This window comes from Thermobia domestica, chromosome 6, assembly GCF_964235325.1.
Source record: "Thermobia domestica chromosome 6, izTheDome1.hap1.1, whole genome shotgun sequence".
NCBI classification, from domain to species: Eukaryota; Metazoa; Arthropoda; class Insecta; order Zygentoma; family Lepismatidae; genus Thermobia; species Thermobia domestica.
In genome coordinates, this window is record NC_137459.1 from 264,718,661 (window position 1) to 264,790,749 (window position 72,089).

The window sequence follows — 72,089 nt, forward strand, 5'->3', positions numbered from 1 at the left end:
TAAACTCAAACTTCTAACGTTGAAGTGCCAGGCAGGACATAAGAAATTATTGATCAAGTGTAATCAAGATGCCCATTCGCAATTTCAACACTAGTTCTGATGTTGATCGTTGCTAGCGTTTTTTTTTCAGCGAATCGCTGTATATGCCCAATTCCTTAAGCACCTTACACGATGTAGCACTAGCATTTGCCTCAAAGATTAACGGGTAAACAACTACCTCCTTAACTTTAAGTTTCTTTTTAACCACATTAATTATTTTTTCATATGTTTCTTTTTTTCTTTTATTTCAAATTTTTTAAAATTTGCTTGTTCAAATCTCACAGTAACATCCACAATAGCTGCATGATCACCCTGCATCACCACTATATCAGGTTTTAACAATTCCCCTTTACCTGTATCAACTTCAGGTTCTCTGCTTACTTTACTATTATTATCCAGTAGTTTTTCACAGATAATATCAACTATTTCATTTTGCCTACACTCGCACAACACATGGGCAAGAGTTTTATTTTTAACTTTACATCGTCTACATAAAACATTATCCACATCCGATGTCCGAGCCAAAGCAACTTTTGTACCGAAAGTATTCGTGCGCAACTTTATTAGATCTATAAACGTAGATTCGGACATTAGATTCGTGTCAAAAAAAGGTGAATTGGCAAACTTATTTTGAAAATAGCTGATACCTTTCCCTTGAAAAGGCAAATTAGACCACCTTTCCATCTTTTTTTTTTTTGAACTCCAATTTGGATTTTTCTATTAACTTTACAGCAATGGGCCACTTAAGGCCAAGAGCCGTGGCTCTACGAGCCATTACCACATCAACCCTGTTTTGATAGTACAGTTCTCTAATAAAATAATCCGCACTGTACTTCCATTTACATCCCATTTTTAAAATGGCTAATGAAACAACATTCACTACCTTGGGTAAACCAAGACCACCATCTCTCTTTCTACAGTATAGAACGGCGTCAGTAACGAAATGATTTAGATGCAAAACTTTCTTGACTGTATTTCTTAAGAATTGGTCTAAATTCTGTAAAAAAAAAAAAAAAATAAGGACACAATTCCATTTATCAAGGAATAATAAAATTTAGGCAAAAGATATGAAAAAATTATATCCAACTTTTGCCTAGGCTTTAGTCCCAGACTAAGAGCTATTCTAATTACTCTGTAAATAAAGTCAAGTTGGTATTTATTACTAATTCCATCATTTATCGTATACTGACAACCTAAGTATTGGAAAGGTTCATTCACATCTAGATTTTTGATTTTACATTCACCAACAAATAGATCTATTTTGTGAGCATACCATATCTTTTTTTAGGTTTTTAATCAAAAAAGCATAACATTTTTCTTTGGACAATTCCATATTCATTTTACACAGGTATTCATTTATCATATCCATTTTTTTCTGCAGACCTTGTTTGTCCTTATCCAGCACCAAACTATCATCCGCATAAGCCAATACGGATATACTCTCATTGTTTACCCTGTGACCAGTCTCACTCTGTTGTAACTTATTAATTAAATCGTCAAAGACAAGGTTAAAAAGAAAAGAACTCAAAGAGTCACCCTGTTTTATACCTGTTTTTCGTTGTAAGTGAATATTTTTTCTCCTTTTATGACCGTTGTTACTTCAGTGCACATGTCATCAATGATCTTCACGATCTGATCGGGATATCCTCTAGCCTTTAATACATCTGTAATGGCTTTATGGGGGACCGTATCAAACGCTTTAGAAATATCGATTCCCAAAACTGCTACTCCATCCTGTCTTTTACTGTTGTATAAAATCTGATTAAACAGAGACAGTTCTTGGGAGTACCCTCATTCTTTGTGAACTTTTTTTGTCTCGTATTGTATCCAATTGCTTTACGCAATCTTTCATCTAGAATGGCACTAAATATCCTATGAAACAAGGGACTTATTGTAATCGGCCTCCAGTTCTTAGCTTGGGTAATATCTTCTTTCTTCGGAATTAGAGTAGTTTTATTTTCTTTCCAACTCTGTGGAATAATGTGTGCTTCAAACCGGAAATAATTGCACACAATCTCCCTTTTATATACTAGTCGTTTAGACACATGCCTATACCAATTTCATGTCTATACAACAACTGAGAGAGTATATGATTATAAATTTTAAGGAAATACACACACACACGTATATATATATATACGTACCTTTTGACAATTGTCCCGTCGGCAGCGTATATAGTTATACTATATGAGATACGTGGAAAAGTGCTCCTTTCGGTTCAGTAGTTTGTGTGCGTGTAGAACCAGTTGGAATGAAATGCGATGCATTATAGAGTCAAGCTTATTGGCAATCACCTATGCTATCAAAATAAACTCTCAAAGAAAGAAAAATTGAGAAAAAAATTGTTGCGAATCGAAACCAAGTCTCCTGCCCAGTAGGCTCACGTCACTCCCCTACACTACCGAATTCCTTAGATTTTTGATTTCCTACTTACTGGTCAGATAAGACTGGTACCTTGCGGGCCGGCATCTGTGGAATTATATGCCTCTAAAGTCGGAAACACACTTAATTGTTTGCATACTTCCGCAAAACATACAAATACCAAATTTTGCATACCTGTTCGTCCTGTGATGTGAGTAATGGGAAAATTCCGTTATCATGAAAAAGGCGATATTTTCCATGTAAATGAAGTGTCGAAATTTTTCGTCGTTTCGAAATGCTGGTTTTAAGAGTAGTTCTGCAGATCATAGAAACGTCATATTTTCTCAGACAGTGAAGATAAGGACATAATTTATGTTAGAAAAAGGAGTATTAAAATTAGTTTTGGTTTGGCGGCACACATCGAAAAAATGTGAAATTTGTAATGGTTGTGTCTAGGACGTTGAAATTCCGAGGTGATTTTTGTTCTGATGCGTAGTTTGAGAATCCGCCCTTAAACTTGAAAAAATAGTCATCTTCGGTATAAGAAAGTGCTAGTTTCACCTCTAACGTCGCAATACTAATGCCCCCATCTGTCCCTATTAATCATTACCTCAAGTTCCGAAAACCAACAAAATAGAACCGAGGTCCTATTCCATTATTCCATGCACCGAACATTCAGGAGACATGGCCTGCTTTGAGCACTCTAATTTGTTCAAAGTAAACGTGCCGGCCAATCAAGACACTCAAAGAAGAGCACCGAGAAAGGAAAAACCGGCAGGACGTCCGGAACGATCAGTTAAACGCCGGGCGGCGAACCGATCGTCCGAGACCCAGATCCAACTACGAGCTTTTTAACCGCAACAACTTTAATATACGCTATCGGAGCTGGAAATACCGCAGCGGCTGGCACCAGACTTGCCCTCCGATAGATTCTCATTAAAGGATTTAAAGTGTATTCATTCCGACTACGGGGCTTTGGTTGAGTCCTGTATCGTTATTTTTCGTCACTACCTCCCCGTGCCGGGAGTGGGTAATTTGCGCGCCTGCTGCCTTCCTTGGATGTGGTAGCCGTTTCTCAGGCTCCCTCTCCGGAATCGAACCCTGATTCTTCGTTACCCGTAACAACCATGGTAGGCGCAGAACCTACCATCGGCAGTTGATAAGGCAGACATTTTAAAGATGCGTCGCCGGTACAGAGACCGTGCGATCAGCCCAAAGTTATCCAGAGTCACCAAGGTTTCGGACGGACGAACCGATCGATTGGTTTTAATCTAATAAAAGCATCCCTTCCATTGCTGGGCGGGATTCTAGTTGCATGTACAGTATTAGCCCTAGAATTACCACAGTTATCCAAGTAGGATAGGTACGATCTAAGGAACCATAACTGATTTAATGAGCCATTCGCTGTTTCACCTTGTTTTGGCTTGTACTGAGACATGTATGGCTTAATCTTTGAGACAAGCATATGACTACTGGCAGGATCAACCAGGAAATTGACCGAGTAAAAAGCCGGAAAGTGTTGGACACAACTAACACAGCGTTCTAACAAAGGATAGGAAAGATACACCCGACCAAGTATTTTAGACTTCTGTTCCGCTGGAATAAGCCTATTCTTGTGGTGTCTAGCTCTCGCTAATACTGGCCGTGTGACAGCCGCCAAGAGCATATTAGACTCCCAATCTAATGGAAAAAGCCTACTTTTGTCCTTGGGTTACAACAGCTTCCTTCCACACGTGGCGGTACATCCGACAGAGCACTTTTAAAGACTCCTTCTCCAGAGGAATAAGCCTACCTTTGTGGGGCCTGGCTCCCGTTAGAACTGACCGTAAGGTTGCCCACAAAAGCACATTTAGACTCCTGCTCCAGTGAAATAAGTCTTACTCGGGTCCTCTGGGTGTGTCAGTAGCTTCCGTTCAAGTATTCTTCGCATTCAGCAACCGCACAAAGCGGGATCGGCCAGAAGTCAATTGCCCGAAGGCGTGATCGACAGGCTAGGCCTCGGGTTAAGAAGGATTGTCTCCTTCCCGTAAACGACACGTACTTCCCTATGAGAGCCTACCTCACACATTCCCCATCGCCACGTCCCCTCTGAGAAACAGCCGTCCGGTCAAGGTATCTGACTATCTTTGTCAAAAATACGAGGAAGTTTTTGGACAACATTAGGCGTGCTGGCAAACCCGCACTGCATGCCCTTTCATAGGTCCGCCCATGGACGCACATTTCAATGAAGAATTCCTCCCAGGCAGCAACAGGGTTTGCAACCTCCTCTCCTCCTTGGCCGTCTAGGACGCCCGTGAAGAGCATCCCAGGGTTCTAGCCTGCGGCTGATAAAATTCCTAATTGAGCCTACACTACCATCCGCCGATATTAGTCCGCCTTCAAAATTAACCAACACCAACAGCGATAGTGCATTTAGACTCCCATAAAGGAAGCAACCAGCCTGTGACTTCCCTTCCCAATTTAGCCATTTCCGCCTCACTAGCTTTCTGTCTGTGACCAGAAGTCAAGATTTCTCGACAGACTAGGCCGCGGAGAGAAAAAGGTAAGCCTCATTTAGAAAGCAATACCATTAGCGGTCTCTCCAACCTCCGTGAACAATTTGAAGGAAATGTTTATATAGAAGGCTTGTTCACTACCCTTCCTCCCATAGTGCAGAGATTCCTCTCGATACTACACCTGTCTTGAAATTGCCTACGTTGCACAGCTTCTTTTTGATCATGACGGTGAATGCAGCCACGGTTGCCGTATAAATCCCACGCAAGGGTGGGAAAACGTGATTTGACATCCAGTATATATATAAACCGTTACAGAATACGACACACAAAACTTAACAACTTTTACACTCAACTAACTTCTGTGAACAATTTGAAAGTATAAGCCAGCCTAACCTAACCTAAGTATATAGCAGGATTGCTGACTACCATACGTCCTATAGTGATCGGACAGCAATCACGAAAATCACGGAATCTCAAAAATGACGGCAAACCAAGCCACAGTTGCCGCCATATTCAAAGGTTATGCTGGGTAAAATGTTTTCTGCGAAATCGGTGCTTTTCGCGTTAGGGATTCAAAATTAATATAAAGAACAATCCAAAAACATGAATTAAATCAAACTCATGTTAATTACAACGTCATTGAACAATTTCAAACGAGGACTTAACAAAGTGTAAACGGGGCTTCTTCTTTACCCTAACCCCTATAATGTAGCGATTGCTCTCGATTGCACCCAGTCACGAAAAATCACAGAATGTCAAAAATGACGGCAAACCAAGCCACGGTTGTCGTCATATCCTGAGGTTATGCTGGGTGAAAAGTCGCCAAAAACAATGTTCACAGTTCCCGTCAGATTGCCCACTGTTCCCGAAATGTGGTTCATAGATGCCGACCGAAACATTATAGATGCTGTCTAAATGCTCAGAAAAATTCTCAGAGCGTTCACAGTTGCACACACATTGCTTAATAGTTGCACTCAAATAGCTCACAGTTGCCGTCAGAATCATCACAGTAGACGTCAAATTGCTCACGCTTGCCGTCAGAATGCTCATATTTGCCGACTTTTCATTCATAGTTGCCGACTTTTCTTTCATACTTGGCGACTTTTCATTCATAGTCCCCGACATAAAAGTTTATAGTTCCTGACAAATGGCTCACAGTTGCCGTCAGAATCGTCACACAAGGCGTCCCAATGCTCACACTTGCCGTCAAAGCGCTCATAGTTACCGACAATTCGTTCACAATTGCTGACATATTGCTCACAGTTGCTGTCAAAACGCTCATAGTTGCCCACTTTCCTTTCATAATATCAAACATACGGCTGATAGTGAAAGACAAAATGGTTAATGGTTGCTGTCAAAAGGCTCACAGTTGCCATCAGATTCCTCACGCAAACCGTCAGAATGCTCACCATTACCGATAAAGTGCTCATAGTTGCCGACCTTTTTTTTTTTCATAATTGCTTACATAGGGCTCACATGGGAAGAGAAAGTGGTTCTTGTTTGCTGTCAAAAGGCTCACAGTTGTCGTCAGAATCCTCACACAAGCCGTCAGAATGCTCATAGTTGCCGACTTTTCGCTCACAATTGCGGACCTAGCGTTCATTGTTGGCGACATACTGGTTTATGTTTATCTTAAAAATACTCACAATTGTCACGCCAATTGTCACACAAACGCTCATACTGGTAACACACGCTGTCACCACGCTCATAGTTGCCGGCTTTTCATTCATAATGCAAAATACACGGAAGATAGTGTAAGAAAAAAAATGGTTTATGTTTGCTGTCAAAAGGTTCACAGTTGCCGTCTGATTCCTCACACTTACCTTTAAAATGCTCATAGTTGCCGAATATACGTTCATAATTGCGGACGAAGGGCTCACACTTGCCGTAAAAACACTCATTGTTGCCGACTTTTCGTTCATAATTGCGGACTAAAGTCTCATAGTTGCCAACATAATGGTTCATGGTTGCCGTCAATATGCCCAAAGTTGAACACGTATCTCCCATGGAGAACTTTAACCGTTTTTCGCCAAGAGCTCAAAGTCCACCCTAAAGTTGAAATTGAACGCTGTTTTTTTTTTTTTTTTTTTTTTTTTTTTTTTGCAAAGGAGCGTTCAATGGAATCCCGTAATATGAAATAAACTGAATATTCGTGTGAACGAGCATGAAAATTGGGACCTCTTTTATGCGTGTACTTGCGGGATGAGCTAATTGACTGATGACAGATATCTTGGAATGTGAATGTCGATGAACCGAAAAACACATCGTTGTTAATTCACAGGTAGAATTGAGACGTGATATATCTTTTCAAACGTAGGTATTTTGTGAGCAGCACTGCAAATTAGAGAGTTGGCACCAAGTTAAACGTGTACTGAAGTACTTTCGTGAAAGGTGTAAGCAAGTAGCTGTGCTTACAGCGGTAGATATAACTTAAAATATGAGGGGGAAAATGGTTTAAGAAACCATAATGCAAAATTTACTCGCAAATATAAAATTTTGTTTCAATGACTAAACAATCGTAGAGTAAGAAAGCATGTTACAACAACTTAACATATAGCCCACATTTGTGATCACGGTTATTTCATTTTTTCTTTCTTTTTTAACTTGTTGCTAGAATAATGAATTAATTTTATAGAAGGCGTAAATAAATGGAAGTACGTATAGAATGCTTTTGCCTTTAAGTGTTCAATTTTGCAGAAAGAGAAACCACTTTAAGTTGTACCAGAAAATCTAAAATTTGACGGCGAGAAGAGGCCTCATTCACCGTCAGCTGCAGAGTGCACAGTCGGCAACGGTATATGAGAATGACAAATCAGGTTTATTCTCAATTGTAAAGAAACCGTAGAGACGACAAATGATGAAGTTGTATTGAAAACGTGACCAAACGCGGTACATGGTACAACGTACGAGGAATTTGTATATATATTCAATTCCAAGGAAGAAAAATTAGTTTATCTTTTACCGGAGGGTTGACATTTAGTCCGCGAAGACAGGCTTCGTTGTCCGCCAAGATGTTCGGACATTGTGAAGGAAAATGAAAAGAAGAAAAATAGTGATAAAAAGAAAAACGACATAAATTTTATTTCATCATATACTTTTCTGTTTCAATGGGCGAGCTATAAAAGTAAGAAAGTAAATAAGAAAAAAATTTCATTTCGCTCACACTTGTGGTCATTTTTATTCCTAATTAAGTTTTTGCACTATTTCAAGAAAACTATTCATACCAGATTAATGCGATTTCTGCAAGACGTGAACCTACATACTTTACAGGGAAGTTCGTAAATGAATTGTTGTATCGCCAACTTTATAAAAAAAAACTTTAAATTGTTACAGAAGGTAGAACATTTGACGGCAAACAGAGGCCACGCTGATCGTCGAAAGCTGCGAACGCAGCCGGCAGGTATAGAGGAGAACACAAAATCATGTTCTTTCTCAATTGTATAGAGACCGTAGAAGCTAGAATAGTGAAAGTTCTACACAAGACGTACTTAAACACAGTACATGCGACAACGTACAAACAATTTGTATATACAAATTACTAACAGAGAAAATTCAGTTTCTCTTTTACCGGAGGGTTAAAATTTTGTCGGCGAAGACAGGTTTCGATTGCCGCAAAGATGTGTGGATACTGTGGTGGAAGGTGAGACGAGGAAAAATATTGATAGAAAGGAAAACAATATAAAATTTATTTAACTATATAATATTCTGCGTCAATCGGTGAACTATAAGAGAGTGAGAAAGTAAATTAGAATACTGTTACATTTCGCTCACCCTTGTGGTCAAGCTTGTTTGAAGTTGTTTCTACACTATTTTTGGGAAATTATTCAAACCAGTGTATGAAATTATGTGCATGGGAGTTGATATAAAGAATTGTAGTACCTCCAATTTTATGAAGGGAAATATACTTCAAAATGGTCGAGAAGCTTGAAAACTTTACTGCAAGCACAGAGCATACTAGCCGTCAAGTGCTTTGAACGCTGCCTGCAAGGATGGATGAGAAATTGAAATATTTGTTTTTCCCACTACGGATAGAAAAACCAATAAAACTAGAATAGTAAAATTTCTACACGGAATGTATGCAAACACAGTGTATCGGAGTAGGTTATTTTAATTTTTTTATTCACATTTCAAAAATAATAATAATGAATAAAAATAAAAAAGTTATTACAGTTTAAACTGTAGCGTAGGGTTGAAAATTTTCATGAGGTTTATTGGCCATGAAGATGTGTGGGTATGCAGCGTAAAAATAAGACAGTCGTTAGAGCAGCGGCGGGGGGGAGAGAAACATAGAAATAATGGAAAGAAATCACTAATATCCATTCCAGATTCAATTAATGAACAATTATATAGGGAGAGAGCAAACAACAACACTGTCGTTTATTTCTTCACATTCGGAATGACGGTCATCCCAGATTCTGTTTTTTCACTATCATGACGAAAGAATTGCTTATAGATTAGTGACATTACCAGCCTACCTGTACCTAAGATTAGACAGTGTGCATTCGAATATGTGTAATATTAGTACTCTCATATTTGCGCAGATAAGGCTCATAGTTTCCGTCAACATGCTCACAACTGCCATCAAAATGCTCACACTTGCCGTAACAACTTTTATACTTATGATATAATTTTACATATTACGCATCTAATAATAATGTTTTATTACAAATAACTGCACTGCACTGAATCAGGGACGTATCCAGCGTGAGAGCCTGAGGGCTGTCACTCTCCGAAACTCAAGCACTTTTTAATAAACTTTCTTTTTAACCTTTTTAGGTTCTTTTATATCAGTTTACTAGTAGTCAGTGTCCAAACTTTGGGCAATGTGCTGTTGTCTTGTTATAATTCTAAGAACATACCATAATGCCATTATACCAGGTGGAATTAAAGAACAGTTTTAAATAGGATTAACATTTCTTTTCCGTTCTGTTTTTAACTTTAATATATTAGAACGATACACTCAATGTCTTCTTGCTATTTTTGTTATGCGATATACGTAGCAGACAGTTTTCTTTAGTTACGTTTTTCTCGAAAATATGTTTCATTTTTTTTGTGCTATAATGCAGTTTACAAAGTAAATGTAAAGTAAATGCGGTTTATAAATGAAAAGTAGGAAAAAGTTTAAGAGAAGTACAGAACTGTTGCATTATTATTATTATTATTATTATTATTATTATTATTATTATTGATATTGATATTTTTAAAACATTAGAATTACGTGCTTACGAGGACGTAATTCTACGTAATTAGAATCATACGTGTTGGGCCCACTCCGAATAGAAAACCTGGATACGTGTCTGCACTGAATGATAGACGTATGAGTCAAGGTGTAGAGGGCGCGCTAGGCGATAGACTCCAGAGCATGAAAAATAGATTAAGACCACAACTTGCAGTTATTCTTGCCGATTGGTGCTATTTGCAATGATATATCGGATCATACGGTATGTGGAACAAAGGATGGTCGGATAAGCAAGACCATGGTGTATTTGTGTTTCACGCACCTAAACCTGTAAAATGTTTGTATAAACAATTATCTTTCACTCCCTAGCTAAATTTGTGGGTATGATCACACACCTTGCCTCATAAAGTATAGTCTTATAAAGAAAAAATATTTTTTTAGCTAAAACCTAAAGAAAAGCCAACTTCAATAATTTAGTTTTTTTTCAATAATAATGGCAAACTAGTCCATTTCATCTCGATAAATCACTTTTGGTACTAAGATGTCTTTTTCTGTCCGTATATATCCTTCACACTTTGTTGGAGACAAAATTGTTCTTTCCCCAAGAAAACAGGATGAGAGAAGCTATACAACAGCATGAACAGAAAACAATAGCTATTAACAATAGTTCTCTAATCCTGGATAAATACGTCATTACAGCAAAATATCAGTAAGTTGTCCTTATTATATTGCTTCGGTTCTTATTAACATGGAAATGATAATGTTTGGTAAAAAAAAAAGAATGGGATGGGATGGGATTCGATGTGGTGTCAAAATAATAAAATAAACTATAAGTCCGCCACTCTATCCACCTAACCACTGAGGTTACGTTGTATTGGCTCTTTTTTTTTAAGAAATAATCTTCATAGCCATGGTGCGTATTGCTTCGAACCTTAAGATAAGAGTTTTTCTGTTTAATTCTATATTTTCGTACGACATCTTAGTTACAGAAGCTAATTTATATTTCGTAGGCAATCTACACACTAGGTTTTAACCAATAAATGCAACATTTTAGCCCATTATCCAGTTTCTTGATCCAATTCCTCGACTCCCCTACTGAATTCCCTCCGCAATCATGCTCTGCTACTGAAAAAATCCCTAGAAATAATCGTTGCCAGTATACACAAAGCCGAGCATAATTTTGTTTTTTGCTTATATTTTTATTATTTTATTATATTTTTTGGAAATATCTCCTTACATGGATTGCTTTCTATTATATCCACATACTAATAACTGAATTTTACGTATAAACGTAAGGAAAATGGAATAAATACGAAAAATCATCAGTTACAGTATACGCGCAATTTTTTTGCGCATGGGAGTACCTGGATCTTGTGCGTTCGAGTACGTATATGGACTTATTGTATCTCCACTTTTCTAAAAGAAAAGAGACTCTAAATTGTTGTAGAAAGTTGAAAATTTGACGGCCAACAGAGCCCACGCTTAACGTCAAGACGTGCGAACACCGCCCGTGAGAGTAGATAATTTGATATTACTTTTTTTTCTTTTTTTCATTTTTTTGTTCACTACAGAAAGAAAACCAGTGAAACTAGAAAAGAGAAATCTCTACCGAGAATGTATGGAAACATTTTTCATCGAAGTAGCTGCAAGAAATCATCGGATCAAAATGCCCAAAGTTCCCGTGAGGATCCACACACAACCCGTCAAAATGCTTACACTTTCCTTCAAAACGCTCATAGTTGCCGACTTTTCGTTCAGAATTGCTGACGTTGGGCTCACAGTTGCCGTAAGAAGGTTCACACTAGTCGTCAAAATCCTCACACTTGCCGTGAAAACGCTCATAGTTGCCGGCTTTTCGTTCATAATTGCTCACGAAAAGTTCATAATTATTGTTCTTCCACTAGTTTCCTTATTTCATGGAGGACCGTTTTCGATCTGCTTGCATTTATCTGTGCTACGGTTGTTTCGTAGTGGCATAGCATGCAGACCACCTTTGTGTTGGGTCGTAAACAGTCCTTCCATGTATTCTTACAAATTGTCCGTACTCCTCATTTAAATCAAATGTTTCATTTCTCCTGTCAAAGATTTTTACAATGTATGACATTAACTTTAATGGATCCGTGGGGATGTTTTCGGCCTTTAAGGATATCCTGTCGATTACTTCTATCTGCTGAAAGTTGATAGCTTTCCCTTTTTCGTGGAGGCTTCTTACTAGTAGTCTTAGGGCCATCGTGAGTTTCTTTTGATCCTCTAGTATAGACAATCTCAGGGCGTCTTCCAGTTGTTTATGAATTTTATCCGGGTTGATGTGACATATGTGGTTTCACCTGTATGAGATGTCACTGCTTGCCCGGCATGTTCCCTGTCACTATGGTTTTTCACCTGTATAAATTTCATTTAGGTTTCACTCCTGTGCGGTTGCGTCCATGTAATAATTGTCCGATTCTGTTTGGGTGCCTGTATTTCTTCTGTTTCGCATACTAGATTTGTATGCTATTAGTCTTTGTAGGTCTCTCAATTCTTTGCCAAGGCTTCTTTTATTTCTAATTTTATTTTCTTCTTCTTATTCTACGGTCTATTTTATATTCTTAGTCGCCATAGTCTATTCTTGCAATTGTTTGTTGTAGAATGAGTTTGTATGTGAGGCAGTCCTTCATTTTATCTGCCTTGCATGTTTTCTTCCTTAGTGCACACGGTATGCACGTTGCTCTTTGTTCTTTTTTACTGCAATTCTTCTTTTCGTGTGATTTATTTCCGCAGTGGGAGCACACTGCTGTATTTTTGCAGTACTTTGCGATGCGTCCGTAGTCCCCGCACTTCAGTAGATAGGGATAGTGGGAATCTCGTTAATCAATTCATGCGCGTCACTAATTAGATGACGAGGCATTTGGCTATAAGAACCCTTTATTGAGTTAAAGAGGCTTCCTCTAAATAGATTGTATTACATTTACATAATTTTTTCCATGCAAAGCATGTCAGTCAAAATAACCTTGGTAATTACAAATTTTCTTTAACTACAAACATGTTACAATCTTACTAAAAGAAAAAGAATTAAAATTACTAAAAACATGCAAACAAATAATAAAAAAAAACAATTGTGCTCTACTAAGTAGAAAACAATATTTTAGTCAATAACCTTTTTTTCCGTTCATAAATTAAAACAAAAGTCATATTTTTTTCTTAAAAAGAATAAATAATCAATTCCTTCTTTTCTTGAAAAAAATATAATTTATAATCCTCTCTCTATTCCTAACTATAAAATAACATTAAAAATAAAGTTTGTAAATTTTACGTTTCTCTAAGTTACAACATTGAGCTACCAGATAGGACAAAATAAGAAAATATTAATAATTTATAATCCTCTTTTTTCCTAACTATAAAAGTTTTATTTTAAAGAAAAAGAGGAACAAATTTTCTAAACTCAAACTTCTAACGTTGAAGTGCCAGACAGGACATAAGAAATTATTGATCAAGTGTAATCAAGATGCCCATTCGCAATTTCAACACTAGTTCTAATGTTGATCATTGCTAGCGTTTTTTTTTTTCAGCGAATCGCTGTATATGCCCAATTCCTTAAGCACCTTACACGATGTAGCACTAGCATTTGCCCCAAAGATTAACGGGTAAACAACTACCTCCTTAACTTTAAGTTTCTTTTTAACCACATTAATTATTTTTTCATATTTTTCTTTTTTTCTTTTATTTCAATTTTTTTAAAATTTGCTTGTTCAAATCTCACAGTAACATCCACAATAGCTGCATGATCACCCTGCATTACCACTATATCAGGTTTTAACAATTTCCCTTTACCTGTATCAACTTCAGGTTCTCTGCTTACTTTACTATTATTATCCAGTAGTTTTTCGCAGATAATATCAACTATTTCATTGTGCCTATGTATTACTTTACTTTCTGAACACTCGCACAACACATGGGCAAGAGTTTCATTTTTAACTTTACATCGTCTACATAAAACATTATCCACATCCGATGTCCGAGCCAAACAACTTTTGTACCGAAAGTATTCGTGCGCAACTTTATTAGATCTATAAACGTAGATTCGGACATTAGATTCGTGTCAAAAAAAAAGGTGAATTGGAAAACTTATTTTGAAACTAGCTGATACCTTTCCCTTGAAAAGGCAAATTAGACCACCTTTCCATCTTTTTTTTTTTTTTTTTTTGAACTCCAATTTGGATTTTTCTATTAACTTTACAGCAATGGGCCACTTAAGGCCAAGAGCCGTGGCTCTACGAGCCATTACCACATCAACCCTGTTTTGATAGTACAGTTCTCTAATAAAATAATCCGCACTGTACTTCCATTTACATCCCATTTTTAAAATGGCTAATGAAACAACATTCACTACCTTGGGTAAACCAAGACCACCATCTCTCTTTCTACAGTATAGAACGGCGTCAGTAACGAAATGATTTAGATGCAAAACTTTCTTGACTGTATTTCTTAAGAATTGGTCTAAATTCTGTAAAAAAAAATAAGGACACAATTCCATTTATCAAGGAATAATAAAATTTAGGCAAAAGATATGAAAAAATTATATCCAACTTTTGCCTAGGCTTTAGTCCCAGACTAAGAGCTATTCTAATTACTCTGTAAATAAAGTCAAGTTGGTATTTATTACTAATTCCATCATTTATCGTATACTGACAACCTAAGTATTGGAAAGGTTCATTCACATCTAGATTTTTGATTTTACATTCACCAACAAATAGATCTATTTTGTGAGCATACCATATCTTTTTTTAGGTTTTTAATCAAAAAAGCATAACATTTTTCTTTGGACAATTCCATATTCATTTTACACAGGTATTCATTTATCATATCCATTTTTTTCTGCAGACCTTGTTTGTCCTTATCCAGCACCAAACTATCATCTGCATAAGCCAATACGGATATAATCTCATTGTTTACCCTGTGACCAGTCTCACTCTGTTGTAACTTATTAATTAAATCGTCAAAGACAAGGTTAAAAAGAAAAGGATTTAAAGGGTCACCCTGTTTTATACCTGTTTTTCGTTGTAAGTGAATATTTTTTTCTCCTTTTATGACCGTTGTCACTTCAGTGTACATGTCATCAATGATCTTCACGATCTGATCGGGATATCCTCTAGCCTTTAATACATCTGTAATGGCTTTATGGGGGACCGTATCAAACGCTTTAGAAATATCGATTCCCAAAACTGCTACTCCATCCTGTCTTTTACTGTTGTATAAAATCTGATTAAACAGCGACAGTTCTTGGGAGTACCCTCATTCTTTGTGAACTTTTTTGTCTCGTATTGTATCCAATTGCTTTACGCAATCTTTCATCTAGAATGGCACTAAATATCCTATGAAACAAGGGACTTATTGTAATCGGCCTCCAGTTCTTAGCTTGGGTAATATCTTCTTTCTTCGGAATTAGAGTAGTTTTATTTTCTTTCCAACTCTGTGGAATAATGTGTGCTTCAAACCGGAAATAATTGCACACAATCTCCCTTTTATATACTAGTCGTTTAGACACATGCCTATACCAATTTCATGTCTATACAACAACTGAGAGAGTATATGATTATAAATTTTAAGGAAACACACACACACACGTATAAATATATACGTACCTTTTGACAATTGTCCCGTCGGCAGCGTATATAGTTATACTATATGAGATACGTGGAAAAGTGCTCCTTTCGGTTCAGTAGTTTGTGTGCGTGTAGAACCAGTTGGAATGAAATGCGATGCATTATAGAGTCAAGCTTATTGGCAATCACCTATGCTATCAAAATAAACTCTCAAAGAAAGAAAAATTGAGAAAAAAATTGTTGCGAATCGAAACCAAGTCTCCTGCCCAGTAGGCTCACGTCACTCCCCTACACTACCGAATTCCTTAGATTTTTGATTTCCTACTTACTGGTCAGATAAGACTGGTACCTTGCGGGCCGGCATCTGCGGAATTATATGCCTCTAAAGTCGGAAACACACTTAATTGTTTGCATACTTCCGCAAAACATACAAATACCAAATTTTGCATACCTGTTCGTCCTGTGATGTGAGTAATGGAAAAATTCCGGTATCATGAAAAAGGCGATATTTTCCATGTAAATGAAGTGTCGAAATTTTTCGTCGTTTCGAAATGCTGGTTTTAAGAGTAGTTCTGCAGATCATAGAAACGTCATATTTTCTCAGACAGTGAAGATAAGGACATAATATATGTTAGAAAAAGGAGTATTAAAATTAGTTTTGGTTTGGCGGCGCAACTCGAAAAAAATGTGAAATTTGTAATGGCTGTGTCTAGGACGTTGAAATTCCGAGGTGATGTTTATTCTGGTGCGTAGTTTGAGAATCCGCCTTTAAACTTGAAAACAAAGTCATTTTCGGTGTAAGAAAGTACTATGAATGTAATAAGGGGGCGTCTAATTCTAGAACACTTGTAGATATGGTGGAATCACGAAATTGCGTTCAAGTGTGTAGATTACAGCGTAAGTAAGGGGAAAAATCGGACAGGTTGGAAAAGTCGTTATCTTCGATTCAAGGTGACGGTTCAAAAGTTTGTAACCATTAAAATTGTAAGTTGTTCTCACGGCAGGACAGTCATGTTTTGCTATACTCTTAAGGATGAAGTGCAGTTTCAATGAAGAAAGAAATCATTGGAGAAGTCGCCATCTTGAATGCTAAGATGCCATGTTGTTGAATTGGCTTGTTCTGCCTTGTTATGAGCTGTGATAAGCATAATAGAACAAACATGAATCAACGTACGAACTTAGCTCAGTAGTAACGGTTGGGCTTCCTAAGTGAGAGGTCTGGGTTCTATTCCCGACGAAACGGTTTTGTGTTTTTTCTTATCTGCATTTCTTCGTATTAGCAAACTACTTTGTGTTCGTATTGCGGGAACGAAATATTTTCATTATAACATACGTAGAGGCAAAAGGTATATTTATACGGCAACTTTTGAGAATGTCCTGAAACGATGCAGTATGTTCCAGGGGCGGATCCAGGAAGGACTTCTGGGGGGCGGTGGGTTATAATACTGCTACTTAGAGCTACTCTCAAGAGCGTCAAAAAACTATGACAGTCGTTAGACAGTCGTTAAAAATAAGGTTCTGGGGGGCGGTGGGTTGTAATACTGCTATTTAGAGCTACTTTTAAGAGCGTCAAAAAACTATGACAGTCATTAGACAGTCGTTAAAAATAAGACAGTTGTTAGAGCAGCGGCGGGGGGGGGGGGAGAAACATAGAAATAATGGAAAGAAATCACTAATATCCATTCCAGCTTCAATTAATGAACAATTATATAGGGAGAGAGCAAACAACAACACTGTCGTTTATTTCTTCACATTCGGAATGACGGTCATCCCAGATTCTGTTTTTGCACTATCATGACGAAAGAATTTCTTATATATTAGTGACATTACCAGCCTACCTGTACCTAAGATTAGACAGTGTGCATTCGAATATGTGTAATATTAGTACTCTCATATTTGCGCAGATAAGGCTCATAGTTTCCGTCAACATGCTCACAACTGCCGTCAAAATGCTCACACTTGCCGTCACAATTTTTATAAGGTTAAAAAAATACGGTAAGAAGTAAAGCAACATAAATATCACTTAACTAGATACTATTCTGTGCCAATGGGTGAGCCATAACAGAGTAAGAAAGTAAATCTGAAAACTTTTACATTTCGCTCACACTTGTGGTCATAGTTATTCTAAATTACGTTCTCCCACTATTTTAAAGAAACTATTCAAACCATTCAAACCAGAATAGTGCAATTTCTACATGAGGTGTACCTTGATGCCAGCATAACTGTGGGACGTAAATCTTGAAGATTTCATTTCATTTTTAATAATAATAATAATAATAATAATAAATATGTGCAAGAAAGTTGAAATTTGGCTTAATACGGGAGGCGAACCACTCAGGCTGTTTGCTGAAATAAAACTCGGATTCCTTACGGCAGAAGTGCATATATTAACGGCTTAGCTACGAGGTGGCTGATACAGAAATAAGGCAAATTTCAATACTTTTACTTTTCGCAAACGTTTGAAATTGCTGTTATTGCAAATCAATTTTGTAAAAACTAGAAACTACAAAAGTGAAATTTCAATCCAAACCATGGCAAAGCACTATGTAAAGAAATAAGTATATATATATATATATATATATATATATATATATATATATATATATATATATATATATATTGGTCTAGGAATTAATTCGTGCGGGTGGACAAGAGATGGCGCAACGAACGGAGCGTCCCACAGTTTCGTGTATCCACACATGTGTTGCAAACCCCTGTCATCGCGTATCGTTCGTAGTATAGGGCAGTGGATTAAAGCGTCAACAACACCAGTTTGTAGTTAAGTGAACATGGCGCAATTTGTGCCTGATAAAGTGTTTTTGCGGGGTGTCCTGCTGCATTACTTTAACATGCAGAAAAGTGCGACTGAAAGTCATCGTATTTTGGTGGAAGTGTATGGTGACCATGCTCTAGCTGAGCGAACGTGTCAGAAGTGGTTTGCACGGTTTAGAAGTGGTGATTTCGGCTTGGCAGACCAAGAGCGAGCTGGACAGCCAAAAAATTTTCAAGACGAAGAATTGACAGCATTGCTCGAGCAGGATTCGTGTCAAACGCAGGAACAACTTGCAGCAGCATTAGGCGTTGATCAAACAACAGTCTCCAAACGCTTGAAAGCCATGGGAATGATTCAAAAGATGTCACATTGGGTTCCACATGAATTGAAAGACAGAGACGTTGAAAGACGAAAAAACATTTGCGAATTGCTGCTTCAACGACAGAGCAGAAAAGGGTTTCTGCATCGAATTATTACGGGTGATGAGAAGTGGATCCATTACGAGAACCCTAAACGAAAAAAAGGCCTGGGTGAAACCAGGTGAACCAGGTCCATCACAACCAAAACGAGATATTCACTGTGCAAAGGTTATGCTGTGCATATGGTGGGATATGAAAGGTGTGGTGTACTATGAGCTGCTGCAACCGGGTGAAACTATGAATGGAGAACGTTATCGACGACAATTAATGCGTTTGAAGCAAGCTTTGGCCAGAACACGACCAGAATGGAAGAACAGACATGATAAACTTATTGCTCAACATGATAACGCTCACCCACATGTCGCAAAACCGGTCAAAACCTATTTAGAAAATGTCGGATGGGAAGTTTTACCCCACCCGCCGTATTCACCAGACGTTGCTCCTTCGGACTACTACTTGTTCGATTGCATGAACAACGATTTGATTGGACAGCGGTTTACTTCTTCAGAAGATATCGAAACATGGGTGCCTGACAGATGGGCGAAAGTGGTGGCTAGCGATGGACAATATTTTTCTTAAGGTATTTATGTATTTTGTGTTTGTACTACAGCTTCAATGTGTGCGTACCAACCGCACGAATTAATTCCTAGACCAAATATATATATATATATATATATATATATATATATATATATATATATATATATATATATATATATATATTTAACCGCAGCGACAGGGAATATATATAAAAATCAAGCATGGTTTTTCTCAAACCCAAACGCCCCCCCCCTCCAAAAAGGAAAGATCCGGTCCGGTGCATAATTGTGGCAGATATTTTACACATTCAAGGGAGTTCGTGCACACTATAGCAACAGCAAAGTATATGAAAAGGAACGCCAGAAATCCGATAAGACACGGTGTTGGCGTGTGCCACCTCGGTAGTGAAACAAGAATTTCTTTCTGTGAACACGAATTTTTCTCAACAAGATTAAATAAATAAATAATTTAATAAAAATTAAATACTTCTAAGGGAAAAAACACAGCAAATGAATGAAGAGGTAAGTAAAAATTCGAAATTGAAATATAGGGCTGTGAAGTTCATAATAAATAAACCATTATCATACTTAAAAATATGTGGTAAAAATTAAAAAGAAAACGTTGTGATAAGAACTTTGTTGTACTCTCACGAGAAGATACACACATCATCTGGAAATTTGAGTCGATAGAAAGCACACAACTGCGTGCTAAAACAACCAAATTTAAAACGAAATCACTACATAAGTATAAGCTAATAAAGTTCAACAAAAGAAAGCAAACGGTAAATTGAGCTGTGATGGAGGGCACAGTTACCGTCATGTAAACAAGTCCGTCCACGCTTAAGTTTAACGGGAGCCAGAAGGTAAACCATGTCGGGGATGGATGGCTTAGTTGCCGTCATATAAAGAAACCCCTGTCTATCGTGAGACCCATGTTCCGCTTGCTAACACTTTTATGTATGTGAAAAGAAGTGAAGATAGGCAAGTGTGAGCGAGTGCGAAAACGTAGTCGGCAATTATGAGCAAATGAAAAAAAAAATCAACAATTATGAGCATATGGAATATTCCAAATGGGATAATTAAGTAAAAAAAAGAACGTAAAAGTGTGATAAGACACTTGTGTACTCTCAAGAGGATATATATATATATATATATATATATATATATATATATATCGTCTAGAAATTACACACCAACTGTGAGCGAAAGAAATCAAATTAAAAAAGAAAACAGCACATAACTGAAAGCAAATGAAGATCAAGAAAAGAAAGCATACGGTAAATTATGGCGGTAATGGAGGGCGCCGTTACCGTCACGTAAACTAGTCCGTCCACGCTTAAGTTTAACAGGAGCGAGAAGGTAAACCATGCCGGTGATGGATGGCTTAGTTGCCGTCATACAGAGAAGCCCCTGCTTACCATGAGACCCATGTTCCCCTTCTAGCACTTCTATGTGTGTGTAAAGAAATAAAGATCGGCAAATGTGAATGAGTGGGAAAAGTTAAAGTCGGCAATTATGAGCAAATGAAAAAAATCGGCAATTGTGAGTAAATGAAAAAAGTCGGTAATTATGAGCAAATGAAAAAAAAATTGGCAATTATGATCATATGGAACATTCCACATAAGACACTTGTTGCACTTTCAAGAGAAGATATATATATATTTATACCTCATCTGAAAAGTACACAACTGTGAGCGAAATCAACCAATTTAAGAAATCACCACATAACTGTAAACTAATGAAATTCAAGATGGGCAAGTGTGAGCGAGTGCGAAAAAAATAAAGTAAAAGTCGGCAATTATGAGCAAAAATTCGGCAATTATGAACGAAAAAATAAAAAAAGTACACCACCTGAGGTGGTGTAGATTCCTCGGAGGTCTCGTCTGGCCGACAAGACGAATACATCAAGCAAGGACTAAGTCTCAACAGATCGCTGCGTGGCAACTGATCTACCGTTCACAAAACCCCGCCAAGTATCTCAGTCGTTTACAGAGGATTCCACGTCCCAACCTCGAACATCTCCTTGGTGTAAGTCACGACAGAGTTTCTAAAGATCAATATCGTCCTTACAATACATCTGCCGCAAACCATGGGTCATGTAAAGTAGGACGAGCCTACCCCTACGATTTGCGTAGTATATGCACTTTCAAATGAGGGACGCCAGATACCGTTGCTTTGCCTAGATCGGAGTCTACCTCAGAGGCGTACAGGTATAATCCAGGGGATGGTAGCGTCACACCACCGGCCGCTCGACCGAGTGTATGAACCAATTGTCCGAACCTGCGGTTCCTCTCGTACTAAGCAGGATTACTATGGCAACGATCGCGCATCAGTAGGGTAAAACTAACCTGTCTCACGACGGTCTAAACCTAGCTGACGTTCCCTATTAGTGGGTGAACAATCCAACTCTTGGCGAATTCTGCTTCGCAATGATAGAAAGAGCCGACATCGAATGATCAAAAAGCGACGTCGCTATGAACGCTTGGCCGCCACAAGCCATTATCCATGTGGTAACTTATCTGACACCTCTTGCTGGAAACTCTCCAAGCCAAAAGGATAGATAGGCCGTGCTTTCGCAGTCCCTATGCTTACTGAACATCGGGATCAAGCCAGCTTTTGCCCTTTTGCTCTACGCGAGGTTTCTGCCTCGCTGAGCTGGCCTTAGGACACCTGTGTTATTCTTTGACAGATGTACCGCCTCAGTCAAACTCCCCACCTGATAGTGTCCTCGGATAATATCATGCGAGAAGACAGACTTGCCAGACTTGGTTGAGGAATACCGTACGCCGAACACGAAGAACGACGCACGCGCTCCGCCTCACCGAGTAAGTAAGGAAATGAAAGTCGTGGTATTTCATCGGCGACCCCGTAAGGAGTCTCCCACTTATGCTACACCTCTCATGTCTCCTTACAGTGTCAGACTAGAGTCAAGCTCAGCAGGGTCTTCTTTCCCCGCTAATTTTTCCAAGCCCTTTCCCTTTGCTGTGGTTTCGCTAGATAGTAGATAAAGACAGTGGAAATCTCTTTAATCCATTCATGCGCGTCACTAATTAGATGACCAGACAGTTGGCTACCTTTATTTTACACCCGCCTATACCGTTGCGGTCCGTAGGGAAGATTTACCGCAGATGTATGGTTACCATCCATAAGTGTTACCGGGATGGGGCGGTACTACAAAGTGAGGGCCTCCTACCCACTCCGACACGTCGAATCGGGCACCTTGCGGGTAGCGTCGTAGTCATGAAGCACCTGAATATCTTGATAGAACTGGTAAGCGCGGCGATGGTTATACGCTTTAAAGTCTCGGGTCGCACGTGTACGGCCAGCTCGCTTGAGGCGCATATACCCCTCCACGAGAGAGTCCAAGTTGTTACCCGGGGCCAGTGGCCTGAAAGGTCTCTTACGTACTCCCGAACCTGAGGGTTACGGGAGTATTTGAGACGCTTTAGATGGTGAGCAGCGTCCAGGCCAGTGGCCCCGGAAACAACCTGCACATCAATAAGTGTCGCTTGAGACGGAGTGTAAGCGACAATGTCAGGCTTTCTTACTCCCTCTGAGGTCTGAATAGGGGGCTCCCTAACCACCGTCCATTCCTGCTCCTTAAGATCCTCGCACAATACACCAAGGGCAATCTGTTTCCGAACTACACGAGTATCCCTCACGCACTGGCCGATAGCCCCAACTCGACCACGTGCCCACTCAACCTCCCTCTGGATGGATGGAGAGGGGAAGGCAGCACGGAAAATCTCGAGCTGTGAGTTCTGGAGCTTGCTGAATCACCTTAGCTTCAGCACAGGATCGGTATACTTCAAAGAGGGAATACCAAGTCCACCCTCTCTTATTGGTGCATGGAAAAATGCCTTGGAGACATCATGAGGCAGAGGAAGCCATTGGCGCACCGCAGCATGCACTTGTCGATCAATTGCTTCAAGGCGGCCTGTTGTTGTACGGGCCAACACCATGCCTGGTAAACCCGAGGCAATAGGAATTGGACCAACAACAGGATCCGCTGCTGGGGTTTCAATGGCGCTTTCCGAAGACGTTCAAGATGAAGCGCCAAAGAAGCCTTGGTCGTCTGGCGTCCCCTGGATGTAAATTGCACTCCCAAATAGCGCAAGTGGTAGATGACTCAGGACTGGGGAAGAGGGTCGGATCCCACATGAAACTCTGGCTCCGTCTTGATCTTCATCTTCGTACCCTTACCGTCTGGCAGGATTGAGAGTACGGAGCCCTTCTTAAGGTTGAGCTCAAGGCCGTTTCTGCGTAGCACCTCCACTGCGATGTCAAGCAGTAGCTGCATGCCCGGTGCAGTAGATGACAAAAGCACCAGATCATCCGGAAAGGCTGGGGAATTAACTTTTGCGGATGCCGCGAGATCAAAACCTACCTCGGAAGTCAAAGCACGCAGCACACTGTCGATCACCAGATTGAACAGCAGTGGAGAGAAGGGGTCGCCCTGATGGACACCTCGATTCACTAGTACAGTTTCAGTGGCCTCCCCAAGCTCCAAGATGGTCTCAGAGTTGGTGTATAACGCATCGACGTAGTCCACAAAGGGAAGCGGAGCGCCAATGCGTTCGATAGCGGCACTTTGACAAGAGTGAAAGGCCTTCGAGACGTCCAGTGTGGCAACATGACATTCCCGTAAACGCTAGTTCGCAGTAGAAATCACTGCGTCCAGGACTGAGACGTTCTTCAGGATGCCATCCACAGGCAAGAATGCCCGTTGCCGACTATCGAATACTGGGGCCGCGCCGGCCCAGGCTAGAAAATTGCATGGACAGAAGACAGTCTCTTTCCCATCGAAAGGGGTTTGGCAAGGATAAAATCCAAGGACCAAGTTCCCCAATTCATTCAGGAACTTTCGTCGAGACAAAAACTGCCTCAACAGGCGGATGTAAACCACCAGCCTTTGCTGCTCATTTAAGACAACCGCTGTCACGGAAGCCCAAGAACACACAGTTTCCATTCCCCCGACCCATGGTCACAAGAGGTTACCAACCAGAAAGTCAAGCCTTGCGCGAGACCCCTTGCACGTGGCAACGGCATCACTACCGAAGTAGCGAGAGGGCGTGGGGTCATCCGAAAAACTTCCACCGCTAGGATAAAGAAGACCAACCCTCAGACAGATGTGACCCAGAAAAGATCCTGGGTCGCAATGTGCGTTCGAAACGTCGATGTTCGTGTGTCCTGCAGTTCACACTCTTTCGCGCAGCTAGCTGCGTTCTTCATCGATCCACGAGTCAAGTGATCCACCGTTCAGGGTTGTAAAAATTCTACAACAGCATTTCACGTATGCCGTGCAAGATATTAAAGTTCGTTTAACTTACCGCATCGGCAGCCGCACTGCCTCCTGTATGCCCCGTCAGCTGCGGTCACTAACCATAAAGCTGGGCGTGTCCATTCGAAAGCCTTTCCCTGTATCACAAGGAATAATCTTAGGCTGCCCATGAGTTTGTAGCCAAAAATCATGGCTACCAGTTTTTCATTGAAGGCCATCTTGAACAGAAAAGGACACTGGCCTACAAAGCAGCAAATTCTAGCTCTAGTCGCCCGACCAAAGCGTATTAAAGGCTTCTTCTGCTACTAACGTGTAAGCCTTGCTCCTCGGAGCCTTTTCAAGACTTCTCCCACAAAGCAGTCACAGCCTACTCGAGTCCTTGGAGGACAAGCTTCCGTTCTACCCCACAACCCGATATCCGACACAACCATTTTAACGCTACTGCTCCGATGGAATAAGTCTTACTCTTTTGGAGCCTTTTCAAGACTTCTTTTCAAACGGAATAAGCATACTTGAGCCCTTGGATGACGGAACTGGTTTATCATGTCATCTGACCGAGCATTTAAGACTCCTGCTCCGATGGAATAAGTCTTACTCTCTCAGAGTCTTTTCAAGATTTCTGCTCCTCCGAAATAAGTCTACTCCAATCCTTAGATGACACACGGCCTGCGCTACCCTCGCCGATGACAGTGGCTCCCGTTCTTGCTGCTCGCTTCCCAACTGTAGGGAAGACACGGCTCACCTTCCTCTCCTTCGCCTGTCAAGATGCGTGGCTCCCGTTTAATGCTGTCAATCTAACTAATACGACACGCTAATGAGACACTTTTGGCATCAACCACCGCAGTGATGATGAATTAATAATGATCCTTCCGCAGGTTCACATACGGAAACCTTGTTACGACTTTTACTTCCCCCAAATGATCAAGTTTGGCCATCTTTCCGACACGTCGGTACCACAGCAAGACGGAGGTGCCGGGTATCAGTCCGAAGGCCTCACTAAATCATTCAATGGAACTAGGGCGGTATCTGATCGCCTTCGAATCTCTAACTTTCGTTCTTGATTAATGAAAACATTCTTTGCAAATGCTTTCGCATCGGTTAGACTTGCGACGATCCAAGAATTACATACTTCTAAAGACGGAATCACAGTTAATTGTTTGTATACTTCCGCAAAACATACAAACACCAAATTTCGCATACTTGTTCGTCATGTGATGTGAGTAATGGGAAATTTCCGATATCATAATAAAGGCGACATTTTCCATGGAAATAAAGTGTCGAAATTTTTCGTCGTTTCGAAATGCTGGTTTTCAGAGTAGTTCCGCACATCATAGAAACGTCATACCTTGTCAGACAGTGAAGATAATAGCATAGTTTATGCTAGAAAAAAAGAGCATTAAAATTCGTTTGGGCTTGGCGGCGCAACTCGAAAAAAATGTGAAATTTGTAATGGCTGTGTCTAGGACGTTGAAATTCCGAGGTGATGTTTATTCTGATGCGTAGTTCACGAATCCGCCCTTAAACTTGAAAACAAAGTGATTTTCGGTGTAAGAAAGTACTATGAATGTAATAAGGGGGCGTCTAATTCTAGAACACTTGTAGATATGGTGAAATCACGAAATTGTGTTCAAATGTGTAGATTACAGCGTAAGTAAGGGGAAAAATCGGACAGGTTGGAAAAGTCGTTATCTTCGATTCAAGGTGGCGTTTCAAAAGTTTGTAACCATTAAAATTGTAAGTTGTTCTCACGGCAGGACAGTCATGTTTTGCTATACTCTTAAGGATGAAGTGCAGTTTCAATGAAGAAAGAAATCATTGGAGAAGTCGCCATCTTGAATGCAAAGATGCCATGTTGTTGAATTGGCTTGTTCTGCCTTGTTATGAGCTGTGATAAGCATAATAGAACAAACATGAATCAACGTACGAACTTAGCTCAGTAGTAACGGTTGGGCTTCCTAAGTGAGAGGTCTGGGTTCTATTCCCGACGAAACGGTTTTGTGTTTTTTCTTATCTGCATTTCTTCGTATTAGCAAACTACTTTGTGTTCGTATTGCGGGAACGAAATATTTTCATTATAACATACGTAAAGGCAAAAGGTATATTTATACGGCAACTTTTGAGAATGTCCTGAAACGATGCAGTATGTTCCAGGGGCGGATCCAGGACGGACTTCTGGGGGGCGGTGGGTTGTAATACTGCTACTTAGAGCTACTTTTAAGAGCGTGAAAAAACTATGTATTTTATTTATATATAAAATAAGAAAGTTCCTTTTTTGCGGAGGTGATCCCCCCGATCGCCTCCCCCTTTATCCGCCCCTTGTATGTTCGTGTGTAGTTTCGAGACGATACTGAAGTATTTAAATTAGAACATATGTAGCTTTGGAAATGGTGCATCAACAGTGTGTCTTTCGAAAGCAATGTTCCGCGGGGGGGAATCATTAGGACGGGGGCCCTGCTGGTAATATTCTTTTTGCTATTGTATTATAAACGTATTATTTTGATCTCCTTCAGGGAGGCTCTGAAGAGGCAGTGTCCTCCAAAAATTGTCTGAGAGAAACATTGGGAATCATTTTTACGATATAGTGTCCATAGAAGACAATTCATTTTGTCTCGCGACAACAGTTTTTGCTTCAAACCGTAAATGATTGCAAAATATCTCTCTCACCCTTTATGTCCCTCGTTAACATACATACGTATACCAAGTTTGAAGTCAATACCACAACTGGAAAGTATAAAATATTAATTTTAAGAAAATACACACACATACTCATACACACACACACACACTCATACACACACACACACACACACACAATTGTTCACGTCTTGAAAATTGTCTCGTCGGCAGCGTAGATAGTTATATAAGATACATGAAAAAAATGCCCCTTTCGATTTAGTAGTTTATGTGGCGGTTCCTGTTGGAATGAAATGCCGTGCATAATAGAGTCAAGCTTCTTGGCAATCACCTATGCTATAAAAATAAATGTTCGAAAAAGAAAAAAAATCAGAAAGCAATTTGATGGGGATCGAACGCAGGTCTTCTGTTCAGAAGTTCCACGTTTTGTATTATAAGAGGTATTATTTTGATGCGCTCCGAGAGGCACTCTTAAAGCTCCGGCAGTCTCCCCCCCCCCAAAGAAACACAGGTCTGGAAGTAACACTGGGCATCACTTGTACGATATTGTGTCTCGCGATTAAAATGTGTGTTCTTCAAACCGAAAATTAGCTGATATCCCCGAAACGATGCAAGAAATTGAAAAAATGATCGCACAAAATCTCCCCGTTTATTCTCGTAGTTGATCCTCGTATAACAAGTTTACAATGTATACCACACATCTAGCCTGCAAATTGGAAGTACGTTAGTATCGGACAACGGTTTGGCAAATAGTCATAATAGATGCTCAAAAAGCGCTTTTTGGCAGTTGTGTGGTCGGTAGAGTAAATAACTATAATATATGAGGTAGGTGGAAATGTGCTCCTTTCGATTCAGTAGTTACTGTCGTGGGCAAATTAATGCCGTGCCATGTATAATAGAATCAACGAAATATAAGTTTGAAGAAAGAAAAAAAAGAGAAAGAATTGACGGAGATCGAACCCAGGTCTCGCCCGCAGTAGTCTGACATGCTACCACTGGACTACTGAACTGCTTAAAAACTTACGTATTCAAGTTTCTACTTACTTCTCACGTGTTACATAAGGGGTCAGCATCTGGAATTATATACCTCTAAAGTCGAAAACACACTTAATTGTTTGCATACTTGCGCAAAACATACAAACACCAAATTTTGCATACTTGTTCGTCTTGTGATGCGAGTAATGGGAAAATTCTGATATCATGAAAAAGGCGATATTTCCATGTAAATGAAGTGTCGAAATTTTTCGGCGTTTCGAAATGCTGGTTTTCAGAATAGTTCCACACATCATAGGAACGTCATATTTTTTTTCAGGCAGTGAAGATAGGAACATAGTTTATGTTAGAAAAAGGAGCATTAAAATTCGTTTTGGTTTGGCGGTGCAAATCAAAAAAATGTGAAATTTGTAATGGCTGTGTCTAGGACGTTGAAATTTCGAGGTGATGTTTATCCTGATGCGTAGTTTGCGAATCTGCCCTTAAACTTGAAAAAAGTGGTCGTCTTCGGTGTAAGAAAGTGCTAGAAATGTTATAAGGGGGCGTCTAATTCTAGACAACTTTTTGACATGGTGGAATCACGAAATTGCGTTCAAGTGTGTAGATTACAGTGTAAGTAAGTGGAAAAATCGGACATGTTGGAAAAGTCGTTATCTTTGATTCAAGATGGCGGTTCAAAAATTTGTAACCATTAAAATTGTAAGTTTTTCTGACGTTAGGACAGTCATGTTTTGCTATACTCTTAAGGATGAAGGGAAGTTTCAATGGAGAAAGAAATCATTGGAGAAGTCGCCATCTTGAATGCAAAGTTGCCATGTTGTTGAATTGGCTTGATCTGTCTTGTTATGAGCTATGTAAAGCATAATAGAACAAACATAAATCAACGTGCAAGCATAGCTCAGAGGTAACGTGTGAGCTTTTTAATTAGAACGTCTGGGTTCTATTCCCGACTGAACGGTTTTGTATTTTTCTTATCTGCATTTCTTCGTATTAGCAAAGTACTTTCTGTTTGTATTGAGGGAACAAAATATTTTCATTATTACATAGGCAGAGGTAAAAATGCATTTACACCGCAACTTTTGAGATGGTCCCGAAACGAGGCAGTATATTCGTGTAAAGTTTCGAGACGATACTGAAGTATTTAAAATCAAACATATGTAGCTTTGGAAATGGAGCATCACCAGTGTCTCTTTCGGAAGCAATTTTCGGGGGAGGGCGGAATAGCCCGGAGGCACTGCTGATAACATTCTATTTGTTATTGTATTATAAACGTATTATTTTGATCTCGCCAGGGGCGTTTGAGGAGGAATTGTCCCCCAAAAAGATTCTGAAAGAAACATTGGGCATCATTTCCCGATATAGTGTCCATACAAGACAACAATACATTTTGTCTCGCGACAACAGTGTCTTCTTCAAACCGGAAATGATTGCAAAATGTCTCTCTCCCCTTTTATGTCCCTCGTTAAGATACATGCGTATACCGAATTTGAAGTGAATACCACAAGTGGAAAGTATAAAATATAATTTTAAGGAAATACACGCACACAGGGACGTACGCAGGGGGTGGGTCCTGGGGGTCCCGACCACCCCCGAGATTCCAAATTTTGTGTAAATTTAGCCTAATTTTAGGGACAAGTTTAGGAATTTCAATACAAAATACCCTGATATTGAGTTTGGACCCCTCCCGAAGTAAATTCCTGCGTACGCTAGTGCACACACACGCTCATATACACATACACACACAAATGGTCACCTCTTGAAAACTGTCTCGTCGGCACGTACATGTGGAAAAGTGCCCCTTTCGATTTAATAGTTTTAGTGGCGGGTCCGGTTGGAATCAAATGCCGTGGATAATAGAGTCAAGCTTATTTTCAATCACCTATGATATCAAAGTAAACTTTCAAAGAAAGAAAAAAGTGAGAGAAAAACTTGTTGGGAATCGAACCCAGGCCTCCTGCCTAGTAGGCTCACGTCGTTCCTCTACAATACTCAATTCCTTAGATTTTTAACTTCCTACTTACTGCTCACATAGTACTGGTACGTAGCGGGCCCGCGTCTGTGGAATTACACCTCTAAAATCGGAATAGTAATTGTGTTATATATGCGTTTTAGGATTATTAAGGAAATGATGTCTTGTTATTTGATTGTAATAAGAAATTAGAAAGACACGATTCTAGTACACTGTTCTACCACAATGCAGAAAGTGGTGTTGTTTAAGATGCTATAAATAATTTTTTGAAACGCCTCCAATTATATTCATATTCTAAATTACCTAGTAAATAATCGTCTTCATTGAAAATGTAAGAGTAAAGATACAGGAAGACTGTATGCATTTGCCCAGTATATATAAACATTTCAAAAAGTCTTGCTGCCCAATAACTACTTTTGTACCAAAGGACACCATTATAGTACAGTGCACTACGTTACAGCGCAATAACTAGTGTTCAATTAAATGTTATGAACTAATGTTTAAAAAGCCTTAACAAAATTCATATTTGTTAACTACCTACAAATTGTAGTCTTCATTGAAAATACAAGACGAGAGATACAGGTAGACTGCAAGAAATTGTCCAGTAAACATGAAATATTTCAAGTGTCTTCCTGCAGGTAATATGTACTGCTATGCCGAAGGATTCCATTATAAGGGACTTTTCTACATTACAGTGCAAAAGTAGTGTTCTCTCAGATGTTACCAAAAAATGTTTAAAAAGCCTCCACCAATATTCTTATTTGTAAATCGCCTACAAATTGTAGTCTTCATTGAAAATACAAGAATATATAGACAGGGAGACTGCAAGAATTTTTGCAGTATATATGAAACTTTTAAAGAAGTCTTGCTGAGATAATAAGTACAACTATGGCCAAGGTTTTCATTATAATTCACTGTACTATATTATAGTACAAAAGTAGTGTTCACTCAAATGCTATGAAAAAGTTTCAAACTATCTCCAACAATATTCATATTTGTAAATTATCTAGTAAATTGTAGTCTTCATTGTAAATACAAAAATAAATGTGCAGGAAGCCTCAAATATTTTCCCACTCTTATATCACAGATATGAATTACTTTTCCTGCAGTAATATGTACAATTAACAACAACGACACTATTATAATACATTGTACTAAATTACACTGCAAACCATAATATTAAAAAATGCTACGAATAAATATTTAAAAGGCTGCAAAAATTGACATTTGTAAACAGTGAGTGTTATCTGAAAATGAAAGGTTTAATAGGTAGGCTATTGGAAGACAGTGTCCGCTGTTTATGTTTCAGAAAATAAATTCTGTTATTGTCTCTAACATGTATAGATGTGCGCAAAGTGTATATAATAATCCATGTACATGATTGACAAAGTAGAAGTAGTAATAGAGTTCTTTCTAATAAACTGTGTGTTTGCTGTTCAAAGTTAAATGGAAGAAATAATACCGGTTGAATTGAAGTATGTGTTGGTAACAGGTGTCTGCTGTAAAGGGAAGTGAATTCCTCAAGGAATAGTTTTCTACAACTTGACACCTCATGGCAAAGACATGACCGGGGGTTTGGGGGCGGAGCCCCCAGCGAGCTTTAGTGAGTTACCCCTCTAAAATCGGAGTACTGATGGCATTGTTGCTGCGCTTTCTTGAAATACATTATTATGGAATTTATGTTTTTATTAGGTGATTGTAATAAGAAACATGATTTTGAGTTATTGATTAATGATTATCTACTAAATTGCAGTCTTTGATGAAAATATAAAAATTAATATTTCGTAAGTCTGGAAATATTTTCCCACTTTTATATAACAAAAACGAAGTACCTTTGCTGCAGGTAATATGTTTGTACAGCGAGAGACACTTCTGGATGGTACAGCCATATGGAGATTTACGGCAAGAGTGCTCCACCAGTTGAGTCCAAAGTATTTGCCGGGAAGTATTGCAACCGAATTAACTTAAAAAGAAGGCGGGTGGCATAATCGCCAGGCACTGAAAATTCCCGTACACTTGGGTGAAATTCCCACTACCGTCTACAGCATCATTTCTCCAAAATGAGATGAATCTTAGACGTTTAGTTCTTATGCCAAACATACTACTTGATATTTGTTCTATTCGCGAAGATAAAGTGCAACAACAAATGAAAGCCCAATCCTGTTGCTGTTGGAATGAACTCTCCTTAAGTCGTTTGATCTGAAATGACTTTGCAGAACCTAAATAAATATTCTGTCTCTTCAGGGGGGGTAGGAAGAGCGAATGCTCCAATCCTACAGTATGAAAACATACTTTTAATCAAATGCTTAGCGAGAGTGAGCCCATTGGTATAGCACTTTCATGATTTGAAATCTTGCGCCCAAGTCATCTTTTGTCACAACTGACAACATAGGAGAACGGGAGATGCAAATATGATGGAGAAATACACTCACATGTGCAAATTCAGAATTGGAGACAAAATGATCGGATAGCATCCATATTTTGTCGAAAATTTTGATTTTGTAAGTAGACATGTAAAAGCTCACCCGAACTTGAGAGCATCCCATTACCAGTTGTTGAATTCAAGTGGAGAACTCAGTTGATAGCATCAGATGATTAGGGAGGGAGAGAAACATCTTAAGATATGGGGAACGAACAATGGGAAAAAATACCAACTTGCCTCGACCGGACTCGAAAACTAAACCCCATGATTACCATGCCACGCCTTTGCTCACTCATCCACGGAGCCACACACAGTGATAGATGGTCATACGTCAGGAAAAGTGTTCGTTACGACCAGTGATTTATTTGTAGGGGGAAGCTAGGGAAATTCCCCGTCTCTAGTTTTTTCTTTCCTTGGCACTAACTTAATTACTGTTGTCCCAGCCTGAGAAGAATATTTTCCACCTCTTTAGAAAATTTCCTAACAATTTTCATACATTTTAAGCAACACAAAACATTTATTCATCGATGTTCTGCATAATTATACTTACACAAAGGAATTATTTCCAATTCTATGAATTCCCGTACCAAGTAAACAGAAGCACTGAGTATGAAATTCTATATCTCGCGAATAGTTTTGCAGAAAATACCTAAACTAAATTTTCTATTGGGAACAGGGAGAAGCACACACGCGGGGCTTCGGAAGCAGATTGCGCCCATAAAATTTGTTTTGGTCAGTAAGGGACATAAATTTACATTCAAATGGCAAAATCACACGTTTAAGTATACTATAATTTTACTTTTAAGAACTCCAAATGCGTAGAACGAAGGCATTCTTTTTTGCTTGGAAGAATAAAATTATTGCTGAACGTGAAAGTGATTATGATCATGATCACTGATCATCAGACTGATTATGATCAGGAACAATGGATGCTACCAAGCAGTGGCGTAGCCACGAGGTTTGGAAGGCCCGACATTTGTAGAAGTTGTTAATATAAGGCCTAAGATTGCGGTTTTATTTAAACTTTTTCCCGGGGTGAATCCCTGGACACATCCCAAATGAACATTAGGCAGCGGTCCTCCTGAATTCAAATCCAGGCTACGTCCCTGCTACCAAGTGATATATTCTCTGACACATAAGAAAATGCATGTTTTCCGTGGGATACTATCTTTTTCCCATTACTACTAGAATGAAATCGCTACACATTCCTTGCTACCGTATCGCGATTTAATTAAATGTTTTAAAAGTTTTTAATTCTCAATCTCTAACCAAATTGATAACTGCATGATATATCTCTTTGCAGTTCACTTAAAACACTATAGAAATATCGTAAAACTTAATAAAAGGAAAAAAGTTCTTTCACATCGTGAAGCTTACGATTATTCCCATATACTTATAGGGTAGATGTTTCGTGTACCTTATTCCGTAGCTCATTGGATCCGAGCAGAATTCCCATTCTCGCGACCCGGGTTCGAATCTTCGCCTCGTTATTTATTATTTTTATTTTATTATTGATCAGATAGGACTCCGGTAGAAAGAAACATATGGTTACAATTCAAGGTGTGATTCGATATTCTGCAAGTATTTATTTATTTTTTTCTTGTCAAGCGAAAAATGAAGTAGAATTTTACATGCATAAAACTTCTAGATTTGATTGTTAATAAGAGCGATGAATAAGATTACAGCTCAAAATAAATTGAATTCTCTTCAATTGTAGTCCATAATTAGCTATGGTCAAGGAAATGGATTTAAGCTGTTTTGTGTGTGATCAGCACATTGACTTCGATCATCCCTATTTCTGGAACTAAATATCACTGATTTTGTTTTTTTTTTTTCGTTTATATATAAAATTCTCATCCTTTAGTCTTTAACAAAACAGAGATTATTGTTCAAACTGTCACTATGGGATTACATTTCATTATATAAAGAAATGAAATTAATATATATATATATATATATATATATATATATATATATATATATATATATATATATATATATATATACTTAAAAATATCGAAAATAATATGACAGATATTATGAACAATTTTATAATAGAACTAAGCAATGTTTTATAATACACTAAACTGAATGAAATACAGGGTATTTGAAGTTAGCGATAATATTGCCAGTAGATTCTGAAATACAAGTTTCTTGAACAGATAGGGACACTTCACCTTGAAATATACACCTTGAATTTGATTCTCGATAGAATCTGAAAATTGGTAAGAACTTTAAACCTTGAATAACGCAACACAAGTTTGAATCCAATGGTTGTAATTGTTTCGTTACAAACTCACTCTTTTTATATAAATCAACCAATCTAAAGCCGGATCTTAGTTCAAAAAGTATTTTCTCCTTTGCGTATATTTCAGGGAGAACATTTTACGTCAACTTTTTATTAGCAAATGTAGCAACTCATCAAATTGAATAATGCTAAAAATTGCCTACTTCGCTTGCTAGAACTTATCTTTGGTAGAAGTTCATACATCATTTTTTTTTGTTTCTTCGTTTTTTCTTTTTTCGGTTTCTTAAAATCTTCCGAAGTATTCAGAAACCTAACAGAATTCTTGTAATTATACATTTATGTTTGCTCTGTTTGATATGAAAAAAATATTCCTTATGAAGAAAATGGTCTGCAGAGCTCTTTGTAGAATGTCTGTTATTAGTTGTAGTAGTTGCTTTAACTTTAGCCTCCCATTCAGCAGGGAGGCTATATGAGACATGGACTTACAGCTTAACGTGGGATCCGAAACCATAGGCTTCTACTGAGAATCGAGAAAAATACATTAACAAACACAAAATACATTAAGAAAAATATTGTCCATCGCTAGCCACCACTTTCGCCCATCTGTCAGGCAATGTACGGATTCCGTGGCGAAAGAAGTCCTCATCCTTGGAAGCGATCCAGTCAGAGACCCATGTTTCGATATCTTCTGAAGAAGTAAACCGCTGTCTAATCAAATCGTTGTTCATGCAATCGAACAAGTAGTAGTCCGAAGGAGCAACGTCTGGTGAATACGGCGGGTGGGGTAAAACTTCCCATCCGACATTTTCTAAATAGGTTTTGACCGGTTTTGCGACATGTGGGCGAGCGTTATCATGTTGAACAATAAGTTTATCATGTCTGTTCTCCCATTCTGGTCGTGTTCTGGCCAGAGCTTGCTTCAAACGCATTAATTGTCGTCGATAACGTTCTCCGTTCATAGTTCCACCCGGTTGCAGCAGCTCATAGTACACCACACCTTTCATATCCCACCATATGCACAGCATAACCTTTGCACAGTGAATATCTCGTTTTGGTTGTGATGGACCTGGTTCACCTGGTTTCACCCAGGTCTTTTTTCGTTTAGGGTTCTCGTAATGGATCCACTTCTCATCACCCGTAATAATTCGATGCAGAAACCCCTTTCTGCTCTGTCGTTGAAGCAGCAATTCGCAAATGGTTTTTCGTCTTTCAACGTCTCTGTCTTTCAATTCATGTGGAACCCAATGTGACATCTTTTGAATCATTCCCATGGCTTTCAAGCGTTTGGAGACTGTTGTTTGATCAACGCCTAATGCTGCTGCAAGTTGTTCCTGCGTTTGACACGAATCCTGCTCGAGCAATGCTGTCAATTCTTCGTCTTGAAATTTTTTTGGCTGTCCAGCTCGCTCTTGGTCTGCCAAGCCGAAATCACCACTTCTAAACCGTGCAAACCACTTCTGACACGTTCGCTCAGCTAGAGCATGGTCACCATACACTTCCACCAAAATACGATGACTTTCAGTCGCACTTTTCTGCATGTTAAAGTAATGCAGCAGGACACCCCGCAAAAACACTTTATCAGGCACAAATTGCGCCATGTTCACTTAACTACAAACTGGTGTTGTTGACGCTTTAATCCACTGCCCTATACTACGAACGATACGCGATGACAGGGGTTTGCAACACATGTGTGGATACACGGAACTGTGGAACGCTCCGTTCGTTGCGCCATCTCTTGTCCACCCGCACGAATTAATTCCTAGACCAAATATATTAGTTGTCAATTAATAGTGTAGCAAGTGATAGTTCTAAACTCAATAGAATATTCACTCTGCTTCATTTAAATAATAGACATTTTACAAAAATGGTCTTTTGGCTGTATCGTAAATATTTTAGTAAATAAATAAATAAAATACATATGTATAATTTAATCATCGCAACTGGATAGCTGATTCTGTGGGTAAAGATAATGAATATTACTACAAGCTGTTACAAAGGTGGGGGCCGCAGTGGCCCAGTGGAAGCCGGTGGGTGTAGCTAAGCAGCCTGTAGTGTTGTCAACGGCTCGGCTCACGACTCAGTCAGCTCAACATACCGAGCCGGTTCGAGATCCATAAAAGTGATTAGATGCTAATACAATATGAAGTATATGTTCTACAAGTCTTCCCCACAATTCTACTGCTTGGTTCTGAAATCAGTCAATACTGAGGAAGTTAATTATTTGTCCCTGATTAAAAGCTGTTCCGCGAAGACATCTTTAAACAAATCCCATTTTTATGGAACATAGTGAAATTGATCAAAGACAAGCGCTACAATTCGACTCAACTGACATTTGTGTGTATGTGCGGCCGTTTGCCTGTTCCACAACTATATTTTATTGTTTTAGTTTCATTTTAATGAAATCGGCTTATTGTGTCAACTAATAATCCTATTGTTTGGGATTTAACTCTATCAAGAATAAGGGGTGAAAGCTAAAACACTCACTCTTTGCACATACACATATATAACAATTTTGTTATAGGCCAAACAACTGAAGATCATTTGATTAGACAAAACATAGACTATTTTTACTTTAGGCCATCCGCATCATTCGAATTTGTTGCGGGTGAAATTGGCAATGGATAAGCGCGTAAAAGGGACCAAGTTCCTCTGAACTTCGAAACTTGGTTATTTAAATATTATAATAAAATATGTTTAAAAATAAATTCCACCATATTGAGTCAATTTGATTCAATATGGCGTATATTTTCTTTGGGGCTTCTCGATCATCCCTATTAAACGAAGTCAATTGGGGTCAAGAGAAAAATGAAATTAACTTTTTCAGTTTTACGTCCAAAGATTATGCCCTGTAGACTAAGGGGGACGATTATTGAGGGATGTAAATCATGATGGTAGACTTGGTGGAATGATAATGTAGGAGGAGACGGAAGTACGCCGGCTATCAAGAATTAGAGGTTGAATTAGTTTACCCTGCCTTTTAAAAAAGATCCAGTATAACTTCTGTAAAAAGTATTTAATTTTTAAAGAATATGGTGCGAGTGTAATTTGGAGTTTATGAACATGCCACACCTTTAGGGGTAAATTCAGTCAAGAATGACTAATCGCCCCCTCCCAATTATGTTCTTTTACAAAATTCCAAATATTTTGTAGGTTCCCAATTAACTCCGTTGTTTGGAATTATAATTGACCAATAATAAAGGAGTAAACTTTATTCGTCTTCTCATGTAAGAAGAAATGTTTCGTGCAAATTAGAGTTTTCTGAAACATAATGTGTTTTGTTTGAAATTAGAGGCATAAAGTTATTGTTTTTAGTTGAAGTTGGAGGAATAAAAGGTGAATTAATTTCATTTCGTGAAACTGTTAACAACATTTTTTCTCCAAAGTTCCCAATCTTCATGAAATAGTAGGTATTTTTCCTTTCAGGCTGTAGTTAGGTCTATTGTTTATGCTGTTATGCATGAGAGTTGGGGAAATTAAGCCAATTTCAAGATTACATTTTACGATAACTTCTGTGCTTTTGTTAAACCTGATTTCATGAAGCAACTTTTTTTTTGAAAGTGTAAGAACTACTATTGTTGGTAGGGACTGAAACTGATGAAGAGAAAGATAATGCAAATATAAAAGTTGAAAAGAAATCCGCTCGCTTCTTTAACACACAGAACAAGTAGTGGTGATAAAACGTAAGTTTTAAGGTCAATTTTTGTGATTTTTAGGGTCATTTTACAGGACTTTTAGTGTCATTTTATATGTCACTTTTTAAAAATTTTTAGGTCAACAAGATCCGGGCCCTGATAATTACATTCATATCCACTGCAAACGCTGCTTTTGTTCTACTTTGACTTTTATTTTAGTACTCAGGAGAGAATTATGTTCTATGTCTTAACTTTCAGCATTCTTTTACATATGGAAAGATTCGTTTACGTATCTAAATATTCCATTAAGTATGGAGAGCACAATGACAAACAAGCATGTGCTGACATTAATACAAAGTTTCGAAATATTGTATCATTAAGAATTCCAATCCATGTTGCTTTTTATATATTATTGGTAACAAGTCTTATTATATTTAAAAGAAGAAAAACACATCTGCAAGATTTTTCCCGATTGAAAAGGTTGGCTTCGAGGTTCGAACCTGGTTTACTTTTTTCCGAAGATACCCGACGTCGGACTTAGAAAATTTTTGCCTCGAAACACCAATAAAGAATGATCTCAACCTTTGTGAGACAAGGTGTACATACAAAAGCATTACATATGGTAACTACGTCTTGAAAATTATGTCAATGAGGTGTGCACCATACTTATTCAAACAGATATTTGCACGTCGCTTCAAAGCACTCACAGCTCGTTGAACCATGTCCAGCGGGATTTGGTGGATTGCATGTTGAATGGATTCACGCAAATCCTGTAATATTGCAGGTTTTGTTGCATACACTTGTTGCTTCAAGTAACCCCATAGGATGTAGTCACATGTCGATAGGTCGGGCGAGCGTGCAGGCCAAGGAACATTGCCGCGACGAGACAACCCGTCCTGTAAACATCCTCCTAACAATATTGATCGATGCAATTGCTGTTTGTGACGTGGCCCCGTATTGTTGGAACCACATCTGCCTAAGGCGACGCCTTCGTAGTTCTGGGAGTTAAAAGTTTTCGAGCATTTCCACATACCGAGCACACATGACGGTTACAGTGTTACCATCCTCGTCGTTGAAAAGTATGGTCCAATAATCCCATCAAAATAAACACCACACCATACTGTTATTTTAGGGCTATGAAGGGGCACTTCATGCAATATTCTTGGATTTCTGGGTGCCCAGTAACGAAAATTCTGCTTATTTACACACTCATGAATGTGAAAAGGACCATCGTCGGACATGATTAACCTCTGCATAAAGTTTGGGTTCTCATTAATCATTTTCAACAGCGTGTTGCAGAATTGTACGCAAGCATTAAAATCCTCAGGAAGCAACTTGTAAATCATCTGAATTTTGAATGGGTGGAAGTGTATGGCCTGGTGTAATATTCGCCGCACACTCCTATCTGACATGCCAAGTGACACAGCATGCCGACGAGCTAAACGCCTTGGACTTCTAATTAATGCTCCTCGAACCCTCTCTATATTGCCTGGTGTTCTCACTGAACGTCGACGACCTGGGGATTTCTTTGATATTGCAGAAGACGAAGCTCTGAACTTTTTCACCCAATTAAGAATAGTTTGTCGTGTCGGTACCTGTCCATTTCTGCCAATGTTAAAATGACGCCGATACTTACGCTGTGTAATTGTTGCAGTGTCTTTGCGCTTTCGCAGTGGAGTGTTTCTTCAAGAACAATGTTCGTTAGACCAACGCTCCATGCCTACTGACGGAAGGCTTACGTAGTTCTTCCAATACTGCGCATGCGCACGTAACAGTCGAACAAACCTACATGTATATACAATGTTTTGAACCACTTTACAAAACAAAACAACAATAAGCACGTTATTTATCGGGTTACGTTTTCTATGTTCATTTTACATCGTCTAACTATTTCTGCCGCACCCTTTATTTTAAATATATTCTTTTTGTTTAATAAGTATAATTATATTTTTCTTTCTTTTTCTATGGAAATTAACAATTCTCATTTTTTTTCTTTTTATCATGAGAATAAGGAAAAACATTCTGAACAATTTTAAAGCACTTAACGCCAAGGCGTTGATAAATATGCTATTTACTTCGTTATCTGTGTGATATATGAGATATATTTTTTCTTTCATATATAGGAGAATTAACGTTTTCCTTTAGTCTCATCAGGAAATTAGAAAAATGGATATTCATAACAGCATCGGTTTCAAACACTTAATGTCAAGGAGAAGATAGACTATTCTATTTAGTTCTCCCCATGAAATAAGCATACCTTTTTCTTTCTTTCTTTCTTCATGGTGGCACTTGAGATATACCTAGACGATAATCAGTAGTTTGCAGGAAGGCATAACGTCGCGTAGCAAACAACTCGGTTCGACACGTGACAATATACCTACCTACTGAATAGAGTTGGAAGTCATTTTTTTATTTTCATGATTTGGAAAGTTATATATTTATCTTCGCTTCTGTACTACTTCCACTATTACTACTAACCTCCCCAAAAGACAGCAAATCGCCTTTTTGACTCCTCTTTTCATCATATTTTATTGAAAAAAAACGTGTTATGAACGATTTAAAAAAATAGAAAAATTTCATTCGGCCTGGTTTGAACTCACGCCAAAAGCAATTCTTGTTACCAGCCTACAACGCTAGCGCGCACGACCACGGAGACCGATAGCAACAAGTGTACGATTTCTGTTATATACATAGGTATAGGCTACGTAGCAAGATACGGATAACGCCAACCAGAATCGTGTATTTAGTTACTACTTCCGGGAGTGCTCTCAACAACCTAGTCCAAGATCTCAACAACCTAGTCCAAGCTAGAGGTTAACTATGTCAATAAAATTCATTTCAAATGGTTAACCCATTTTTCGTTATGATAGACAACGCATTTTTCATTTATACACTATGTAGATATACGTTAATAGTATTCTTACTTTTTTATTTAAGTTATTTATTGATATAAAAATGATGTATTAACTTTAATATTTAACAGTATCATACAAATTCATCGTGCGTATGACGACGTGTCGTCGTCACCAGGTCTGTTCCGGTCATGCCGGGACACGAGTGTGATTGCTTCCAGGTCACGAAATTCGTAACCAATTATCACTGCTTCAAAATACCAGTATAATAATAGGGTATGTTCTAACCCCAACGGGTAGGAACTGACTGTGGTTAGATTTTTTTCCTAAAAACGGAGCTCGATTCTCAGTAGAAGCCTGTGGTTTCGGATCCCACGTTAAGCTGTAAGTCCATGTCTCATATAGCCTCAGAGCTGAATGGGACGCTAAAGTAAAAGCAACTACTACAACTAATAACAGATATTCCACAAAGACCTCTGCAGACCATTTTCTTCATAATAAATATTTTTTCATATCAAACAGAACAACCATAAATGTATAATTACAAGCATTCTATTAAAATCTTCACAAGTATTCACATACCTAAGAAAACAAAGAACAAAAAACAAGAAACAAACAAACAAAAAACGATTTGATGCATGAACTTCTACTAAACATAAGTTCTAGCAAGCGAAGTAGGCTATTTTTAGCATTATTCAATTTGATCAGTTGCTACATTTGCTTATAAAAAGTTAACGTTAAATGTTCTCCCTGAAATATACGCAAAGGAGAAAATACTTTTTGATCAAATATCCGACTTTAGATTGGTTGATTTATATAAAAAGAGTGAGTTTGTAACGACATATTACAACCATGGAATTCAAACTTGTGTTGCGTTATTCAAGGTTTAAAGTTCTTAACATATTTCAGATTCTATCGAGAATCAAATTCAATGTGTATATTTCAAGGTGAAGTGTCCATATCTGTTCAAGAAACTTGTATTTCAGAATTTACTGGCAATATTATCGCTAATTTCAAATACCCTGCATTTCATTCAGTTTATGGTATTATAAAACATTGCTTAGTTCCATTATAAAATTGTTCATAATATTTGTCATTATTTTCGATATTTTTAGGTATATATATATATATATATATATATATATATATATATATATATATATATATATATATATAATATAGTTTCATTTCATTATATAATGAAATGTAATCCCATATTGACAGTTTGAACAATAATCTATGTTTTGTTAAGGACTAAAAGATGATAAATAAATATATAAAAACGAAAAAAAAACAAAATTACTGATATTTAGTTCCAGAAATAGGGATGGTGGAAGTCAAAGTGCTGATCACACACAAAACAGCTGAAATCGATTTCCTTGACCATATTCAATTTATTTTGAGCTGTAATCTTATTCATAGTTTTTATTAACAGTCAAATCTACAGTTTTACCCTTGTAAAATTCTACCTCATTTTTTCGCTTGACAAGAAAAAATAAATAAATACTTGCAGAATACCTGATCAATAATAAAATAAAAAGAAAAAATAGCGACACGAAGATTCGAACACGGGTCGCGGAAATGGGATGTCTGCACGGATCCAATGAGCTACGGAATAACGTACACGAAACATCTACGCTATAAATATATGGCAATAATCGTAAGCTTCACGCTGTGAAAGAACTTTTTTTTTCGCTTTTATTAAGTTTTACGATATTTCTATAGTGTCTTGGGTGAACTGCAAAGAGATAGATCATGCAGTTATCGATTTGGTTAGGGATTCAACTTTAAAAACTTTTAAAACATTTAATTAAATCACGATATGATAGCAAGGAATGTTTAGCGATTTAATTCTAATAGTAATGGGGAAAAGATAGTATCCCACGGAAAACATGCATTTTCTTATGTGACAGAGATTGCATCACTTGGTAGCGGGCGTAGCCAGGATTTGATTTCAGGAGGACCGCTGGCTAATTGTTCGTTTGGGATGTGTCCGGGAGTTCACCCCGGGAAAGTTTAAATAAAACCGCAATCTTAGGCCTTATATTAACAACTCCTACAAATGTCGGGCGTTCCAAACCTCCTGGCTACGCCACTGCTTGGTAGGATCCACTTTTCCTGATCATAATCAGTCTGTTTACTTCCACTTTCAGCCATAATTTTATTCTTCCAAGCCAAGAAGAATGCCTTCGTTCTACGCATTTGGCGCTCTTAAAAGTAAAATTATGGTATAATTAAACGTGTGATGTTGCCATTTGAATGTAAATGTATGTCCCTTACTGACCAAAACAAATCTTATGGGCGCAATCTGCTTCCTAAGCCCCGCGTGTGTGCTTCTCCCTGTTCCCAATAGAAAAATTAGTTTAGGTATTTTCTGCAAAACTATTCGCGAGATATAGAATTTCATACTCAGTACTTCTGTTTACTTGGTACGAGAATTCATAGAATTGGAAATAATTCGTTTGTATAAGTATAATTATGCAGAACATCGATGAATAAATGTTTTGTGTTGCTAAAAATGTATGCAAATGTTTAGGAAATTTTCTAAAGAGGTGGAAAATATTCTTCTCAGGCTGGGACAACAGTAATTAAGTTAGTGCCAAGGAAGGAAAAGCTAGAGACGGGGAATTCCTCTAGCTTCCCCTTACAAATAAATCACTGGTCATAAAGTACTTTTTTTCCTGACGTATGACTGTCTGTCATCCTGTGTGTCTCCGTGGATGAGTGAGCTAAGGGTTGATAATCAAGGGGATGAGGGTTCGAGTACTGTCGGGGAAAGTTGGTATTTTTATTCCATTGTTCGTTCCCCATATCTTAAGATGTTTCTCTCCCTCCCTAATCATCTGATGCTCTCAACTGAGTTATCCACTTGAATTCAACAATTGATAATGGGATGCTCTCAGGTTCGGGCGAACTTTTACATGCCTACTTACAAAATCAAAATTTGCGACAAAATATGGATGCTATCCGATCATTTTGTCTCCAATTCTGAATTTGCGCATGTGAGTGTTTTTCTCCTTCATCATATTTGCATCTCCCGTTCTCCTATGTTGTCAGTTATGACAAAAGATGACTTGGGAGCAAGATTTCAAATCATAAAAGCGCTATTGCAATGGACTCACTCTCGCTAAGCATTTGATTAAAAGTATATGTTTTCATACTGTAGGAGGGGAGCATTCGCTCTTCCTACCCCCCTGAAGTGACTGATCTGAAATGACTTTGCAGAACCTGAATAAATAATCTAACGACTTAAAGAGAGTTCATTCCAACAGCAACAGGAATGGACTTTCATTTTTTGTTGCACTTTATCTTTATGAATAGGACGAATATCAAACAATATGTTTGGCATAAGAACCAAACGTCTAAGATTCTTCTCATTTTGGAGAAATGATGCTGTAGACGGTAGTGGGAATATCACCCAAGTGTACGGGAATTTTCAGTGCCTAGCGATTATGCCACCCGTCTTCATTTAAAGCTAATTCGGTCGCAATACTTCCCGGCAAATACTTTGGACTCAACTGGTGGAGCACTCTTGCCGTAAATCTCCATATAGCTGTACCATCCAGAAGTCTCTCTTACTGTACAACTATCCAGAAGTACACCATTATAATACATTGTAATATATTACAAGGCAGAACGTAGTGTTTACGAAAATGCTATATATAAATGTTTAAAAACCCTGCAAAAAAATTTATATCTGTAAACCATGAGTACTTATGGTGTGTGTAAGCTTTATCAAGTAGAAGATTGCAAGACACACTCCGCTATTATATAATAGAAAATAACTAATGTCATTGACTCTAATACGTATAGATGTTCGCAAGGCGCCCATAATAAGCCAGTTACATGATTGTCGGTGTACTCGTAGGAATATATTTCTATTTAATAAATTGTATATTTGCTGTTCAAAGTGAAATTCAGGAAATAACACCCGTTTTTTTCTCCAGAATAGTTTTCCAGAAGCTGAGAAAGTAAATATCAAATTCATGACGGGGGGTATGGGGGTGAAGCCCCCTGCGAGCGTTAGCGAGTTTCACCTCTAACATCGCAATACTAATGCCCCCATCTGTACCTATTAATTACCTCGAGTTCCGAAAATCAACAAAATAGAACCGAGGTCCTATTCCATTATTCCATGCACCGAACATTCAGGCGACATGGCCTGCTTTGAGCACTCTAATTTGTTCAAAGTAAACGTGCCGGCCAATCAAGACACTCAATGAAGAGCACCGAGAAAGGAGAAACCGGCAGGACGTCCGGAACGATCAGTTAAACGCCGAGCGGCGAACCGATCGTCCGAGACCCAGATCCACCTACTAGCTTTTAACCGCAAGAACTTTAATATACGCTATCGGAGCTGGAATTACCGCGGCGGCTGGCACCAGACTTGCCCTCCGATAGATTCTCATTAAAAGATTTAAAGTTTATTCATTCAGATTACGGGCCTCGGATGAGTCCCGTATCGTTAATTTTCGTCACTGAATCCCATGCCGGGAGTGGGTAATTTGCGCACCTGCTGCCTTCCTTGGATGTGGTAGCCGTTTCTCAGGCTCCCTCTCCGGAATCGAACCCTGATTCCCCGTTACCTGTAACAACCATGGTAGGTGCAGAACAATTTAAAAGTATAAACCAGCCTAACCTAAGTATATAGCAGGATTGCTGACTGTCATACCTCCTATAGTGATGAGATTTCTCTCGATCGGACACCAGTCACGAAAATCACGGAATCTCAAGAATGACTCCAAACGAAGCCACAGTTGCCGCCATATTCAAAGGTAATGCTGGGCAAAAAGTTGTCTGCAAAATCGGCTGCTTTTCACGTTAGGGATTCAAAATTAATGTAAAGAACAATCCAAAAACATGAAATAAATCAAACTCATGTTAATTACAACGTCATTGAACAATTTTTAAGCGAGGACTTAACAAAGTGTAAACGGGGCTGCTTCTTTACCCTAACCCCTATAATGTAGCGATTCCTCTCGATTGCACACCAGTCACGAGAAATCACAGAATGTCAAAAATGATGGCAAACCAAGCCACGGTTGCCGTCATATCCTAAGGTTATGCTGGGTGAGAAGTCGCCAACAAAAATGTTCACAGTTCCCGTCAGATTGCCCACTGTTCCCGAAATGTGGTTCACAGATGCCGACCGAAGCATTATAGATGCCATCAAAATGCTCAGAATAACCCTCAGAGTGTTCACAGTTGCAAACACAATGCTTAATAGTTGCACTCAAATAGCTCACAGTTGCCGTCAGAATCGTCACAGTAGACGTCAAATTGCTGACACTTGCCGTCAGAATGCTCATAGTTGCCGACTTTTCATTCATAGTCGCCGACATAAAACTTTATAGTTCCCGGCAAATGGCTCACAGTTGCCGTCAGAATCGTTACATAAGGCGTCCCAATGCTCACACTTGCCGTCAAAGCGCTCATATTTGCCGACTATTCGTTCGTAATTGCGGATATAGGGCTCACAGTTGCCGTCAAAACGCTCATAGTTGCCGACTTTTCGTTCATAATTGCGGACCTAGGGGTTCATAGTTGTCGACATATTAGTTTATCTTCTAAATACTCACCATTGCCTTGCCAATTTTCACACTAACTCAGAAATTGCTAACCCTCGCTGTCACAATGCTCATAGTTGCCGACTTTTCATACATAATATAAAATACACGGCTCATAGTGTAACTGGTTCATGGTTCGTGTCAAAAGGCTCACAGTTGCCGTCAGATTCCTCACACAAGCCGCCAGAATTCTTAAACTTACCGCTAAAGTGCTCATAGTTGCCGACTTTACGTTCATAATTGCTGACATAGGGCTCACACTTGCCGTCAAAACGCTCATAGTTGCCGACTTTCCATTCATAATATCAAACATACGGCTGATAGTGAAAGACAAAATGCTTAATGGTTGTTGTCAAATGGCTCACAGTTGCCATCACTTTACTCACACAAGCCGTCAGAATGCTCACATTTACCGATAAAGTGCTCAGAGTTGCCGACTTTTCGTTCATATTTGCGGATATAGGGCCCATAGCTGAAAAAAAATTATGTTTATCTTCAAAATACTCGCAGTTTGCTTCAGAATGTTGACACGTGCTTTCAAAATGCTCACACTCACTTTCACGATGCTCATAGTTGCAGACTATTCGTTCATAATTGCCGACCTAGGGCTCACACTTGGCGTCAAAACGCTCATAGTTGCCGGCCTTTTGTTCATAATTGCGGACATAGTGCTTATAGTTGAAAACATAATTTTCCAAATTTATCTTCAAAATACTCGCAGTTGGCTTCAGAATGTTCACACGTGCTTTCAAAGTGCTCACACTCGCTTTCACGATGCTCATAGTTGCCGAATTTTTGTTCATAGTTGCCAACCCAGTGCTCACAGTTTCCGTGAAAACGCTCATAGTTGCCGACTTTTCGTTTATAATTGCGGACATAGGGTACACAGTTGCCATCAGATGGTTCACACTACAACGGTAAGTTGTATATTTTTTTATTTCTGGGCAATGAGTATTTCTTTATATGTACTAAGCCAGGTTAATTTCGAAGAAGTTAGTTAAAAATATACAATTATCAAATATACAAAAAAATATTCATATGTCATAAAATAATGAGATTGTCAATATCTGGTTGGCAGGCAACAAGATAAAAAAAAATATATATATATATAAATAAAAAATGGAAACAAACCACGTCATGGAAAGAGTGTTATTTTAATGTGGCTCGTATTTATGATAAGAAAATAAGGAACCAAGGGTACACCGAATTATATTTTATTTGTAACACTAGCCGTCAAACTGCTCACACTTGCCGTCAAAATTCTTATACATGTCCTGAAAATTTATAAAATTACTAAATGTGGTAAGAAAAAAAAAACAACAAAGGCTTTACGTATACGACACCATTCACACCCGCAAATTATGAGGCACTTCCTGTAGAGTTATAATAGACATATTTGACGAAACTGTAGCCTTTCGGGAGTAAGTCACAGGAAAATTTCCAAAAGTTAATATTTTTAATGTTTAGTTGGTCTAAAGTTGAAAATATTTCCCATGTTATTTAAATGGACGGCTTTGCGGACCCATAATCTGAATTTTTAGGTACTTGGAATAAAACTTTGAAATTCGGTATGCTTGTACGTTTTCGTAAGTCTTACCTAGTTCGATAAGTAAATATATGTATTTCCAAGTTTAGAGTGGTTTTATGGGTAACTCAATAAAAAATTCCCATGTTATTTCTATGAAACACCTTTGACATCTCAAAATTACTGGGCACTTCCTGTAGAGCTACATTGACTAATTTCGACATGATTGTAGATTGTCGGGACTAACCGACAGGAAGATTGCCAAAAGTTAATAATTTTAATTTTAAGACGTATAACGAGGAAATGAAGAAATTTCCCATGTTATTATTTAAATAGGTCTTTATTTGGACTTGTAATCTCAAAGTTTAGTTACTTGTAATTGGAACACAAACGAGAAATTCGGTATTCTTGTACGTTTTCATTAGCGTTACCTAAGTAAATCAGTACAAAGTAAAAATTTTCAACTTTAGAGTGGTTTTATGTGGAATTGAAAAGGCTTTCTCATGTCATTTATATGGGACGTCTTCTGCACGCCAAAATGTTCAGTTACTTGTGGCAGGATTAGAATGATGGAATTTAGCATGATTGTGGGCTTTCGGAACTAACCTACAGCAAAATTGCCAAAAGTGAATATTTTTAATGTTTAACGGGTCTAAAGGGGGATAAAGAAATCCCCATGTTATTTAAATAGGCGTTTTCTTGGGATCCAAAATTTTATCTTTTAATTAGTTAAAATAGGAAAGTAAACTTGAAATTCCTTAGAATTGTGAGAATAAGAGGTGCAAGGGCTATATACCTTCAAAAGGAGGGGATTTGTGGGCGAAGCCACAAGCTAACCAAAAGAAAATTCAGTTTTTTACCGAAGATTTGAAAATTTTTCGACGAAGAGAGGTGTAGCTGTGCACGAAGGTGTGTTCACATTGTGCGTAAAAGTGGAAAGAAGAAAAATAGTGATAAGCGAAAAAGTAACATAAATTTTATTTAATCATATACTTTACTCTTTGAATGGGTGAACAATAATAGAGTATGAAAGTAAATTAGAGTAAATTTATATTTCGCTCACACCTGTGGTCATTTTTATTGGAAACTAAGCTTTTGCACTACTTTAAGGAAACTATTCAAAACTGAGAAGTGCAATTTCTACAAGAAGTGTACCTGGATATTGTGCGTTCCAGTACGTATAAGGAATTATTGTATCTGCTCTTTTCTAAAAGAAAAGATACTCTAAATTGTTGTAGAAGGTTGAAAATTTGACGGCAAACAGAGCCCACGCTTAACGTCAAGACCTGCGAACACCGCCGGTGAGAGTAGATGAGAATTTGAAATCATTTCTTCTTTTATTTCTTTCTTTTTTCTTTTTTTAACTACCGAAGGAAAACCAGTGAAACTAGAGAAGGGAAGTCTCTCCCGAGAATGTACGGGAACATTTTTCATCGAAGTAGGTGGAAGGAATAATCGTAAAAAAATAAAAGCTCACAGTTTCCGTCAAAATACTCACACCTGCCGTCAAAAAACTCATAGTTGCTGACAATTTGTTTATAATTGCGGAGATAGTGCTCAGTGTTGCCGTCAGATGGTTCACACTAGCCGTCAAAATCCTCACACTTGCCGTCAAAACGCTCATAGTTGCCGACTTTTTGTTCCTAATTGCGGACTAAAGTCTCATAGTTGCCAACAGAATGGTTCATGCTTGCCGTCAATATGCCCAAAGTTGGACACATATCTCCCATGGAAAACTTTAAAAGCTTATAGCCAAGAGAGCTGAAAATTCAGCCTAAAGTTGAAATTCAACTCAGTCAGCGGAATCAAAACCTGGAGGATTTTCTTTAACAAAGGAGCGTTCTATGGAATCCCGTAATATGAAATAAACTGAATATTCATGTGAACGAGCATGAAAATTTGGACATCTTTTATGGGTGTACTTAAGGGATGAGCTAAGTGACTGATGACAGATATGTTGGAATGTGAATGTCGATGAACCGAATAACATATCGTTGTTAGTTCACAGATAGAATTGAGACGTGATATATCTTTTCAAACGTAGGTATTTTGTGAGCAGCACTGCAAATTAAAGACTTGGCACCAACTTAAACGTGTACTGAAGTACTTTCGTGGAAGGTGCAAAGAGTAGCAGCGCTTACAGCGGCAGATGTAACTTAAAATATGAGGGGAAAAAATGGTTTAAGAAACCATATTGCAAAATTTACTCGCCAATATAAATTTTTGCTTCAGTGACTAAGCAATCGTAGAATAAGAAAGCATGTTACCGGTACAACAACTTAACACACTGCTCACATTTGTGATCACGGTTATTTCATTTTTTTCTTTCTTTTTAAACTTGTTGCTAAAATATTTAATTATTTTTATAGAAGGTGTACCTAAATGGAAGTACGTATAGAATGCTTTTGCTTTTAAATGCCACTTTAAGTTGTACCACTGTAAGTCGTACCACTTTAAGTTGTACCAGAAGGTCTAAAATTTGACGGCGAGAAGAGGCCTCGCTCACAGTCAGCTGCAGTGTACACAGTGGGCAACGGTATATGAGAATGCCAAATCAGGTTTATTCTCAATTGTAAAGAAACCGTACAGATAACAAATGTTGAAGTTGTATTGAAAACGTGACCAAACGCGGTACATGGTAAAACGTACGAGGAATTTGTATATATACCCAATTCTAAGAAAGAAAATTCAATTTATCTTTTACCGCAGGGTTGAAATTTAGTCCGCGAAGACAGGCGTCCGCCAAGATGTGCGGACATTGAGCGAAATGTAATTTTTTTATTTACTTTCTTACTCTATTATAGCTCATCCATTGAAACAGAAAAGTATATGGTGAAATCAAATTTATGATGTTTTTCTTTTTATCACTATTTTTCTTCTTTTCATTTTCCCTCACACACTTGTGGTCATTTTTATTCCAAATTAAGTTTTTGCACTATTTCAAGAAAACTATTCATACCAGATTAATGCAATATCTGCAAGACGTGAACCTCCATACTTTACAGGGAAGTTCGTAAAAAGAATTTTTGTATTGCCATCTTTATAAAAAAAAACTTTAAAATGTTACAGAAGGTTGAATGTTTGATGGCAAACAGAGGCGACGCTGACCGTCGAAAGCTGCGAACGCAGCCGGCAGGTGTAGAGAACACAAAATCGTGTTCTTTCTGAATTGTAAAGAGACTGTAGAAGTTGGAATAGTGAAAGTTCTACACAAGACGTACTTTAACACAGTACATGCGACAACGTACAAACAATTTGTATATACAAATTACTAACAGAGAAAATTCAGTTTCTCTTTTACCGGAGGGTTAAAATTTTGTCGGTGAAGAAAGGTTTCGATTGCCGCAAAGATGTGTGGATACTGTGGTGGAAGGTGAGACGAGGAAAAATATAGTTAAAAAGGAAAACAATATAAAATTTAACTATATACTATTCTGCATCAATCGGTGAACTATAAGAGAGTGAGAAAGTAAATTAGAAAACTTTTACATTTCCCTCGCCCTTGTTGTCAAGTTTGTTTGAAATTACGTTTTTAAACTATTTCTAGGAAATTATTCAAACCAGAATAGTGCAATTTGCACAGAAAGTGTATGAAAATACTGTGCATAGGAGTTGATATAAAGAATTGTAGTACCTCCAATTTTATGAAGGAAAATATAATTCATATTGGTCCAGAAGGTTGAAAATTTTACTCGAAGCACAGAACACACTGGCCGTCAAGGGCTTTGAACGCTACTTGCAAGGATGGATGAGAAATTGAAATCATTTTTTTTCCCAATACGGATAGAAAAAACAATAAAACTAGAATAGTATAATTTCTACACGGAATGTATTCAAACACAGTATAATGGAGTAGGTTATTAGGAATTTTTATATTCATTTTTACAATAATAATAATAATAATAATAATAATAATAAATAAAAAGAAAAAGAAAAAAAATATTACAGTTTAAAATGTAGCGGAGGGTTGAAAATTTACCGGCTAAAACGAGGTTTATTGGCCATGAAGATGTGTGGGTATGCAGCGTAAAAATAATACAATCGTTAGAGCCCCGGGGGGATAAACATAGAAATAATGAAAAGAAGTCACTAATATCCATTCCGGCTTCAATTAATGAACAATGATGTAGTGAGAGAGCAAACAACATTGTTGTTTACTACTTAGAATCTGGGATGACCGTCATTCCGAATGTGGTTTTTCCACTATCTTGACGAGAGAATTGAGTATAGATTAGTGACATTACCAGTCTACCTGTACCTAAACACTGTGCATTCGAATATGTGTAATATTAGTACTCTCATACTTGCGCAGATAAGGCTCATAGTTGCCTTGAAAATGCTCACAGTTGCCGTCAAATTGCTCACACGTGCCGTCAAAATGCTCACACGTGCTGCGAAATGCGTACACTTGCCGTCAGAATGGTTACACTTGCCCTCACAATTTATAAGGTTTAAAAAATGCGGTAAGATGTAAAGCAACATAAATGTCACTTAACCAGATAATATTCTGTGCCAATGGGTGAGCAATAACAGAGTAAGAAAGTAAATTGACAAACTGTTACATTTTGCTCACACTTGTGGTCATGGTCATTCTAAATTACGTTCTCCCACTATTTTAACGAAACTATTCAAACAAGAATAGTGCAATTTCTACATGAGGTGCACCTCGATCCCAGCATAACTGTGGGACGTAAATCTTGAAGATTTCATTTCATCTCATTTTTAATAATAATAATAATAAATACGTGCAAGAAAGTTGAAATTTGGCTTAATACGGGAGGCGAGCCACACAGGCTGTTGCCGGAATAGAACTCGGGTCCGTAATGCCAGAAGCGCATATATTAGCGGCTTAGCCACGAGGTGGCTGATACAGAAATAAAGCAAATTCTAATATTTTTACTCCTCGCTAACGTTTGAAATTGCTGTTATTGTAAATCACGTTTTAAAAAAAAACTGTTCTAACTTCAAAAGTGAAATTTCAACCCAAACCATGGCAAAGCACTATTGAAAGAAATATATATATATATATATATATTTAATCGCAGCGACAGGGAACATATATAAAAAATCAACAATGGTTTTTCTCACAAACCCAAACGCCCCCCGCCGCGAAAGGAAAGATCCGGTGCATAATCGTGGCAGATAGGGTAACATTTCAAGGGACTTCGTGCACACTATAGTAACAGCAAACTATATGGGAAGAAAGGGCGGAAATCCGATAAAACGCGGTGTTGGCGTGTGCCACCTAGGTAGTGAAAGAAGAATTTCTTTCTGTGAACACGAATTTTTCTCAACGAGATTAAATAAATATATAATTTAATAAAAATTAAATACTTCTAAGGGAAGAACACAGCAAAAGAATGAAGAGGTAGGTAAAAATTCCAAATTGAAATACAGGGCTGTGAAGTTCAAAATAAATAAACCATTATCATACTTAAAAATATGGTAAAAATTAAAAAGAAATCGTTGTGATAAGACACTTGTTGTACTCTCAAGAAAAGATACGAAGATACACACATCGTCTGGAAATTTTAGTCGATAGAAAGCACACAACTGTGAGCTAAAACAACCAAATTTAAAACGAAATCACCACATTAGTGTAAGCTAATGAAATTCAACAAAAGAAAGCATACGGTAAATTGTGGCGGTGATTGAGGGCGCAGTTACCGTCATTTAAACCAGTCCGTACGCGTAAGTTTAACGGGAACCAGATGGTAAGCCATGTCGGTGATGGATGACTTTTTTGCCGTCAAAAAATGAGGCGCCTGCTTATAATGAGACAAATGTACTTTTTTTTTTTGGGAACGGGCACATTATATTGAGGTATATGCCAGGTGTGCTTGTCGGTAATGGTAAGACTACTATGGTATCTGGTGTCACGGAGGCAGTAGGGACTGGGGTATTGAATTGATGGACGAGGTCGCCCCTGTCTAAAGTACGTTTCCTTTAAAGATCTCGCCCACACTTGCTGCGAGGTTCTTCCATCTCGTGTAAGACCGCTTACCCGCAAAACACGCGCGGGTCAGACACGAGTTAGACACGTGCGTGTGACAGTAATGATCAAACAAATGGCACTAGAATGCGGCCGGAGAGGGGCACATGATCCCTTTTACTAACCCTTGTATATATGAGAAAAAAGTAAAGATGGCAAGTGTGAGCGAGTGCGAAAAAAAAGTAAAAGTCGGCAATTGTGAGCGGAAAAAATATAAAAAGTACACCACCTGAGGTGGCGGAGATACCCCGGAGGTCTCGTCTAACCGATTGAGTTGAGTTGATTTTGAGTTTAACGTCCCGTTCAGCAGCGAGGCTATATGAGACGTGGACCTACTGATTAACGTGGAATCCGAACCACATGAGCTCCCGCCGGGAATCGAACCCGGGTCTCCCGCGCCAAAGGCGCGTACGCTAACCGCTTAGCCACGGAGGAGCTCTCGTCTAACCGACAAGACGAAGCCTCCAAGCAAGGGCTAAGTCTCAACAGATCGCAGCGTGGCAACTGCTCTACCGTTCACAATACCCTGCCAGGTATCTAAGTCGTTTACAGAGGATTCCATGTCCCAACCTTGAACATCTCTTTGGGGTAACTCACGAAAGAGATTCTGAGAATCAATATCGTCCTTACATCTGCCGCAAACCATGGGGCATGTAAAGTAGGACGAGCCTACCCTTATGCTTCGCATAGTAAATACACTTTCAAATGAGGGACGCCAGATACCGTTTCTTTGCCTAGATCGGATTCTACCTTAGAGGCGTTCAGGTATAATCCAGCGGATGGTAGCGTCACACCACCGGCCGCTCGACCGAGTGTATGAACCAATTGTCCGAACCTGCGGTTCCTCTCGTACTGAGCAGGATTACTATGGCAACGATCGCGCATCAGTAGTGTAAAACTAACCTGTTTCAGGACGGTCTAAACCCAGCTCACGTTCCCTATTAGTGGGTGAACAACCCAATGCTTGGCGAATTCTGCTTCGCAATGATAGAAAGAGCCGACATTGAAGGATCAAAAAGCGACGTCGCTCTGAACGCTTGGCCGCCACAAGCCAGTTATTCCTGTGGTAACTTTTCTGACACCTCTTGCTGGAAACTCTCCAAGCCAAAAAGATCGATAGGCCGTGCTTTCGCAGTCCCTATGCTTATTGAACATCGGGATCAAGCCAGCTTTTTCCCTTTTGCTCTACGCGAGGTTTCTGTCCTCACTGACCTGGCCTCATGGCCTGAGGACACCTGTGTTATTCTTTGACAGATGTACCGCCTCAGTTATACTCCCCGCCTGATAGTGTCCTCGGATCGAATCGTCCGAGAAGACAAACTTGCCAGACTTGGTTGAGGAATACTGTACGCCGAACACGAAGAACGACGCACGCGCTCCGCCTCACCGAGTAAGTAAGGAAATGAAAGTCGTGGTATTTCATCGGCGACCCCGTAAGGAGTCTCCCACTTATGCTACACCTCTCATGTCTCCTTACAGTATCAGACTAGAGTCAAGCTCAGCAGGGTCTTCTTTCCCCGCTAATTTTTCCAAGCCCTTTCCCTTCGCTGTGGTTTCGCTAGATAGTAGATAAAGACAGTGGGAATCTCTTTAATCCATTCATGCGCGTCACTAATTAGATGACGAGGGATTTGGCTATTAAAAGGTCCTACCTATACCCTTTAAAATGATTTACACTCATGTCCAAAATGATTGTCGCATATCAATAACTGTCTTCTTGTAAGAATATTATTTGATAATGATTTTGCAGGGTACTTTTAATACTGATACTCTGTGTATAATCGGAAAATGTGTATTTGTTGCAAATTTCATAGGAAACGAATAACAAATACGAAAGTTAGAGTGAGTAAAACAATATGTTGCTAAATGGACAAGAAAATTTTATTTTTGTTTTATTGTTCTTATTTACTGCTCTTTTGACATGAATTTTTCCACATACATGTCTTTGCCGATTATACATGTACTGACATCGTAAGACATGCCCGGAGAATTCATTATCAAATTATATTCCTACAACAACATATTTATAGACATGCGACAAAAATTTTGGACACGAGTGTACCTATTCAGCGTCCTAAAATTCCCTAACTTAAAGCTAGATGATACAATCTAAATAAACTAAATAACAAACATAAAAAACCTGAGCTAACTCCCCTCTAAACAACCCCCCCCCCCGAAATGCCATGCCATCTCCTAACTACACCTAACTTTATTACAACCTAATATTCAGAAAATATACAGCAAAATAGAAACATAATACATGAAAATTACAATCGATCAAAGATTACAAACAAACGTGCATAAATATAACCAATAAAGAATACAATAAAAGAGTAAGAAACACATTAAAAAGTACGCGTATGATTAACCTAAAAGATCTACGTACACATTAAAATATGAATGTTATACAAAGTCGACAACAAACAATGAAACAGCAGGTGAAACCTAACTTATTCTAGCTCTAAAGGTTTGGGTTTCTTGCGTGGGTTATAACCCCCTGGCATCCCAGCAGTAACAAGCCTATCTAACGACAAGATCCCTTTGATCCAACAACCGAACATCCCAAAGAGTCCAAAATATAAGAACTACACCCACGCTCTATATAACTAAATCCTCCCGTTTGGCCAGCTACGCCGTTTCCAACGCGCGCCACGAGGAGGCAGGGAGGTCGAATGGATGAACATGATTTTACCTATAATCCAGATGGGCGTTAACAATTTCTATGCTAGATCTAAGACACACTAAGGACATAGTCCTGAGCTCGCTATTCCCTATCATTCCTATCTTCGCCAACGATTTTATAGTAAAACTTGGAACTGCGCCCCGCGAACCTAAAACCACCGGTAACACTTTAAAACCCTTACTATCTCTGAAGGCTGTTTTTCATACAGCTATACTTATTCACTTTCTCCCTGGCAGCGAGCTCAAGGCTATGTCCATCCTCATACATGACCATGACATCGAGAACGAACCATTTCCGCTTCAGCCATTCACCATTCACCCGAAAGGCGTTCTCCCTATATATCCTAAAGCCTTTCTTCAGGCAAAAAGCCTGGATAACCTCAACGACTTCGTTGTGTCGGTGCACCCCCCGAGGGTTGTGCAGGAAATACTCCCCGATCACATGACCATCCGTTTCAACCTTCATACTACAACCCCTGCATTGGACGTCTACATCCTTAGTGGCTCGAGCCAAAACTGCCCGAAACCCCACGGTATTTGAACGCAGCTGGAGAGCGTCAATGAAACGTCCATCCGTAAGCAAGGAGTCATCAAGGAGAAAGGAATTAGAAACAGCTGACCGACGAAAATACCGTGCACCCTTACCTTGTGACTCCAGGTCGGCCCACCGAACACATTCCTCATCCCTCTCCCTCTGCGCAGCCTTTTCCATCTTTTCAATGGACATTTGGCCAAAGATCTTTTTCTTCTTAGCAAACTCCTCTATTTTAGCAGGAAGTCCTGCATTTAAAGCCATATGGCCTACTACTTCATCTTTGCCTCCTACGAATCTTAACCAATTTCTGACTCTCCCGTAGGTCACAATCCGTTCCACCCATGGAATCGCTAGGCCCCCGTCCTTCTTCCTAGGACACAGGAGACAGTCGGTTTTAGAGGCAGGTAAATGGAGAGTTTGCTTTACAAAATTTCGGATTTCCTGATCAAATGATCTTAAGGCAGTAATGCCTATCTCTATCACCGTCCATTGGTAATATAATCGGGGAAGGAGGTATTGCCTTAGCAGAACAAGCTTCTGCCTTGGCTTTAAACGAACTCTACTTAGCCTCCGCAGAAGGAGGGACATGTATCCTGCGTCGTAAGAAGAAAAGCGCCCGCTATTGATCGTGAACGAACAACCTAGGCATTTAAGCCGTTGCACACGAGGCATTTGGCTAAAACAACTCTTGATTGTTGAAAAGAGACTTCCTCATACAGAGTGAGTTATTTAACAATTTTTTTCCATGTATAAGCATGTAAATTAGTACAAAAAAATAGTAATTACAGAACAACTTCCTATGATGAATTTGATAAAAAACGAAATATATATATACAAATTTTAATACAAAATTAGATACAATAAATTTGAAGTTCTCTAAACTTCAGTCAGGAATAAAAAAAAATTATAATAATTATAAAAATCAGATTACAATTTAGAGAACAGTTACTAAATCAATAGAACTGCAATGGGCTAATTACTTAACCATAGTCTAGATGTCCGTTAGCAATTTCAACGCTACTACGTATACAAATCATTGCGAGTGTTGTTTTTTAAATCATGATATATTCCCAAGTCCTTCAAAACCTTACATGTACGAATAGAGACTCTAGCACTAAAGGTGAGCGGATGAACTACTACATTCCCAACTTTTAATTTATTTTAACTACATCCATAATTTTCTGATCTCCATCCGTCTACATCCAAATTTCTTTTTTTATAGTCTCCAACAGACAATTCAATTTTGTGAGAATACCAGGTTTTACGAGAAGCTCGTATCCAAAAGGCATAACATTTTTCCATAGATAACTTCATATCCATGTTATTGAGATATGCATTAATTACATCTAATTTACCGTGCAGTCCTTTTTCGTCCTTATCTAAAACCATGATGTCATCATCATATGTAAGCACTGAGACATTTTCGTCATTGAATTATATCCACCAGAACTCTGTTGAAGTACGTTAATTAAATCATCAAAAACCAAATTAAAGAGGAAGGGACTCAAGGGATCACATTGTTTTATCCCCCTCCTTAACTGCAACTCAATATTTGTTTTGCCTTTTATTGCTGTTGTTACATCAGTGTACATGTCCTCTATTATTCCTCCTATTCGATCAGGACAATCCCTAGCGTTAAGAACATTTACAATTGCCGCATGGGGGACAGTATCAAAAGCTTTGGAGATATCAATACCCAAGACTGCAACTCCCTCCTGCCTTTTACTATGATATAAAATCTGATTAAATAAAAATCAGTTATTGCGAGTGCCTTCATTTTTGTAAACCCTTTTTGCCTATTATTATAAATTATTTCATTACAAAGTCTCTCATCTAATATGGCACTAAAAATCCTGTGAAAGAGTGGGCTCATTGTTATACGTCTCCAGTTTTTCGCTTGAGGTAAATCTTCCTTTTTTAGTACTAGTGTTGTTCTGTTTATCTTCCAACTTTGTGGAATTATCCCCATTTTTAGTATAACATTAAATAACACCTCAAAAATATCAATTTCTGGGTTTTCTATATCCTTTTATGTTGTCTAAGCCGGGAGCAGATTTCGTTTTCAGTTTTTTTTAATTTTCACCAAGATTTCTTTTCTTGTAATTTTATTGATTAAACATTCTTTTGATGATTCGTTCATTTGATCTTTTTGAAAATTTATTTTACATTAACCTGTTTTACCCCATAGTTCATTGTATAACCGCTCTATATCTTCATCCAATGGTTTTATTTGCCAAAGATCCAGGATTAACTCTATACAACTGTTGTGTATTTGCATATTGTTTCACTTTTTTCTTTCCAGGGTTAAATTTTCTTTTAGTTTTATTTCCCTTATTCTTTTCAGTTATCATGTTTTCATTACGTTTTGCCAAACAGCTAACAATTCCATCATTAAGTTTGTTTAGATCCGATCTGTCCAACGTAATATTTGCACCCAATACAAATCTGAGAATTTTGTAAATGGTCCACAAATCCTCAATTGGTTGATTCCTTTTAAGTAATTCCATAATTTCATTCGTTTCATTTTCTTGTTCATCTTTATACAGCATATCCTCAATATTTTTTTATTTTATCCTCAGTCTGACATTCATTCTCTTCCGGTACTGGTGTACATAGTAAATCTTCAATAGCTTCCTGCGTTGGTAAAAAAACCTCGTAATTCAATATTATGAAAACTATTTTTAAAGTTCAGTAAACGATAGAATCTATCTTGTACTATTTGAATCTGTGTGTCAGACCAAATATTAGTAGCCGTTGAATTCGTTGTGCTCATTGCCGAACTCAAACTAATATTAGAGCTGTTTTCAGATGACAATTTACATCTTGTTTTGTTGACACTTCATTATTAGATTCCGTTTCCGATGGAATATTTTCAACATCTTTATTAGTTATCTCATTACTCACTGAAATATTTACCTTGAAATCTCCAAACTCCTTTAAAGTTTCCCTTTTATTTATTTTCATAAGCTCTTTTATATAATTATCTATAAATTTCTCTTCTCATCTGAAAAATTCCTCATTTGTACTTGAGTATCCACTATGACTAGCTTGTATTCTTTCTTTATTTAGAATTTGTCTTTTAAGTGGAGTTATACTACTCCATCTACGACTAATTCTCTCGGTATCATATAATTTTACAGGTTTCAAATAATGATTTTTCCTTCAATCACGTCTTCTAGTCTCCAAATCATTGTTGTATTAGCATTTTCGTTTTGATATTTGAGTTCAAGTCTTATATTTGTCATGTCCTTTTCCCCAATAATTTCCTCATTATCATCTTTAATTTCATCATTACTATCAATTCATAGTTCTTTAAATTTGTCAATTACTTCTTCTATAACTCCACAAGGTAAATTTCCATCGGTATCTTCTGCATTAGAAGAAGAATTATCCATGGTTCTGTTAATTTCGTTTTATTTTTAGCTCTATTACAAATTCTGGAACGAATTTGTTTCCATTCGTTATGTTCCTCCGATGAATTCGTTAAGAGAGTCATAGTTACTCCCGCCGTTTACCCGCGCTTGCTTGAATTTCTTGACGTTGACATTCAGAGCACTGGGCAGAAATCACATTGCGTCAACACCCGTTAGGGCCATCGCAATGCTTTGTTTTAATTAGACAGTCGGATTCCCCCAGTCCGTGCCAGTTCTGAGCTGATCGTTGAATGGCAGCCGACAAGACACCGAGCCTTGCCCGGCGCTCCCAGCAAGAAAGATCCGTGGAAGGCCAAGGCACGGGACCGAACTCGGTTAAGGAACAAGGTGTAACCCTTGACCGTCACCTCGCCCAGGCCCGGCACGTCAGCGAACAACCCACTTCCCGACCAAGCCCAACTAGCCTTGATCCTCAGAGCCAATCCTTATCCCGAAGTTACGGATCGGATTAGCCGACTTCCCTTACCTACATTAATCTATCGACTAGAGGCTATTCACCTTGGAGACCCGCTGCGGATATGGGTACGATCTGGCGCGACACCTCCACGTGCCCCATTCTCGGGCTTTCAAGGTACATCGGGACTCTCTGGACACCGCTGCAACTGCGGTGCTCTTCGCGTTCTATTCCCTATCTCCATGCGAAATGCTTCCAGGGAACGTGAACGCCGAAACAGAAAACTCTTCCCAGAGCTCCCGACGGCGTCTCCGAGTCCTGTTAGGTTACCCTGACGAACCTGTGAGGGTCCGTAGAATACGGTTCCGCTGCTCGGTTCTGGAATAGGCACCAGATTCCCTTTCGCAAAAAAAAAAAAAAAAAAAAAAAAGATGGGTATTGCATTGGGAAATCCGTAAAGGCTAAGCCAGACAGCACTTGAGCCATACTAGTGTCGTATTTCTGGACGAGGGTCCCAATTAACTCCTTCACACAACATTTCATGCCCGCAATCCCTTTGGAGTTATCCTAGGGCTTAGGATCGACTGACCCGTGTGCAACGGCTGTTCACACGAAACCCTTCTCCACATCAGTCCTCCAGGGCCTCGCTGGAGTATTTGCTACTACCACCAAAATCTACACCGACGGCGGCTCCAGGCAGGCCCACGCCCAGACACTTCTGCGCACACTGCCACGACCCTAATACTCGTTACTGCTTCATTCGGTGCGATATGCAGCCTCCACTGAAGTAACGGCCGAGTATAGGCACGAAGCTTGAGCGCCATCCATTTTCAGGGCTAGTTGCTTCGGCAGGTAAGTTGTTACCCACTCCCTAGCGGATTCCGACTTCCATGGCCACCGTCCTGCTGTCTTAAGCAACCAACACCTTTCATGGTTTCAAAATAAGCTCGGGATTAGGCGCATTAACTCAGAGTTTGGTTCATCCCACAGCGCCAGTTCTGCTTACAAAAAGTGGCCCACTAGGTACTCTGATCCTGAACCTCTGCTTCACTCTCAAGCAAGCAGAGTGTCTCACCCATTTAAAGTTTGAGAATAGGTTGAGGTCGTTTCGGCCCCAAGGCCTCTAATCATGCGTTTTACCGGGTGAGAATCGTTCGACATTTACAATATACTATTCTGTGTCAATACGCGAGCAATAACAGAGTAAGAAAAAAATTGACAACTTACAGATTTCACTCACATTTGTGATCATGGCTATCTTCAAATTACGTGTTTGCATCATTTTAAGTAAAGTATTCCAACCAGAAAAGTGCAATTTCTACACGAGTTGTACCTGGATATTGTGCATTCGAGTACTATTATAAAAATACTATTATAGTATTTCCACTTTTCTAAAAGAAAAGAGGCTCTAAATTGTTGTAGAAAGCTGAAAACTTGACGGCAAACTGAGCCCACGCTTAACGACAAGACCTGCGAACACCGCCGGTGAGAGCAGATGAGAATTTGAATTTTTTTTATTTTCTTTCTTTTTATTTCTTTCTTTTTTCTTTTTTACCAATCGAAAGAAAACCAGTGAAACTACGGAAGGGAAATCTCTACCAAGAATGTACGGAAACATTTTTCATCGAAGTAGGTGGAAGGAATCATCGCAAAAAAAAAAAAAAAAAAAAAAAAGCTCACGGTTTCCGTCAAAATGCTCAAAGTTGCCGACTTTTCGTTCATAATTGCGGACATAGTGCTCACAGTTGCCGTCAGATGGTTCAGAGTAGCGGTCAAAATCCTCACACTTGCCGTCAAAGTGCTCATAGTTCCCGACTTTTCGTTCATAATTGCGGACTAAAGTCTCATAGTTGCCAACATTATGGTTCATGGTTGCCGTCAATATGCCCAAAGTTGAACACGTATCTCCCATGGAAAACTTTAACCGCTTATCGCCATGAGAGCTCAAAATCCAGCGTAAAGTTGAAATTGAACGCTGTAAAAAAAATCCTCCAGGTTTTGATTCCGCTGACAAAGGAGCCTTCCATGGAAACCCGTAATATGAAATAAACTGAATCTTCGTGTGAACGAGCATGAAAATTAGGACCTCTTTTATGTGTGTACTTAAAGAAGCAGTTCAAGTTAAAAACAAGTTTGGTGCAATAGAAAGATAAAAAAATACGGGTCTCTCATTTTTTGTTTCTATCTTGATAGGCCGTCTCGTTCAGCTTCTACAGGCATTTGTCTTTGATGAATCGTAAATGGTGATGTCGTGGGTGGGATACGCGAGAAACTCAATGTGAGTCAGCAACCATTCCCTTGTACGCAGCCGATAAACCTTTAATAGTGCATTGGATTTAATAGATTGTGTTTTGGATTTGTTAGTAGTCTGGTTCTGTGTTGAATTCATGAGGGAATTTTTTGTTAGTATTTTTTCCTATAGCATTAGTATAAAAAAGAGTAGAGAGAGAGAGAGAGAGCAGTAATTACGTTTGTTGTGCGTAACAATGTTTCTTTCAGACATGTTTTTAGGGTGGCAGTGTCTCCCGGAGATCTGAGAGATTCCCCAGGAGGAGACCAAAATAATACGTCTATAATGTAATAAATATAATAGTACTGTCTAAAAATAATATGCCTTTCCGAATACTAAGTGTCCCTTCCCCCGTCGGATTTTTTTCTGAAATAAACACTAGTGTGAAGTAGAAAACACGTGATAGTACAGCGCATTCTGTGTCTGTGAAGTAAATTAGAAATGCCTAACAGTTGCTGTGTTTTCGGTTGTAATTCTGAGCTCCTTCGTGGCTAAGTGGTTAGCGTACGCGCCTTTGGCGTGGGAGACCCGGGTTCGATTCCCGGCGGGAGCTCATGTGGTTCGGATTCCACGTTAATCAGTAGGTCCACGTCTCATATAGCCTCGCTGCTGAAAGGGACGCTAAACTAAAACGCTCGCTCGGTTGTAATTCTTATTCAATTGAAGCTGATGTCGTAAAGTATCTTTTCTCACGTTTCTAAGTCATGAGAAATCACCAGATCGAAATAAATTGTGGCCCAAGAAAATCAATGGGAAAAAATGTACCAAATAAAATCACTCGTTTTCCAAACATCTTGAAGAGCCTGCCTTCGAGAAGTCAAGTTTACTGAAAGAAAAGTTAATGCCAGTGGCGGATTTAGGTTGGAGCCGGGGGCCTAGGCCCTCCAGTTTTTGTGACAAAATTGATTTAAGCTATTATTTAGATGTTTACTAAAAACTTTCAAAAATATGATATACATATCATAGTCTGGGTTCTGACTCCCCCCCCCCTGAGCTTTTACTGTCTAGATCCACTTCTGGCTAATACCAGGAGAATTATTTACACGCAAACTGAGAAAGAATGCTGTCCCAAGTATATTATTGAAAGGTTTAAAATCCAAGCCATTGAACGAGCACGGATCTATGTCCAGTTACCAACGTACAAATATCGTACAAGATGTAATTGATGGTTGTAGTCAAGACGAGGCATTAGAGGGTAATAGAGACGATGTCACTAATGATTCTGAAGATACTGCTTTAGAAATAAGCTATACAATGTGAATTAGGGAGTCAAATATACCGGATTGTAGAAGGAATCAGTGACGATGACTGCTCCTCAAGACATTGATCAATCGTTTAGTTTCTCTGTATCATGTGACAATGATGATGAAACTGGTGATGAGAGTTGTTCTGCGGACAGCTATGAGAATAAAAGAAATTTAACCGGTGAAGTGTTTTTCTATTCTGGCAAACTTTACAGGTGTTATTTCATTTTTGCCTCATATGTTGCGCTCCTGTACATACTTTGAAGCACAAAATTATAGGGTCAGCGTTAAAAATTGCAACAAAACTTGAAAATGAACGTACTTATGTTTGGCAATCGGAAGAATGATTAAAGAAAAGGTACTTTAGGTGTACCAGCAATCTCCTCCGCCATCTATTTACATATTGGTTTAGATTTTTTTTTTTTTTGAAACGCTAAACTCATGCTTTATAGGATACGTTTTATAATAATATAAATAATTTTCTACATGTAGATGATATTTATAAGTCTTTGAAATCAGTTCTGGAAAAGGAAACCGCACTTAGAACGTGCCACCGCACCTCTCACTAACGAAATGCTTGGCACTGTCTAGTATGTAAGCCTGCTCTTGCTTCTTGCCCAACTATGACGTCAACACAAAATCTTTCTTCCTCTGTTACTCGCTAACGACTGAACGTATCGCGATAAAACAAACACCATTCTGTTTAGAATTTTCAACTCTACAAATGGAAATAAATTGTAAAAAATGCATTCCTAAGTCGAACTGCTCCTCTAAGGGATCAGCTAAGTGACTGATGGCAGATATGTTGGAATGTGAATGTCGATGAACCGAATAACATATCGTTGTTAATTCACAGATAGAATTTCGACGTGATATATCTTTTCAAACATAGGTATTTTATGAGTAGCACTGTAAATTAAAGAGTTGGCACCAAGTTAAACGTGTACTGAAGTACTTTCGTGGAAGGTGCAAGCAAGTAGTAGTGCTTACAGCGGCAGATGTAACATAAAATATGAGGGGAAAAATGGTTTAAGAAACCATAATGCAAAATTTACTCGCCAATATAAATTTTTGCTTCAATGATTAAACAATCGTAGAGTAAGAAAGCATGTTACAACAATTTAACAAACTGCTCGTATTTGTGATCACGGTTATTTCATTTTTTCTTTCTTTTTAAACTTGTTGCTAAAATAATGAATTATTTTTTATAGAAGGTGTACCTAAATGAAAGTACGTATAGAATGTTTTGCTTTTAAATGTTCAATTTTGCGGAAAGATAAGCCACTTTAACTGTAACAGAAGGTCTAAAATTTGACGGCGAGAAGAGGCCTCGCTCACCGTCAGCTGCACTGTACACAGTGGGCAACGGTATATGAGAATGCCAAATCAGGTTTATTCTCAATTGTAAAGAAACCGTACTGATAACAAATGTTGATGTTGTATTGAAAACGTGACCAAACGCGGTACATGGTACAACGTACGAGGAATTTGTATATATATTCAATTCTAAGAAAGAAAATTCAGTTTATCTTTTACCGGAGGGTTGAAATTTTGTCCACGAAGACAGGCTTCGCTGTCCGCCAAGATGTGCGGACATTCTGAGGGAATACGAAAAGAAGAAAAATAGTGATAAAAAGAAAAACAACATAATCTTATTTCACCATATACTTTTCTGTTTCAATGGGCGAGCTATAATAGAGTAAGAAAGTAAATAAGAAAAATTTTACATTTCGCTCACACTTGTGGTCATTTTTATTCCAAATTAAGTTTTTGCACTATTTCAAGAAAACTATTCATACCAGATAAATGCAATTTCTGCAAGACATGAACCTACATACTTTACAGGGAAGTTCGTAAAAAGAATTGTTGTATCGCAATCTTTGTAAAAAAAAAAAAATTACAGAATGTTGAACATTTGACGGCAAACAGAGGCCACCCTGACCGTCGAAAGCTGCGAACGCAGCCGGCAAGTGTAGAGGAGAACACAAAATCATGTTCTTTCTCAGTTGTAAAGACACTGTAGAAGTTAGAATACTGAAAGTTCTACACAATACGTTTTTAAACACAGTACATGCGACAACGTACAAACAATTTGTATATACAAATTACTAACAGAGAAAATTCAGTTTCTCTTTTACCGGAGGGTTAAAATTTTGTCGGTGAAGAAAGGTTTCGATTGCCGCAAAGATGTGTGGATACTGTGGTGGAAGGTGAGACGAGCAAAAATATTGTTAAAAAGGAAAACAATATAAAATTTATTTAACTATACACTATTCTGCATCAATCGGTGAACTATAAGAGAGTGAGAAAGTAAATTAGAATACTTTTACATTTTGCTCACCCTTGTGGTCAAGCTTGTTTGAAATTACGTTTCTACACTATTTTTAGGAAATTATTCAAACCAGAATAGTGCAGTTTGCACAGAAAGTGTATGAAAATAATGTGCATAGGAGTTGATATAAAGAATTGTAGTACCTCCAATTTTATGAAGGAAAATATACTTCATATTGGTCCAGAAGGTTGAAAATTTTACTCGAAGCACAGAGCACACTGGCCGTCAAGGGCTTTGAACGCTACCTGCAAGGATGGATGAGAAATTGAAATCATTTTTTTTCCCACTACGGATAGAAAAAAACAATAAAACTAGAATAGTATAATTTCTACACGGAATGTATGCAAACACAGTATAATGGAGTAGGTTATTAGGAATTTTTATATTCACTTTTACAATAATAATAATAATAATAATAATAAAAAGAAAAAGGAAAGTTATCACAGTTTAAAATGTAGCGGAGGGTTGAAAATTTTCCGACTAAAACGAGGTTTATTGGCCACGAAGATGTGTGGGTATGCAGCGTAAAAATAATACAATCGTTAGAGCCTCCGGGGGGGGGGAGATAAACATAGAAATAATGAAAAGAAATCACTAATATCCATTCCAGCTTCAATTAATGAACAATGATGTAGGGAGAGAGCAAACAACAACACTGTTGTTTATTCCTTCACATTCGGAATGACGGTCATCCCAGATTCTGTTTTTCCACTATCATGACGAGAGAATTTATTATAGATTAGTGACATTACCAGCCTACCTGTACTTAAGATTAAACAGTGTGCATTCGAATATGTGTAATATTAGTACTCTCATATTTGCTCAGATAAGGCTCATAGTTTCCGTCAACATGCTCACAGCTGCCGTCAAAATGCTCACACGTGCTGTGAAAATTTTCACACTTGCCTTCAGAATGATCACACTTACCGTCACAATTTATAAGGTCTAAAAAATGCGTTAAGAAGTAAAGCAACATAAATGTCACTTAACCAGCTAATATTCTGTGCCAATGGGTGAGCAATAACAGAGTAAGAAAGTAAATAGAATAACCATGACCACAAGTGTGAGCGAAATGTAAAAGTTTTCCAAAAATACGTTCTCCCACTATTTTAACGAAACTGTTCAAACCAGAATAGTGCAATTTCCACATGAGATGTATCTAGACCGCAGCATAACTGTGGAATGTAAATCTTGAAGATTTCATTTAATTTCATTTTTAAAAATAATAATAATACTATTAATAATAATAATAATAATAATAATAATAATAATAATAAATATATGCAACAAAGTTGAAATTTGGCTTAATACGGGAAACGAACCACCCAGGCTGTTTGCCGGAATAAAACTCGGATCCCTAACGGCAGAAGTGCATATATTAACGGCTTAGCCACAAGGTGGCTGATACAGAAATAAAGCAAATTCCAATATTTTTATTTTTCGCTAACGTTTGAAATTGCTGTTATTGCAAATCACGTTTTTAACAAAACTGTTCTAACTAAAAAAAAGTAAAATTTCAACCCAAAGCATGGCAAAGCACTATGTAAAGAAATAAGTATATATATATATATATATATAACCACAGTGACACGGAATATATATAAAAATTCATCCATGGCTTTTCTCACAAACCCAAACGCCTCCCCTCCTCCAAAGAAAATATAGGTTTATTGCATCTCTTTGGTCCGGTGCATAAACTTGGCAGATAGGTTAAAATTTCAAGGGACTTCGTGCACACTAAAGCAACAGCAAAGTATATGGGAGGGAACGGCGGAAATCCGATAAAACGCGGTGCTGGCGTGTGTCACCTCGGAAGTGAAAGAGGAATTTCTTTCTGTGAACACGAATTTTTCTCAACGAGATTAAATAAATAAATAATTTAAGAAAAATTAAATACTTCTAAGGGAAAAACACAGCAAATGAATGAAGAGGTAGGTAAAAATTCCAAATTGAAATACAGGGCTGTGAAGTTCAAAATAAATAAACCATTATCATACTTAAAAATATGTGGTAAAAATTAAAAAGAAAACGTTGTGATAAGACCTTTGTTGTACTCTCACGACCAGATACACACATCGTCTGGAAATTTTAGTCGATAGAAAGCACACAATTGTGAGCTAAAACAACCAAATTTAAAACGAAATCACCACATAAGTGTAAGCTAATGAAGTTCAACAAAAGAAAGCATGCGGTAGATTGTGGCGGTGATGGAGAGCGCAGTTACCGTCATGTAAACAAGTCCGTCCACGCTTAAGTTTAACGGGAGCGAGAAGGTAAACCATGTCGGTGATGGATGGCTTAGTTGCCAACATATAAAGAAACCCCTGTCAATCATGAGACCCATGTTCCACTTGCTAACACTTTTATGTATGTGTAAAGAAGCAAGGATCGGCAAGCGTGAGCGAATGGGAAAAGGTAAAGACGGCAATTATGAGCAAATGAAAAACAAACTCGGCAATTATAAGGATATGGAACATTCCACATAAGACACTTGTTGCACTCTCAAGAGAAGATATATATTTATACCTCATCTGGAAAGTACCAACTGTGAGCGAAAACAACCAAATTAAGAAGTCACCACATAACCGTAAACTAATGAAATTCAACAAAAGAAAGCATACGGTAAATTGTGGCGGTGATGGAGGTCGCAGTTACCGTCATTTAAACCAGTCCGTGCACGCTTACGTTGAACGGGAACCAGATGGTAAGCCATGTCGGTGATGGATAACTTTATTGCCGTCAAATAAAGGAGCCCCTGCTTATAATGAGACAAATGTACTATTTCTGGGAACGGACACATTATATGGAGCTGCATGCCAGGTGTACTCTTCGGTGATAGTAAGATTACTGTGGTATCTGGTATCACGGAGGGAGTACGGTCTGGGGTAAGGAATTGACGGACGAGCTCGCCACTGCCTAAATACGTTCCCTTTAAAGATCTCGCCCACACTTGCTGCGAGGTTCTTCCATCTCGTGTAAGACCGCTTACTCGCAAAACACGCGCGGGTCAGACACGATCCAGACACGTGCATGTGACAATAATGATCAAACTAATGGGACTAAATAGCGGTCGGAGAGGGGGACATGGTCCCCCTTACTAACCCTTTTATATATGAGAAAAAATTAAAGATGGGCAAGGGTGAGCGAGTGCGAAAAAAAAATAAAGTAAAACTCGGCAATGATGAGCAGAAGTCGGCAATTATGAGCGACTACGAAATAAACAAAGTAAAAGTCGGCAATTGTGAGCGGAAAAAATATAAAAAGTACACCAGCTTAGGTGGCGGAGATACCCCGGAGGTCTCGTCTAACCGCCAAGACGAAGCCTCCAAGCAAGGGCTAAGTCTCAACAGATTGCAGCGTGGCAACTACTCTACCGTTCATAATACCCCGCCAGGTATCTAAGTCGTTTACAGAGGATTCCACGTCCCAACCTTGAACATCTCTTTGGTGTAACTCACGAAAGAGATTCTGAGAATCAATATCGTCCTTACAATACATCTGCCGCAAACCATGGGCCATGTAAAGTAGGACGAGCCTACCTTTCGCTTCACGAAGTAAATACACTTTCAAATGAGGGACGCCAGATACCGTTTCTTTGCCTAGATAAGATTCTACCTTAGAGGCGTTCAAGTATTATCCAGCGGATGGTAGCGTCACACCACCGGCCGCTCGACCGAGTGTATGAACCAATTGTCCGAACCTGCGGTTCCTCTCGTACTTAGCAGGATTACTATGGCAACGATCGCGCATCAGTAGGGTAAAACTAACCTGTCTCACGACGGTCTAAACCCAGCTCACGTTCCCTATTAGTGGGTGAACAATCCAACGCTTGGCGAATTCTGCTTCGCAATGATAGAAAGAGCCGACATCGAATGATCAAAAAGCGACGTCGCTATGAACGCTTGACCGCCACAAGCCAGTTATCCCTATGGTAACTTTTCTGACACCACTTGGTGGAAACTCTCCAAGCCAAAAGGATCGATAGAGCGTTCTTTCGCAGTCCCTATGCTTACTAAACATCGGGATCAAGCCAGCTTTTGCCCTTTTGCTCTACGCGAGGTTTCTGTCCTCACTGAGCTGGCGTTAGGACATCTGCGTAATTCTTTGACAGATGTACCGCCACAGTCAAATTCCCCGCTTGATCGGATCGTCCTCGGATCGGATCGTCCGAGAAGACAGACTTGCCAGACTTGGTTGAAGAATACCGTACGCCGAACACGAAGAACGACGCACGCGCTCCGCCTCACCGAGTAAGTAAGGAAACGATGAAAGTAGTGGTATTTCACCGGCGACCCAGTAAAAAGTCTCCCACTTATGCTACACTTCTCATGTATCCTTACAGTATCAGACTAGAGACAAGCTCAACAGTTTCTTCTTTCCACGCTAACTTTTCCAAGCCCGTTCTCTTGGCTGTGGTTTCGCTAGATAGTAGATAGGGACAGTGGGAATCTCGTTAATCCATTCATGCGCGTTACTGATTAGATGACGAGGCATTTGGCTATAACAGTACCTTTATTGCATTTCCTGATTAACAGGTAAAAATATTTACAAAACAAATTAAGATTTCGACAACTAATGTCTGATTGTTACAAAAAGTTAGTCGTATTAAACAACTAATATTACAATAATAATAAAAGAGAAAAATTAAATTAAGAACTGAATTTACATTCTAGTTA

The 72,089-nt window shown here is 38.6% G+C and overlaps 1 non-coding gene and 5 pseudogenes across 1 annotated transcript; all 6 read right to left on the reverse strand.

Annotated features, from left to right (window-relative positions):
* Positions 1-3,268: 3,268 nt before the first annotated feature.
* LOC145688632 (small subunit ribosomal RNA) lies at positions 3,269-3,889 on the reverse strand (annotated as a pseudogene).
* A 17,395-nt stretch (positions 3,890-21,284) lies between these two features.
* Positions 21,285-22,351, reverse strand: LOC145688716 (large subunit ribosomal RNA; annotated as a pseudogene).
* Positions 22,352-24,502: 2,151 nt separating this feature from the next.
* LOC145688740 (5.8S ribosomal RNA) lies at positions 24,503-24,654 on the reverse strand. The gene has a single exon (XR_014131972.1). It is a non-coding gene; the product is annotated as a 5.8S ribosomal RNA (ribosomal RNA).
* A 30,305-nt stretch (positions 24,655-54,959) lies between these two features.
* Positions 54,960-56,031, reverse strand: LOC145688713 (large subunit ribosomal RNA; annotated as a pseudogene).
* A 5,603-nt stretch (positions 56,032-61,634) lies between these two features.
* On the reverse strand, positions 61,635-62,836 carry LOC145688733 (large subunit ribosomal RNA; annotated as a pseudogene).
* A 7,895-nt stretch (positions 62,837-70,731) lies between these two features.
* On the reverse strand, positions 70,732-71,805 carry LOC145688717 (large subunit ribosomal RNA; annotated as a pseudogene).
* Positions 71,806-72,089: the final 284 nt, after the last annotated feature.